Source organism: Cajanus cajan, chromosome 11, assembly GCF_000230855.2.
Source record: "Cajanus cajan strain Asha chromosome 11, NIPB_CcT2T_4, whole genome shotgun sequence".
NCBI classification, from domain to species: domain Eukaryota; kingdom Viridiplantae; phylum Streptophyta; class Magnoliopsida; order Fabales; family Fabaceae; genus Cajanus; species Cajanus cajan.
In genome coordinates this window covers 33,363,794-33,435,882 of record NC_138527.1, presented here as the reverse complement: position 1 = coordinate 33,435,882, position 72,089 = coordinate 33,363,794, and the positions used below count along the sequence as shown (strand labels likewise).

At 33.3% G+C, this 72,089-nt stretch overlaps 6 protein-coding genes across 20 annotated transcripts in view; 2 read left to right on the top strand and 4 right to left on the bottom strand.

Moving 5' to 3' along the window:
- Positions 1–4,390, top strand: part of ATSYP24 (syntaxin) — a 4,749-nt gene extending 359 nt beyond the window's left edge. The window contains exons 1-7 of the mRNA XM_020347492.3: positions 1–90; positions 177–270; positions 546–685; positions 2,451–2,525; positions 3,095–3,252; positions 3,376–3,476; positions 3,951–4,390. The exon at positions 1–90 is cut by the window's left edge and continues 359 nt beyond it. Coding sequence (XP_020203081.1) covers positions 1–90; positions 177–270; positions 546–685; positions 2,451–2,525; positions 3,095–3,252; positions 3,376–3,476; positions 3,951–4,016 — 724 coding nt within the window. The 3' untranslated portion in view covers positions 4,017–4,390. The remainder of the gene's footprint in view (positions 91–176; positions 271–545; positions 686–2,450; positions 2,526–3,094; positions 3,253–3,375; positions 3,477–3,950) is intronic.
- A 10,078-nt stretch (positions 4,391–14,468) lies between these two features.
- Positions 14,469–20,441, top strand: SAMBA (valine-tRNA ligase). 3 transcript variants are annotated; one of them, XM_020347491.3, is made up of 3 exons: positions 14,469–14,852; positions 15,431–15,541; positions 20,154–20,441. In XM_020347491.3, exons 1-3 carry the CDS (start codon positions 14,690–14,692, stop codon positions 20,189–20,191), a joined length of 312 nt encoding a protein of 103 aa, XP_020203080.1. In that variant the 5' UTR covers positions 14,469–14,689; the 3' UTR covers positions 20,192–20,441. The 3 variants fall into 3 exon arrangements, with proteins under 3 accessions (XP_020203080.1, XP_029125138.1, XP_020203078.1); XM_029269305.2 differs by having other exon boundaries at positions 14,470–14,852; positions 20,161–20,440; XM_020347489.3 differs by lacking the exon at positions 20,154–20,441 and adding an exon at positions 17,192–17,689 and having other exon boundaries at positions 14,474–14,852.
- MKK10 (MAP kinase kinase 10) lies at positions 18,746–19,855 on the bottom strand. Its single transcript, XM_020347486.3, has one exon. It carries the CDS (start codon positions 19,790–19,792, stop codon positions 18,746–18,748), a length of 1,047 nt encoding a protein of 348 aa, XP_020203075.1. The 5' UTR covers positions 19,793–19,855.
- A 3,184-nt stretch (positions 20,442–23,625) lies between the features above and the next one.
- HSFA1D (heat shock transcription factor A1D) lies at positions 23,626–28,605 on the bottom strand. 2 transcript variants are annotated; one of them, XM_020347484.3, is made up of 3 exons: positions 28,154–28,605; positions 24,562–25,846; positions 23,626–24,053 (listed from the first exon to the last, which is right to left on the bottom strand). In XM_020347484.3, exons 1-2 carry the CDS (start codon positions 28,388–28,390, stop codon positions 24,602–24,604), a joined length of 1,482 nt encoding a protein of 493 aa, XP_020203073.1. In that variant the 5' UTR covers positions 28,391–28,605; the 3' UTR covers positions 23,626–24,053; positions 24,562–24,601. The 2 variants fall into 2 exon arrangements, with proteins under 2 accessions (XP_020203073.1, XP_029125135.1); XM_029269302.2 differs by lacking the exon at positions 23,626–24,053 and having other exon boundaries at positions 24,453–25,846.
- Positions 28,606–30,932: 2,327 nt separating this feature from the next.
- LOC109788705 (uncharacterized) lies at positions 30,933–36,307 on the bottom strand. Of its 12 annotated transcripts, none has more exons than XM_083066511.1 (5): positions 33,808–36,304; positions 33,039–33,134; positions 31,985–32,587; positions 31,336–31,398; positions 30,933–31,260 (listed from the first exon to the last, which is right to left on the bottom strand). In XM_083066511.1, exon 1 carries the CDS (start codon positions 36,038–36,040, stop codon positions 33,842–33,844), a length of 2,199 nt encoding a protein of 732 aa, XP_082922637.1. In that variant the 5' UTR covers positions 36,041–36,304; the 3' UTR covers positions 30,933–31,260; positions 31,336–31,398; positions 31,985–32,587; positions 33,039–33,134; positions 33,808–33,841. The 12 variants fall into 12 exon arrangements, with proteins under 12 accessions (XP_082922637.1, XP_029125137.1, XP_020203086.1 ...); XM_029269304.2 differs by having other exon boundaries at positions 31,385–31,398; XM_020347497.3 differs by lacking the exon at positions 31,336–31,398 and having other exon boundaries at positions 31,985–32,164; positions 32,297–32,587.
- A 2,740-nt stretch (positions 36,308–39,047) lies between these two features.
- On the bottom strand, positions 39,048–43,773 carry NHL8 (NDR1/HIN1-like 8). Its single transcript, XM_020347501.3, has 7 exons — positions 43,291–43,773; positions 42,771–42,845; positions 42,151–42,667; positions 41,381–41,766; positions 40,731–40,966; positions 40,469–40,616; positions 39,048–39,421 (listed from the first exon to the last, which is right to left on the bottom strand). The coding sequence occupies exons 1-7, from the start codon at positions 43,687–43,689 to the stop codon at positions 39,293–39,295; spliced, it is 1,890 nt and encodes a 629-aa protein (XP_020203090.1). The 5' UTR covers positions 43,690–43,773; the 3' UTR covers positions 39,048–39,292.
- Between the last annotated feature and the right edge of the window lie 28,316 nt (positions 43,774–72,089).

Below are 72,089 nucleotides of genomic sequence, written 5' to 3'. Positions count from 1 at the left end.
ATTCCAGATCAACACCGCCGTCTCCACCTTTCAGAGACTCGTCAACACTCTCGGAACCCCCAAAGACACTCCCGAACTCCGCGATAAGCTGTCAGATCATCACTCTCTCTCTCTCTCTCTATTGTTGTTTGCATTGATCGGATTGCGTGACGCTTCTCGTTTAATGTCACTCGCAGGCACAAGACGAGACTGCACATTGGACAATTGGTGAAGGATACTTCGGCTAAACTTAAGCAAGCCAGTGAGATTGATCACAATGTTGATGTTAATGTAAGGCATTCTACTTTAATTGAGTATTCAAATAGTCTTAGACTTGTTTTGTCGATTTCTGTGTTTCAAAAACCACTGAATTTGTTGCTGAGGTGGTACTTTTTGTAGTGTGCGATCTAGCTTAAAATGGTTTTGGATTCGTTTTCGAAGGAATGCATGTGTTGTGAATGTTTGTTATAGTTTGTGCACTGATTTTTTGGGTGACGGCATCTTGAATTGTTTTTTCGTTGAGGAAAGAAAAAGAGGCATTCAATGTCTTGCTTGTATATGTGCAGGCGAATAAGAAGATAGCAGATGCTAAGCTTGCAAAAGATTTTCAGGCGGTGTTGAAAGAGTTTCAGAAGGCGCAGCGTCTTTCAGCCGAGAGGGAAACAGCTTACGCTCCTTTTGTTCCAAAAGCAGCTCTTCCATCCAGGTGATTAATAAACTGTTACTGGAATGTTAGAATCAGTCATTAGTTGTCAATAAATATTATTGATCCGGTTTTATCATTGTTGTTCTGCTCTGGAATAGCGTACTAGAAATAACCTGTCAAAACTCGGAGCATTTAAAAAGTGTCCTTATTTTGAGCTGGAACCCTGTTTATACCGAATTATATTCTAAGAGCAAATTTCTTATTTTTTAATGTGATCCCGTAAATCACACGGAATGTTACTTATTATTATTAATAATCTGAGGTTTAGTAACAATGGATAATAGGGAATTTAATGTGTATATCGAGAACGAAACTTTACTCCGGATGACAGGGAGCGGGTGACAGTCAATCTCCCATCTCAAAATTTTCATACAGGAGCACCATGGAATTCCCATCGAGAGGCAGGCTTTATCATTGAACACCATTAATTTGCAAGATGATGTTTTCATCAACCAAGCCGGCTTCCACAAAGACAATGCTCTTCTACTTCGCTTCACTGCTGTTTTGGAGAATTCAGTGGGTAATGTGCACATGGCACCCGCTGGCAATAGCTTGCAAGTTTTCATCTTGGAGAATGGGGGTTCATTCTTGATGAATATTAACTATTCGGATTCTATTATCCAAGTAAAAAGAAAAATCAGAGATATGCCGTTGTTTGCAGTTGAAACTCAAAAGATTAGAATTGTACTGTCTGGGCCTTTTGTCAACTGTGTTTATTGACCTGACCTCTAATTGACTGGGCATCGGCTATCAAACCCCTTTTGTCTTTGTTAGAATAGGACTTGGTCAATGGTCGATTGCTTCGCAATAGCAAACGAGACAAGGCGTCAGGATTTATGAGATCATACATAATAATAGTCATAATGACATGATTTGTGGGATAAAAGTTATAATATCATGAGTTGTGGGATTGTTAATAGTAATAAGTAACATTTCGTGGTTTATGGGATTGCCCTAAGAAATAAGGGATTCGCTCCTACAATATAATTTCAATATAAATAGAGATCTCCGACTCAATTGGCAAACAAATTACACTTTTTGAATGCTTTGACTTTGGACAACTGCTAGATTATTTATAGTATGCTATTCCAGATCGGAACAACTATAAATATTCTGATTGATTTGATTAAGTTGTAAATATTCTTATTGATTAATTAGGTTAAGCTGTAAATATTCTGTAAATTAAAGAATCAGCCTCTATTGTGCTCATATTGTGATCGGAATATCCTATTTCCTTTCTTGTTGTAATCTGTGATTTTGGCATATTACACCCTATTTTTATATTCCTTTCTTGTTGTAATATGTGATTTTGGCACATTACACCCTCTTTTTACAAGGGGATGGTCAGTCGCAAATGGGGTTTTAGTTTTTCTAATGACCGGGTCATATGGACCCAAGCCAGATTCTTGCTCGTTTCAAACTCACACGGGATCAATGATCTCACAATTGAACTGGGAGGATCATGAACACATTGCCATCCCACTCACCAGTGATACAGGCAACTATTCAATACAGCCAAGGCAGCTTGGCCCCTAGGATTGTGTGATCCCATGATCTGATGCATGATTTTAAACAGCACTGTGCGTGTGACTTGCATAGAAGTAGCTTTATGGATTGAACTGATTCTGATCAATGAATAATATGTTTCATTTGGTGAACTGTTGCGCTTCTTTAGTTGGTGCTTGTGTGTTGTTGTTTCTAATTTCTATTTTTTTATTACCTGTGCATACAATACCTATGATATGCACTTTTCTTTTGCTTGCAGCTATACAGCCAACGAAACAGACATTAGTTCTGATAATACTCCAGAACAGCGTGCCCTTCTTGTGGAATCCAGAAGGTGATTTCTCTTATCTTATTGATAGTGAATGAGTGATTTGAAGATTTATCTTCATGACAGTATTTCCTTTTTTATCATACTTATCAACTTTGGATTATTATCATTTATAATATTTGATGTGACTATTCAATATTTTGAATGTAATTTTACATCAAATATTAGTCAAACATTTGCAGGTTTATGAAGCTGGAATATAAGTGATAACAAAAACACATTATTTCCCTGTTTTGTGTGGTTTGATAGAACTGGCAACATGATAACTGGCAGGATATACTCATCATTAAGTTGGATGAAAAACTTAACATCAATTTATTTATCCAAAGGTTGCTTCTCAAATTCAACCAATTGCATTTTTAATATGTGGTGGCATTGAAACTGTGTTATCTTTCTTTTTCTGTTTTTCCCTGGTGGGGCAAGGGAGTTGGTGATGTGATCAGTGACAGGATTCTGCCACATTTTTAAACATGATAAAAAACTGAACTTGCAGTTGTTATACTAGAACACTACTTTTCAAGCTCGACCATTTGCATTGTTTTATTTCCTAAGCTATTGCATTATTGTTGCCACAGACAGGAGGTATCATTCTTAGATAATGAGATTGCCTTCAATGAGGCTATCATTGAGGAAAGAGATCAAGGCATTCAAGAAATCCAGCAGCAAATTGGTGAAGTAAATGAGATTTTCAAAGATCTTGCTGTGCTTGTCCATGAGCAAGGAACAATGATTGGTAACATAGTTTTTTCCCCTTGTGTTTTTGTTAAGTATACAAATTATTGTATTAAATCTATTTTTCTATTTTAATGTCTAGACTTGTTTATGTTATTTGATGTCGAGAATTTCTATTTTGTAGACGATATTGGGTCCAATATTGAGCATTCCCATGCAGCAACCGCACAAGCAAAATCTCAACTTGCCAAAGCTTCAAAGACGCAAAGATCAAATTCATCTTTGGTAATATATAAATTCTCTTATTTATTATTGGATTATTCGTTTTAGGTCCTCTTTTTCTCACATAAATTTAAATGTGGAACTTCTTGAATATGATTCTATGGGCTAATTGAATTGAATCCTTCATGACATCAAATTGAACTTACGCAAGGCTACACTTCATTGGAATGACAAAGGCCTTGTCTTGCACATTTTAAATCTATTTTTGGGCGTTGATTGCTTCTTTGATGGTTTTCTGTTTGCATAGTAGATACCATTTTAAGTATCTGTTGAGAGAGGGATTTAATTTTGGGGGCATGGTTGTGGGGTGGTGATTGATGATGGATAATATAACAATTACTTTCAGTTCAATTTTCTAATTATGGATGATTATATCATCCTGTTCTTTGATCCCACTTTTTGAGTTTTTTTTTCCCCCTTTTAAAGCTTCCAGTTTCTTTGTTAATCTCGAATGTTCTTGTTTGTTATTATTTGTAGACATGCTTGCTTTTGGTGATATTTGGGATCGTGCTTCTAATTGTCATCATTGTCCTTGCTGCTTAGTCAAAGACTCAATTCTATTATGAATCAGATGCACTATTTACTGAGCTGCAGATAGGATCTCCCTCGATGATGATTACACTGAATGAAATTTTACCAGATCTCATGAATACCGTGGCCTTGTCTCATCAGGTTTCAGTACAAGATGTGGGAATATTAACATTAGTGTATCGTTATTTTATTGTGGGGTGTATGTTCTTGTTTCTTGGTGTTTGGGGCTTTAAGTATGTGGCACAACCTGCTTGTTGTGCAAGTTATCTTTTTGTTTCCTTAATAAAAGAAATATTAATTCGTTCTTTACCTGTAAAGTCAACTTGGAAGTTTGCATTGCTGACATTTCTTAGCAATACTTCGATTAAGGATTTTTTTTTTCTTCCTCCCTTTGATGTGTGGGGTTTTCCCAAATTTGGATGCATGCTCCATGTAAAATAATGTAACTTAGATTAAAAGAGATTTAAAAGCAATATCATAGTTTTAGAAAATTATAACAGTCCTTGAATCTAAGTTTATAATATTACAAAAACAGTTTTTGAGTCCGAGTTTGAAATATTACAGAACAGGCCCTATAATGCACCTCTTCACCACCTCTCCTGTGAACCCTTCTAGCTGGAGCTGCTGTAATTCCCCCAACTCTCCATCTTCAGAAATCAATCACTTGCAACTGACAATCTCTTCTTGTCACCATTTCTCTCCGTGAGATTCAAAAGTCACGAACTTCACTAATAGTTTCTTATTGTCCGTAATATGTGTATGAATTTTTTTTGTCAGTCATGGTGTATCCAATGCAAGGTGACTAACAAACAAGCATAACACTTCGAGATTCGAAAGGTATATATATAGAGGAGAGTTTAAATGACACTGGTGTAATTTTTACTAAGTGTTACACCGCTCAATAACTTTATATTAAATGCGAATTTTATAAATTCAACCGTTAAATTAAAAGTTCACATCACTTAGATCATATATACAAAATTTTATATTAATCTAAGAAGATTTGATACTTTTTTTTTATAAAACAAAATTGACGTAATATATTCATTTCAAAATATACTAAAATATGAACATTTTGATCACTTTTAAATTGTTCAATTTTAGCAAAATTTGATATACACATATAAAATGATATGAATTTTCAATCTAACGGTTGGATTTACAAAATTCACAAATAATATAAAGTTATTGAGTGGTGTAACACTTAGTAAAAATTATACCGGTGTCGTTTGAACTTTCCTCATATATATATATATATATATATATATATACATATATATATATAATATCACCGGTATAACTTTTACTAAATATTACACCGTTTAATAACTTTATATTAAATATGAATTTTGTAAATCTAATTGTTAGATTAAAAGTTCATATTACTTTATATGTTTATATCAAATTTTGTTAAAATTGAACAACAATTTGAAGGCAATCAAAATGTTTATATTTTAGTATATTTTGAAATGTATATATTACGTCAATTTTATTTTATAAAAATGAAGTATTAAATTATCTTGGATTAATATAAAATTTTGCATATATGATGATCTAAGAGTAAAATTTTTTTAATCTAACGGTTGGATTTATAAAATTCACATTTAATATAAAGTTATTGAGCGGTGTAATACTCAGTAAAAGTTACACCAATGTAATTATAACCTCCCTTTATATATATATATTTATATATATATATATATATATATATATATATTTATATATATATATATATATATATATTTATATATATATATATATATATATATATTTGTATTATAAATGCTTAATCTATGAATGTTTTTACCTTATCACCTGGAAGTTTATGCAACTGTATGCATGTACGTATGATCATTTTATTTAACTGATTTCGCAATATCAAGGAAGTTTTACTTGTACACAAACCAATTTTGAAGAGATTAATAAGCGATTCTGCGGACAAGACCAGGCATATGACAGGTAAAATTTGCAAATATTTTTTACTTACTGTAATGTGTATGGAGGCATGGTTGATGCCTTAACATTTGTAAGAAGTGGAAAGGTTGTTGCCAAGACTACGAAGGATTACAGAACCTGATTTTCATGTAGAAAAACACCAATTATTGTTTGCTTAAGAACAATTGAATCAGAATCTCCCTTGGACCCGGGTTACTACTTACTAGTAACAAAGGCTGGGACTATGAGATTTTGGACTATTTTCCTAATAGGAGTTATAGCATCTTGTCGGCCTGGGATTAGCGTAGTAGTCCCACGTGCATGCATCGGTTAATTCTGTAAACTATAGCAGGACATAAACTAATAAGCTAATGCATGATATGAATGATCCATTTATACAAAAGTCAGAACAATTGGAGAATTAATGGGGAACAAGGATCTGTATCATGCGGTAAAACCCATGATGGATCAAATTTTTGGAGTCATCCCCATAGATGGCGAAGCGACATACTTCTTCTCTTCTTTAATATTAGTAAAAAATAAATAAATTTTATGTATATTAAAGAAATTAGTTATTTATATTAATTTGATTAATTCTATAACTTTCTTTCTTAATTGTCCTTATTATAATTGAAATATTATGTATTAATTAAGAAATATTTTAAAGAGATTATCATTAAATAAAATAAAAATATTTGAAATTTATTTATATTTAAGATTTTTTTTTTATATACTTATAATAGAAAACAAATGGAGCTATACTATGTCGGAAATTATGAAGGCATACTATGTTTTCCTGAATTGGTAGTTGTTACTTGTTACTGTTATATGATGTTTACCAAAATAAAAATAAACCAATAATAGCTTTCTCTTGTCACAATGTATACGGAGTCAACTGGCGTTATGGAACCTCTCCAACTAATCGATTCAGCTACAGGTCCAGAACGGGGGAGGAATGCAAAACTTACTGCCACTCCTTAGATTCTTAACGTTTGGTAGTGGTATTTTCCCATTTTTTTTATATAAAAATTACATACTGTCATAGGAGTTATCTAACAAATCAAAATGTTAACAGTTAAATTTCTACAAATTTAGGTTTGCTTTTCTAGTTTCAATGCCAGGAAAAAAAAAAGTAAAGCTTTTTTGCACAAATAAGCTGATCTTGGTGGGTAGGAGGAAATGGATGAATAAAGATTGGATTGGACAAAAGAGAAATTTAGCAATTTAACACACTCTTTTAAATGTAATTTTTATTATTAACTACTAAAATTGTTAATTTTATATTTTATTTAATTTAATGAATTTTTTTTTTTGGTAAAGAATCAAACTAAAAACAGCAGACAACTCAAGACACAGAGTCTCTCCCTAACGGTAACAAGATAAAGTCAGGAAGACTCCTCCAAAATACATTGGAACCTATGTTCCATACACCCCAATTAGCAAGCGTATGAGCTACTGAATTTATCTCTCGAGGGATATGACTTACGTAAACTACCCAGTCCCTAGCTAGCATGCGCTTAATACGACGAATAACATCATAGTGCTTATGCAGATAATCCCTATCCGTTGACCGATCTTGAAACAGCGTAACAACTTCTAGGCAATCACATTCGCAACTCACCTTCCAAAACCCACCTTCCCAACAAAACGATAAGCCATCCTCCAATGCCAACAACTCGGCACGTAACGCATCACCATGTAAAGCTCCACGCGAGAAGCCACCCCGCCACATACCTGCCTAATCTCGAATTGCTCCACCCATCCCCATAGCAGAAGTTCCACTCAACCAACTCCCGTCCGTGTTTAGTTTGACCCACGGATGCTCCGGAGGCCTCCATAGGGCTTGCTCCGCCCATAAGCGCCTCTTAGCGTTATACACACTGTTCTCCACCGTAGACAGTATCACCTTCCGACGGACCGTCGAAATCGTCCAAAGCTCGCCGTTAAACAGCATGTTATTCCTAAACCGCCAAACCCACCACAAGGTGATGGATAACTTAATAGCAACCGTGTGCAAAATAATCCCCTTCAGCCACTGAAAACAATCCATTATAGAGAAAGACCACCCCACACTGATCCCGCCAGACATCAGCACCTCTCGCGAATACGGGCAATCACAAAGTGCATGTAAAATAGTTTCGTGAGGGCAAGAGCAACGTGAACATGCACCAGACTCGGCCAACCTCATATCAGCCCTAACCTGATTCGTTGGAAGAGCTGAATGAAGGCATTGCCACAGAAAGAACTTAACCTTCTCAGGGATCATTAACTTCCAGATCTTCTTCCAAACTTCATCCCCCTCTATTGACAATACCGTGGTCAGAAAACGATACCCAGATGCCGCTGTATAACAACCCGAGCTATCACCCCTCCATGCAAAGTGATCCAGCCCCAAAGAGGAATTGACGACACTCAACCGTTGGACCGAATGTATCAGCTCCGCCGGGAGAATAATATACAAGGTAGTGAAGTTCCAATCTCCACTAACCTAGCAGTCTGCGACCGTTTTGTTGGTGTCCTCAATGTGAACGAATGGAACTTTCCTGCACCAAAGCCCAGTACCTGACCAGTCCGTGTACCAAAGGGATGAGGCACCCGACCCTAGCTGAGGCTCGAAACCCTCACGAAGAGAAGGAAGGGCCTTAATAAGACTTGACCAGGTTGGAGAAGCCCCCCGCCTGTTTTGAGCACACAGGATAGAGTCTCCATGTAGGTATAGATTGCTGATGATTTAAACCCAAGGCTTCTGTGGAGCCGTAAGCAGATCCCAAACTAACTTTCCAAGGAGTGATACATTCACCCTTCGCGCCTCCCTAACCCCAAGGCCACCGAACTCCTTGGGTTGAGTAACAACATCCCAACTCACTGGGGACCAAAACCGTGTGTTGTCAGATTTTGCCCAGAGCATACGACGACAAGCCTGATCAATTCTATTACACACTGCTTGAGGAAGCCACAAAGTTTGCATGCTATAAACTGGAATAGAGGAGATGGTAGACTTCACCAGACACAACTTACCTGCCTTATTAAGAAGCTTGGACTTCCAAGCCCCAAGTCTACCCTGGATCTTATCCATCACATCATAAAAATCTGCACACCTCGGCTGACCATGAGTCATGGGAAACCCCAAATACTTCTCGATCCGAGCCGTGTGGCCAATCCCAAGCAATCCCTCCAACATATCGATCCTCCTCTGTGAAACCCTTCTAGAGCTCACTGGAAACACCCAATTTCGTCCGGGGGGCATACAAACGAAGAAATGGACGTCTATTATCAAGAAAAGGAGCTCCCAATCATGGAAATAACAGGACATGACATCAGAAGGCTAAAAGCTCAAAAAAGCTAGTTTTAGTAGCCCGGAACGGGCTGTTCCAAAACTGGAACGGGCTGTTCCAAAACTGGAACGGGCCGTTCCAATTTACAAAAAGAGCCTAAAACCCTAAACTGGAACGGGCCGTTCCAAAGTTGGAACGGGCCGTTCCAGGCTCTTTAAAAAAGGCTAAAACATACATTTGGAATGGGCCGTTCCCAAATTGGAACGGGCCGTTCCAAATAACAAAAAAGGCTTAAATTCTTAATTTGAAACGGGCCGTTCCAGAATGACATCTATGTGTTAAACACGCCTCTGGAACGGGCCGTTTCGATTTCAGAACGGCTCGTTCCAATACACTAAATTAACACGTAACGGCCAGATCCAGAACGGGCCGTTCCGATTTCGGAACGGGCCGTTCTGGACCCTGTTTGAAGCCTATAAATAGACAGCTTGGGCACATTTCTAGAGGACTCCAAAAATTTCGTCCAGACTCCTTAGAGCACGAAATTTCTCTCTTTTTCTCTCTCCCCCTCTCTTTTGTATCTCTTGAGATTTTTGTGAGGCATTGTAGTGTGAAGGGTTGCCACAAAGCACCTAAAATCTTCCTGTTTTGAAGATTCAACAGAGCTCATTCAAGAGGTATTTCAGTTAATCTCTTTCTCCTTTTTTATTTATTTCTTCTCTATAATAAATATTTTATAATAAATATAATCATGTAGATATTTTAGAATTAATTGTACAATTTAAATTTCAAATATGTAAATAAATATTAATAAAGGGGATTCAATATTTAATTTATTAATTCTTATCATGTTAACTTCATCATAGGGTACCGATTAAGGGCGTTGTAGGGGTATTTAATACCTTCCCTACACGTAACCGACCGCCAAACCCAATTCTAGTTATCAAGGCCATTATTGGATCTTTAAAAATCTTTTCTTTTTCCAATGTTTTGAGTAAAATATTGGTGGCGACTCCATGAACTCATTTTTTAAAACCATTAATTGAGGATTAGTCTGGTGTCCGGGTATTCCTTAATTGATGAGACTTTTAAAAGGATGTCTAAACCATTAGTCGCAAGATCGGAAATTTTTGGGTTGCGACACTCACAAACTTAGACTTAGTCAAATTGAATCTCAAGCTTGATGAGCGCGAAAACTCCTCCAAGATTGACGCCACCAAACGAGTTTGGTCCTTTGAAGCTTGACAAAACAGTAAAATATCATCAGCAAAGAGAAGGTGTGAAAGCGGTAACCCCCTAGGGGATAGCTGAATCGGTTTCCAATGACCCTCCTGGAGCAACTCAGAGATCCTGAGGGCTAGGCGCTCCATGCAGAAAACAAACAGATACGGAGATAATGGGTCTCCCTGCCGAAGGCCACGAGACAGAACAAAGGATGGTAATGTGCTTCCATTCCAAAGGAGTGAAATTGACGAATTCTTCAACCCCCACATGATGAGTTAAATTGTGATTGTTGGAAATCCAAACTGCACCAGCGTAGACTCCAAAAAATCCCACCTGACCCTGTCATATGCCTTTTCAAGGTCAATTTTTAAAGCCAAGGAGCCCACACCTGAGCCTTCCTTCGTACGAAATGGAAGGCTTCTTGAGCAATAATACTATGGTCACGAGTCCCCCTCCCAGGGATAAAGCTGCCCTAGAAAGGACCAATGACGCCCTGCAGGAAGGGTCTAAGACGAGCCACAATCACTTTAGAAATAACCTTCCAGGCAACATTACATAAGCTTATAGGACGAAATTCTTTGAGGCTAACCGGATGGTCCACTTTCGGAATTAACACCATTTGTGTCTCTAAGAGTGATCTGTCCGAGAACCCCAACCGAAAGGCATCCTTCACTGTACGCCATAATTCATCACCCACAATAGGCCAATACTGCTTGAAAAAGAACGGTTGAAACCCATCCGGTCCTGGTGCCTTGAACGACTTCATGCTCATCACCGCCCGGCGAACCTCCTCCTTCGTGACTGGGACAGTTAAGGCAGATTGGGCCTCAACTCCCAGGCCAGGTGGAACCCCAGCATGCATGTCTAAAGACCCTTGTTCGTTGTTAATCGAGAAAAGCTCCTTAAAGAACCTGACTACCTTAGTTTTCATTACCACAGGATCTATGTGCCAAGACCCATCTAGTAGAAACAACCCCTGAATTTTGTTTCTTCGTCTTCTCGCGAGAGTTTGAGCATGGAAGAAGGACGTATTACGGTCCCCAAACCTCACCCACTTCTCTCTAGATTTCTGAAACCATAAATACTCCTCCTGAAGACAAGTTTCGTCCAACTCCGCTTGTATGGCCTTTTCTAAGCGCGACAGGCTCTCTGATTCCCCTATCTCGAGTTGTAATTGTACCCCTTTAAGACGTCGTTGGAGAGCCTTCTTTCTAGTAATGATATTCCCAAACACTTCCTTATTAAACTTGATGGCATCTACACGAACAACTTGTAACCAATTAGCAAGGGTCGGCGTGCTATGGCACCACGCCTCCCTAACAATTCGCTCAAAATCTTTGTGGGTGGCCCATGCAGCTTGGAATCGAAAGGGTCGATCATGAGACTTGTCCCTTGAGCCTTCATGTCGCAGTAAAAGAGGGCAATGGTCAGAATAGACCCTGCACAGATTCTCAACATATGCTTCCGGAAACATGGCTTGCCACGCAACATTACACACCGCACGGTCTAAACGCTTCGCCAACACAACCCCACGTTGATTTCGATACCACGTAAAGCGGAGACCCTTAGCCCCCATGTCAAGTAGATTACAATCATTCAAAACCTCCAGAAACTGTGAAACCCCTACCATCGAGAAGCGACCACCCCTACACTCCGTTGACAACATAATTTCGTTGAAGTCCCCAAGCACTAGCCATGGCAACGTAATCCGTCCCCCCAACTCCCGAAGATGAGCCCAAACCCGCTGTCTGAGTTCCACCCGAGGATTAGCATAAACGGCAGTACACACCCAGCTCTTGCTTCCTTCAACAACCGTAAACGAGATGGCCTGAGGGTGAGAGGCAAATTCAGATATATTAGTGGAGCAAGACATCGCCATCAAAACCCAAATACCCCCGGAATGCCTCGTAGCCTCCATGCTATAACACAACTTATAGTCCATCTTAATTTAATGAATTTTACTTATAAGTTCGTAGTTCTTTAATAAATTTTAATCACTTCTCTTCTCTCTCTCTCTCTTTAAATGCAATTATTGTTGAAATAGTCAATAAGGTTATTGATTTGAAGAAAACATGGAGATAATTCTTTAACTTGATTTTAAGGATTTCTTTCGCCCAGTAATTCAAGTAGAGCTGTCAAAACGGGCCACATGGGCTAGTCCACCTTGACCCACTTTAAAAATGACCCAACCCAACCCGACCCACTTTTAATTTTCTCAAATAAATTTGGCCCGGCCTGGCCCACCACGAGTTGGTGGGTTATATGGGCCAGCTCACCAACCCACCAAAAATTAAAAAAAATTTATTAACAAAATTAAAAATTTTAAATTAATTATAAATTAACATAATAGTTATAAAATTAACATCATTAATAGTCATACGTCATAACTCATCATACAAAATTAAATACAAATCATGATAAAAGTTTAAAATAAAAATTTTTAATATCCCATCATACAAAATTAACTACAAATCATACTTAAATTTTTATTGTAAAAAAAATTGGTGGGTTGGTGGGCTACCCGGCCCACCATGAGTTCAGCCCGGGGTGGGTCGGGTTGAGATATACCCACCTACTATAAAACTTCAATTTTTTTTACCCGACCGACCCATTTTCAAGGTGGGTCGGGTTGGCCCACAAGCCCTAACCTACTTTGACGGCTCTAAATTCAAGTGCTAGTTGTGTAAACATGTATTCGTTGATAAAAAAAAAATATGCAAAAGAGCATTCAGTCATTCAACTTTACAAGCATCTCCAAATAAACTTCCAAAAAAAAAAAACTTTCAGAAAAAAATAAGAAATTAAAATAATTTTTGATAAATTAAAATTAATTTATACACAAGTTAAAAAATAAGATTTTGGAAAAGATAATAGGAACAAATTGACACAAATTACTTTATGCATATACTAATTTTAACTTAAAAATATATTTTTTTCTCTCTTATAAATGATTTAGGAAAAATTTACCTGATTAAATCTTATGTCAAAAAAGCTCGTGAACCATTGTATTTGTCAATTTTATTTTGTTTTTATTTTCCTTAACATTCAAAATTTACGAGCCTAATAAATCAATTTCACATAAAGATACAATATGCCTACAATAGAATACCCTAAGAACCATTAGGTTGAGTTAGTGATGAAAAAAAAATAAATAAACACTATATCCAAAAAAATCTCTACCTTTTATATGTAATCAAGTAAAGTGTAAGAAATATTTATTATATTTTATATTAAATATTATATTTTTCAATAATATAAATATTAGTAATCGTTAAATTTGTCAAAGTAAATTTTTACTTAACAAATAATATACACATATTTTAAGTTTAAATCTTCTTACCGTCATTATAATTTTTATAAAAAAGAAAAAATATAATCCTAAACTCTACAAAAATACTCTCTACCAACATAAGGAAAGATTAAAAAAAGTTACCTTTCCCTTTTCTAATTTATCATTTTGATTTTTATACATTAAACTTTAATATATAAATAAATTAGCAAATATTATAAATAACTAGTATTTTATATCACTAATCATTAAGATCGACTTAATAATACTTAATAGTAAGAAGTTAGAGTAATATGTATAAGATTCTAATTTTAAATCTCAGTGGTTGTAATTTCTAAAAATAAAAAAAATATCTTATATTATACTATAAATTATTTATTATAAATTTTAATTATAATATAATTTATTTATTCAAAAATTTATTATCATAAATTACTCGTATAAAATAAATATTTATTATATATACCGTACAAGCTATTAGTTTTTTAATTAAACTAAAACGTGTGGGTCTGAGTTTATTTTAATTTAATCTTAAATAAAATAATATTCTTAAAAATTATAAAACTAATAAATTTATATTAATTTATTATAATTTTAAAATTTATTATTCATAAAATTAAACTGCGTGTTTAGTTTCATTTAAGAAGTATTATTTTTAAAGATTATAAAAAAATAATGACTACTGTATTTCTTAAAAATAAGTAAAATTAACGACGAGTGGAGGAGTGCCTTGCTAGTTTTCTGCCTAAGGCATTGTTTGGATGAAATAAAAAATTTCTGATTCAAATTTCAAAATATCCTTCTTGGCTCGATCATCGAATCAAAGCAAAGGGGCAAACACCTGAGAGGGCTCGTGTCGTGTTAGACAAGACAACACACACTAAGCAAAGTTTGATTCCACAGTTTCAAAACGCGAACAACATTTTGGCTCTTATTATTCAGATTCAGAAACTTGGAGGAACATGAATAGTTCATCACCGGCTCATTCTTCGCTATCGACGACGGCGGTTGTTGGTGGTGGTGGCGGCGGCGGAAGCAGCAGCAACGCGGCTGTTTCCGTTGACGATTTTAATTTGCCGTGTGATCCCATCTCATCGCATGAGCGCAAGGACGAGGCCATGCTAGGTGGGTTTCATTCAATTTACTTCCTTTTTGTGATTTCGTTCAAAATCGAAACTTTGTGGTTATTTCACAATGGGCACGAATATGATGATACCCTATTAGCTATTAGGGTCAAGTTCATTGAAGGGTCCTCCTTAATAAGTTTACTTCCCTCTACGTTGTTATTTATGGCCTTTATCTGTTGTATTTAGCATTGCGATTACTGAGATTCCAGAGTTTTCTCTCAATTTATTTTCAAAGCTAATTGATTTTACAGTTCTATATAGATTATTTGTTTCTTTATGTTCTCCTTTGGGGTTGCTCGGATTTGAACTAATATGGATCCTTGCATTCTGGTTAGATTCACATTTTCCAGGGCTTTCTGGTCTGATTTTCTATGTTGATTTCACCGTGTCATGGTTTTGAGAAGTGAAAACATTGAAGGGGCAAAATAAATCTTTGGTTTGAGTGCAGTTTTAAGTTGAATGCAGCGTCTTTCTATGTAGCTTTGGGATCTGAATTATAATGTATTCTTTTCTGTTGTCTGTTCTTCCTGGATTCATGAGGCTTGCATTTTGACATTCTGCTTTCCGATTTCGCAGCTTTAAAATCAGATCTCATGGCTGCACTTGACAAGGAGGTTAAATCGTTGAGTGAAGATAACTGGAAGTTTGAAGGGCCTCGATCGCGGGTCCACCTTGTATCACATCGAGGTGATTCCTATTTCAATTACTTAATGATCTTGTTATGATATTTTGAATATCTTCCGAGTTTCTTCGAATATTTTAGAACATTATTTCGGTACTTTTTAGGTTTCTAAACATGAAACCCTAAATCTTTGTTGATCCTTGCATTAAGTTAATTGATGCTACCTACTTTAGATGATGCTCATATCCTTGATTTCATGGTGTTAAATATCAGTGTTGCTGTCTTTTTTCCCCTTGATATCATATGTATGTAATTTTACTTTTTACATTTAGCATCGTAAGGATAGCCCAGTAGGTTCCCTACCTAGTGAGGTCCTAGCGAGGATAATAGATGTACAATGCCTTAACTCACATGTGGAGTGGTTATTTCCGTGATTTGTACCTATGACTTCTAAGTCACAAGGTAGCAACTTTACTGTTGCACCTAGGCTTGGCCTTGGCAAGATACTAAAAAGATGTATATTCTCTGAATGAATCCTAAATCACATTTATAATCATTAACTCGGGGATTTTCACAACCCTCCTGGTTTTTAGCTTATGCTTCTACGATGTTACCCATTCCTTCACTATATTTTGATTAACATATGAACAAACAGAACTCAACCGAGTGCCTTGGCTCTACCAACTAATATATATATATATATATATATATATATATAGAGGAGGGATCCGTTTACTTCAGGAGTAAGTTTACCTAGATTTACTACACTTAATAACTCATGTTCTATATCAAATTTCAACGATCTAATCGTTGAATTTAAAGTTCTTAATGCACAGATCAAATGTACAAATTTTTAAAAAAATTGAAAATCATTTTATACTTCGTTTTATTAATTCAAATTGACAGATAATATCTGTCAATTTGAATTAATGAAACTAAGTATCAAATGGTTTTCAAATTTTTTAAAAATTTGCAGATTTGATCTGTGCATTAAGAACTTTAAATTCAACGGTTGGATCGTTGAGATTTGATATAGAGCATGAGTTATTGAGTAGAGTAAGTTCAGGTAGACTTACTCCTGGAATAAATGGATCCCTCCTCATATATATATATATATATATATATATTATATGATCGAGTAATGAATTCTTGAACACAGTTATTTTTTTGGTAAATGATATCTGTTTTGGTCAAAGCCGCAATGGACTACAGATGTTTGTCTACCCTTGTTTGGTTATACGTTCCAGATCACATCTGTCAACATATTCACATCAAAATCTGGAAACGATGCAAAAACAACAATGAATGGTTCATTTTTGATGTGCGTGAAAACCAAACACACTATAACTAGTTATGTATTATTAGATATAAGCGTAATAATAACTGGGAGTTATGGGCAGATGTTAGGAGCAGTGAAGTATTATTAGAATATGATAGGAAATAGTTTCTCCTGCATTAGTTGTTTAGTATTAGAATTTGAAGCTCCCTTGATTACACTATTCCCTGCCTTTTTCCTATTTGCTGATTTATTTTGCAGAAATAGAATGATATGCAATTGAGCATAGCTGTTTTTATGGTTCTCACTTCATGGTTTATCTTCTTGAGCATCAGTTTCCTTTTACTATCTTAGATAGCAAAGGACGTATCCCTTTTTTCCATTTGCATTGGAGGCCTGAGACACTAGGGCTTTGTTTATGCTGAACATTCTGCTGCAGGTGGTCATCTCTATAGGCCCACAGAAATTTCAAAGAAGTGGAATTTGACTCCACCAAAATAGTTGGAACATTCACCTCAAAGCACTGCCCCCCCCCCCCCCCCAAATTATGAAGTGATTATGGTTGTGATCTGCGGATGAGAACTGTTATGCCGTATTTCTCTGATATGCCGTAGTTCGGAAGGAGCATGGTGATTGCAAACGAAAGTTCTTTCCATGCAAGATTTTCAGTCTCATTTTCCATTGGTCTTTCTAGTCTGGGTTAAGAAATTGGTCTTCTTTAATATATTTGTGGTATTATTGCTCTAATTTTGAGGGATCAATGGTTAATTGCAGTTGATTGTTCCAAAACCGAAAGCATGATAATGTACAAGATAGAATGTGTTGGATTTGGAAAGAAAATATTAATATTACAAGTGGCTAAAGAAGTCACTGGAGTTATAGGTGGGTTTGGACGACTTGAGCAACTATTTAGCATTATTATTTCCTCTTGATTCAACATGTTTATCAGTTTCCTTCCTGCTTAGTTTATTTTAAACAAGTATCTTTACAATTTATTTTTTCGGGGGAGGGAAGAAGCGGTTTTCAATGTCTTCATCTTTATTTATATTTTTGTTTGCAGTAAGATTAATTCTTAAGATTTCTGAAATTATGCTATTTTTTTTAGGAGGGGGGAAGTGATTTTCAATGTCTGCATCTTTATTTATTTTTTGCAATATATATATATATATACCAATAATTAGATACTAATCTTTTAAGATTTCTAAAATTAATTATTTATTATTTTTTTGGGGGGTTGGGTGGGGGGAGAAGTGGTTTTCGATGTCAATGTTTATTTTTATTTTTTTGTTTGCACTAACGATATATTTCAACTGATCAAAGACTAATTTTTTAGGACTTTTGAAGTTATTATTTGTTTATTTATTTTTGGAGGGGGGAAGTGGTTTTCAATGTCTATATTTATTTATTTTGCATTAAAGATATGTTTCAACTATTAGTCAAATACTAATTCTTTGTGACTAGTCTTTAAGTCAATTTTGTTGGTGGTTCAATGTCCATCTGTTATAAGCACAAATGTTTAGTAGTCTTTTAATTGCTTGAAAAATAAAGTATAAATATATATTGAACTTTTTAGATATTAAATATTGTATTTTTATTTAAAGGTTTCTTTTTTATATCTTCAGTTTTCAATCCTTAAATGATGTAATTCAGAACTTCCAGGGCAATTATTTCTTCAAATTCATCATCTAAAAAGAACATGGACCAGAAATTTTACGGGAACGCATCTGTTGTCTTTCATACAGCAACCTGGCCAATGGATATTAGGAAATCCCCAATAAAATCTGTTGCTGTCAGTAATTCCCAGATTTGCCTGCATGAGCATATAGTAACTTTACAAAATTATTGACATTCTAACCTCTTTCTTTAAGCCAAAAGATCCCTGGCTGCTTCAAAAATCCGACTCTATTTATGATCGCCTTAAAATAAAAGCTGAGACAGCTAAAGCTCCAAAAATGTCGAAAAATCTGACTGAGAAAAGCAAAATCTAGTGAACTTAACCCCGAAGAACATAATCTCCAAGCCCTTTACTGAAACAGCAACTATTCCTACCCACAAAAGGGTGGTGAAGAAGTTCCAACACTGTTGCTCTCTTCCTCCAATTCTTCTCAAGACACCTCCTCACAAAATGTTGGAAATCTGGCGATGCCTTCTCTGGCATCTCCAGCTTCTCCCCAAAGCAAATTGCACACATCAAAGTTGCCCAATCTGGTCTCTGCCCTGGACCAATCAATGGAAAATGACCAAAGAGACATTCCAACATCACGACCCCCATGGACCACACATCTCCTGCAAACTCATCCGCATTTTCACCATCCCATCTTTCTGGATCAACCCTTTCCGGACTCATGTAAGCACACGTGCCGGCGTTTGAGATACTTCCCTCAAACCTTCCTTCCACCACGTGACTCACTCCAAAATCTGCAATCTTCACCTCTCCCTTGTTATTCACTAGCAAGTTTGAGGGTTTAATATCTCTATGCACAATGTGCTTGCCATGTAAATAGTTAAGCCCTTCTAAAACTCGCTTAGCCAACCCCGCAATAACCTCTTCTGGAAGCCTATGGTGTTGTCGCAAGACATCATGCAACGACCCTCCTTCCATGTATTCCATGACAAAGCTAATGTCACTACCTTTGCCACTTTCACTGCAATTCCCATTGTCAAAAACTGCATGACATCTTACTATATATGGAGAATCCATTCGTTTTAGAATCTCAGCCTCGAGTGTGGCGGGGTGGCGAATTCCAATGCCATTCTCATTCAAGCGTAGAACTTTCAATGCATAAAAGCAACGGTTGTTCTTGTGATAAACTTTGTAGACTGTGCCACCATTGCCATGTCCAAGAACTGCTAGCTTCTCAAGGTCCAAAAGGTCCTTGATGATGCCCGGTGAAGAGTCTACATTGGAAGAAGGTGATGGCAACACTGTTGGTACGTGGATTTGGTGTGGAAAATCTTTTGATGATGGAATTGGCGATGGCTTTGGCAAGGAAAGCCTTAGAGCTTGCTTGTGCCTCCTCTCTCTGATAACCAATGTCATTTACCTTGTTAACACTTGTTCACACTCGGCCAAAACAGAAGAACACAAATGGGGTTTAAAGAATGGGAGAATGGGAAGTTTTGCATTGAAGAAAGCCACGTGCTTGACTGAAAACTTTGGCTTATAAGAGTGATGACAAGTGTTTTGTGGTGAATCCGAAATGGATGGACAGGTGAGGTTTTGGTGGTGATATCAGAGCTAATTATCGCTGCATGGTTGTGATAATTGTAGTTAATTTATCTTTTTTAACAATTTACTTGAATTCAGTTAGCTTCCAAATTTAGATAAAATATCAAATTTCATGGTTCTCGTTAAACTTGTGCATCTACAACCCTGCGGTGTTTGTTATGGTTCTCTATAGTGTGTAGGTTGGTTGGAGACATTACTATAAAGGAATGATGGTGCGATAGTGAAGAATGGAGATGCCTATAATCAAGACTAGAGTTAAGCATGCAAATCACTGATAGTGGTACAACCTCAAATGAAATAATGTAGGATCCATGAATCAGATTTTCGGATCACAACCCGAACTTTAAGGCAAAACCATGTTTTCACTCTACATATTGAAATTTAGCACATTTTGTTTATATTTTGAAAACAGAAGTGGATTCAAATTGTGGGTCTAAGTGGAAATGAAAATTTTGATAAAAACTACACTGATGCCATAAATTCTCATCCATGGAGAAGATGAGTGTGCGAGGTAAAATGAAAACGAATATAATATTGTAGCCATTCATGGTATATTGTCTCAATTATTATATTAGGATTCATTTGATGGGGAGGAAAAATAAAATTATATATATATATATATATATATATATATATATATATATATTTGGAGAACCTCTCTACAGAAGAAAGAGTTACAGAGAAGTTCTCCAGAAGTGTGAGAGTGCGTGGACAGGTTTTCACGGTCTAGATGCATAATCATAAAAATTTATTTAAGTTACTCTATTTTTAATTATATTATTTAATTTTTTAATTCATAAAATATAAATTCATAATTTTTTTTATTATAAATTTAATTTATATACATGTTTAGTGTTTTTTAGACATGTAACAGAAATTCACTCCATTATCACATAATTTTATTTATTAATATTAGTGGAAACAAAATCACTTGGTATCTCTACTTCATGTTAGTGAAATAGTGTGTTGTGATTATTATTTGGAAATAATTTTTTTAAGATTAATTTTTTTATAATATTTATTAATTATTATTGTAAAATTTTTAATTTTAATTTTAAAAGTTAAAATTGTTAAAAATATTGTATACACTAAAGTAAAGAATTATTTTTATACATAAATATAGGTAATGGGTGCATAAAATTCTTATATTATTTGATCATTTTGATGAATTAGTACATAGAAAAGCAAATACTATATCTAATGATGGTATTTTTTTAATATTCTGATTCAATTATAAACTATCTTGATAAATTTGTGATTCAATTATAAACTATCTATATATATGATAAATTTGTTGGGTTTTGTACAAATATTTTTATAAATATTAAGAGAAAAGAGATCGTCGTTGATGTCTCTTTATTTTCTTAAAATAAAAAATAATAGAATGATTAGTTAAATAGAAGTTGGAAAAGTAAAATCTATATAAAAAAAAAAGAGAAAATAAAATTTAAATAAATAAAAGATAGAGAGAGAAAAAGAGCGTTTCCGAGTTAGTTACTTGGATAAGTTAGTCCAAAAAAATTAAAACTAATATCCCTTTTATTGGATGTATACATAATTGTATATAGATAACACATATTACTATAAATTGTCGGTACTTATTTTTTTTTAATAAAAAAAGACTTAAACATATTTTTATTCCTCGTAAAATAAGTTATTTTTTATTTTGATTTTTGTAATTTTTTCTATATTTTTTTTATCTATCTAAAATTAAAATTATTATTTTTAATCTCTAGTATTATGTGGTCATTTATAATTATTTATGTGGTTATCATATGATCAAGTGACTGTATTAGTTATCATGTTAGTATGTAATGTTTCTAAAATTTTCTATAAATTCTTAAAATAAATGTTTATTTATTTATCTTAAAATTAACACTAAAGATAAAAAATGGTACTTTAAGGAATAAAAATTAAAGAAAAATATTTTATAAGAATCAAAATTATTATTTTTTTTCATTTAACTAAAAATACAATTTCAAATTTTAAAGAAATAAAAAACAAATAAAAGTTTATAAAAACAAATCAAAACACATTTATCTTAGATCGAACAAAAATATTGGTCTAAAAAAACTAAGATTTGATTCTGACTAGAACGCAAAATCACAATCAACCCCTATATATATTAAACATAAATATTTATCTTATATGACAGTATTTTTAGGAACTTTTCTTCAATAAAGAATTTATAAAATAATTTATAACCTCTTATTTAATTTAATTTTTATTTATTATACTTATGTATTAATTGAATATTAATATTTTAGAATAAATTATCAATAAATTCATTTTACAATATAAATCATTTATATATAGTTATTTTAAATATAATATATATATATATATATATATATGTATATTCAAATATAGTATTTATATATATATTATTATAATTTTAATTATATCATATATAATCAACATTATACATTGTACATGCTTAAATACTAGTTATAATAGTTATAACCGTAAAACACAATAAACAATGTAACCTGCTAGCTTTGCACAGTTCAACAATTTTTTCTTTCCTTTTAGCACATGATAAACAATTGCATAATTTTTTTTTTACAACCAGTTACATAAACTTGTTAAACAATGAAAAGTCAAAGAACTAAATTGAATAAAAAAAAACATTAGAAAATCAAAACAAAAATTAAAAGTATTAATTTTGTTTAAAATTTAAATATGTTTCGAAAAGTCTAGAATGCTTGCTTAGTTGCATCATAAGTAAACTTGCATAAACAATGGAGAGAAACTAGAGCTGGAAGCTAATTCAGATACATAAAATTGTATATATAACATATACAACCTGAACGCGATTTGCGAAGTTGATATATCAACATGAAAATTTTCTCTTTACAAGTTATGTCAGCATAAAATGAAACCATGTTATTCATCCTTACCTTCTATATACATCCTTCTTTTATTTTCTAACATCCGTCATTTTAATGTTTCACTTACTAGATTATTTCTGCTTCGACACCTCTTAATTAATTGTAATTATTCATAAACGAGTAATATTTGAGAAGATAGAATAATGAAGAAAAGATGAATATTTTTTAGCCAAGTCAATATCTGAGAAACTAGAAAAAATTGGAAAAATAATGATAAGGCATACTAAGAGTACCATTGCAAGTGCAATTAACACAAACTACACTTGAATCAGTATGCATCAATGTTGATCTTATTTTTTCTCTACTTTTTCATCAAATATTGCAAAATAAACCTTCAATATGAATTTCTGCAAACAAATCTATGAAATATCATTTCGTTAAGATCTATTCTTAGGAATAACAAATTAGTTAAATATTTGAATATCCAAAAATATTCATGATATTGATTACAAATTAACTATATTTTTCTCAAGATGACTAACGCTTGCCATTAAACTTTCCAGAATAATTTCAGAATTCATATTTTTTGGGAATTTCTAAATTTATATGCACTTGTGTAATGCACGGTTCTATACCTACTGAAAAGAAAAGGAAGAGCCAACAACAATACATGGTTAGTGCATCTCAAAACATTGCTCATTTCCCTCTTTCCCTCACGTTTACGTGATGAACCTCAAGGCATTCTTTAAATATCTCATGAAAGGAATAAAATAAAAATGAATGGAACTAAATCACTATACTACTGTTTGAATATTTTATTACGCAATAGAAATTTTCATTTCATTATTTAAGTAAACCAAATGATAAGGAAATTGGCAAACAAGAAGTTAGTTCTATCCCATACCCCCAAATTAAAGGGCAAGAGTACTGGATAAAAAGAAATGGAATAAATTCCATCAAGTTCAAATATATCTTATCATAAACAATTCAAACAATGGTGACTGATGTCATTCAATTTCTTTGTTCCTTCTATTTTCCATCGGTTGAAACATAACTTCGGTAAGGATAAAACAAAATTGATATAGAAACAAACAGCCTGCACCTTAACATCGTACCACTGCTGTCCATTGTTTCTGCCCTTGTTCAGAAAGCCAATTCAAGCAAGAACCAATGTGAATTTTTCAGAAGCCTTGAACAATTATTACCAATGTCTTCTCTTTTTTCCCTCCTCACCAAGGAAACTAGAAAATTGGAAAATAAGTCAAAGAACTGTAATCTTATTCACATATAACTCAACTTCACAGATTGCCTATAACATCGGAAGAACTGATCAGGTAACCACAAACATTCCCCGAGGATGCCATGACAAGACCACAAGTTCATAACTTGTTTTCAACATGAAGTCCAACAAAAAATCAAAGTAAATGCACATATGAGAAAGTTAGATTTAGCCTTCGTACGCACAACAAACTAAAGCCATATAAGTCCAAATGAAAAGCATTGACTTTCAGTGACCAAGTGGAAGTGTAATTATATACTAGAACAGTGAACCTGTACTTTACAGGGTCCATGAACAACGTTCAAAAATAAGCCAATAATGAAAATAAAATGCAGAATGTAAAGAGAGCGAAAGCACAGGATGAAAAAAATTGACACAATGTTGATACGTGTTCAACCTCTAGACAGTTTTAATATAACTATAGATTATAAACATCACTTCAGACGTGTATTGTTTGGGACAGGGATTACCTTGAACAATATGAAAGATTAATATAAATTTCATAGATAATCAAACTCTTTTCGCATCAGAAGAAAGAAGACCCATCTGCTCTGTAAGGTGATCCATATGCTGAGTTTTGTTCCATCCATTTTCGGTTGGCTGGACCTCATTCCCTTTGGATACTTCAGCCACGTTGGTATCAATATCCTCCGGAACTGGAGTTTGCAAAAGATCATCCCAAATAGAAGGATTGCCTAACAAATCATCAATGTCCGCATCAGGTGAAATACCTTCAAAATCAACAGGAAATGATCCAATAACCCCCAATGAAGAAGGATCCATATATCCCTCATCTGTCTCAGGAGCCATATAATTTTCTTCGGGAATATCAAGAATATTTCCTGTCACCATCTCTGTTATAGGAGGAAGATCAGGCATCATCACATCTGCTTCAGAAACAGGGATAGAAGGTGCATCAGGTGTTCCATCCTTTGTAACTTTTTCAGAAGCTACTGCTTGTGGTGGTACAGATACAATTTCAGGTTTAACGGTTGAGGGGACAAGCCCTTGAGTCCCAGTTGCAGCTGGAGCACGAGAAGACTGCACCGTAGCTGGAGAGACCTCTTGAAGAGTTACTCCAGAAGTCCAGCCCGAAGAGCTGCTACTGTCCATTGCACTGGAAGATGATGAAGTATCACCAATCATGTAGTTATCAGTGTTTTTACTTAAAGATTCCACACGAGAAGTATCCCATTTCATGATTTGCCTAAGCATTGCTGTTGCTGCTTCATTCATCAGAGGTTGATATTTAATAATTTGTCCATCTGGAGCAGCAGCATTCTCTGTTTCAGCAATACCTTCCTGTTTAAGCCGACGTTTTTTGTTGACTTCACTTATGCGCCTATTGCTATCATTTTGCTGTTGTTGTACAAACTGAGCAAAGAAGCCAGGGCTCTGGACAGCTTTTGCAAGGAATGACATCATTTGCTGCTGTCGTTGCTCCATTCCCTGAAGGCGCTGAACCATTGCTTGCAGCTGGCTATCAGTGGTCTGTTGCTGCTGTCTTAACCTCACAAGCTCTTGCATGAGCACATTCTTATCTCTTTTAAGCCTCTCAACCTCTTCCTCAAGCCCAAACTTCCCAACTTCAACACATGCCCCTACAGATGAACTCTGTCCATGTGGTTGCTGAGCCGGTTGATTATGACCATGGGCAGGTTTTCGCCGAGTTATACTCCTAAGCAAGTGCTTTTGACCCCTCAAAAAACCCTCATTTGCAAATTCCCAGCGATCTGGATCAACCTTCCTAAAACCCTGCATAATGACGATGAATTGACAATGTCAAAAAGGAAAAAAAGGGATTGGACAAAGATCAACACACCCTAAAAAAGCACACAACTTGAGTTGTTACATAAAACGCTAAAGTATGCATAATTAAACTAAAAATGGACAGAGATGATAAGGATTGTACAACAATATAGCACAAGGTCACAAGGAAGTCTAGCTATGGAAAAAAAAATCTAACTCCAATCATGGTTATGTGGCTTTGCTCAAGAGCAACTGGAACCAACCTTGCAATGAAAGTTGTAATGTTATGCACTCAAGTCCCAAGCCAGGGTCAATGAGGGGACAATCTAGGATGCAGATGTTTTACCAATCCCACAAAGGATATACACTAGCTTTATAACTAATGAACGTACTGCTTATTTACTCAAGCAGACTAGTCAATAAACAATAGACCATATCCACCAATTGAGACTGGGGACAAATCAGGCACACAAATTATTGTCTATAGTTGACTTATTTAAGGTTCAATTCAATCCTACAAGAAGCAGTGGAATTCACATATCCATAAGTAAAGCCTTTTCAAGTATACTGCCAGATATTAAATTAAATATGACAAAGCTAATTTCGACAAAAATACCTCAATTATTTATGTTAAACTGATCTGAAGAAAGGAATTAAACCAACAAATGAAACCCACATTCTTTTGCACCAGAGTTCAGCAAATCAGAAGTAGTGCCAAAAACAAAATACACTAGAAGATAGCTCCCATAGGATCATGGAGGAGACAAAACAGAACTTATTGCAACTCTCAATAATGTTTTGATACTATAAATTATGCTTAATTCAGAAAGAGACTACATAGGGTTTATCCTCTAATTATAAGAAAAATGTTATTTGAAAGGTGATATGGTGGGAGACACACAGAAATACTCGAAATCAAATGAATTGAAACAAGTCAATAACAAAAGAATTAATAAACAATTTTCATACATTCATGTATATTTACTTTTTTTTTCTTCTATAATAATAAGCCCCAGGAAAGGGAAAAAAAAAAAAAAAAAAAGTGGGAGACATAATTTTAATAGTTTAATAATACTAGTGTGTTCATCCATATGGAAGTATTGGCTCAAGTGTCTGAGTCGTATGAAGGTATCAGCTCAAGTGTATAAACTGACAAAAAAAACATTGTTTTAATTTGACATCTAATGAGGAGTGTCCAACATATGTTGTAGTTGGAAACCACTGTAACATTTCAAACAGGAGAGGTGTCTATGCTTCATAGGAATACAACATCCTCATACTACATGAAACAAAATCCTATGCCATTATGAAAGTTGAGAACTGATTAACTCCACAACTGAACATAGTTGCAATGTCTGCACAATCTTAATAAATACAATAATTATAAAGCAGAGCTTCCTTGTTTACACCCTAATCCTTATGTCATCTTTATCAGTCTTCCAATAAAAACTGGAAAACATGTATAACACTCATTGAGTTACTAACAGCAGTATCAAAAGTTTCTACGGCACAGAGTTTAAACAAGTGTCTATGCAGAAAACAAGAACAAATTCTCTCACAACAAAGGGCCAATTTAATTGTACAAAAAAATAGCAGCAAACCAGTGTATGATATCACAACATCTTCACCGCAAGAATGAAGAATCTTCTCGTAAACCCCCAAATCCTCTTCACAACAACTTGTTAGGTCTATACTTCACACAATATATGACAACTGGTATACAATAGAGTAAATTACACTGACATTCTCGAGGTTTCGCGAGATTGCACACAACCTCTGCTTTTTAAATGTTTAAAATAATCTCCTTATAGGGGGACATGGTGTCATGTTTTTCAAACAATTAAGAGAGGTTTGTGTAATGTCTAAGGGAGTGTTAGTGCAATATTTTTCAAACAGTTAAGGAAGTTAGTGTAGGGATAAGAAAAGCAGGATGTGTCAAGGGGTACTGTGTAATTTACTATATACAATAATAGATGAACAAATTATTAATCAAGCAACTGATTAACCTGAAAAGTGCTTTGTTGGTCAATTTTCCCTCTTCTGCTCCACCTAGTTACTGATACAACGCAGGAGGATAAGATATCAAACTTAAAATTCACAGGCTGCCATTAGTTTCATACACAAACAAAACAACAAATCCTCATGCCACCCTACTACTCCTCCATATAATACAATAGTCAGAAAGATCAAATTTTGAATCCCACTTGCACACACGTTACACAAAAACATGATCGAAATCAAAAGGGTATCACTGACGAAGTGGAGTGAAGAAAAAGAAAAGGGAAAAGGGAAAAGGGAAAGGAGGGAACATACGTAAGTGTTTAACTGTCTAACGAAGCTGGAGAAGTTGTTGTGTTTGAAGTATTTGGGCAAAAGGTCTCTGGCGAATTCGGGTGGGTCCCACACGACGAAGCTGTTGTTGGTGGCGCTCCACGACACGATCGCGTCGGTGGAAGGGTCCTCCACCATGTCGTACGTCTTGCTCAGGAACGGCGGTGGCGCGTTCGCGTTCGGAATCGGCGCCGCCGGGGTGGACCCGCCGCCGTCCATGTCGAGAAATATAATTTAAGAGGGAAAAAAAATGAAATGACAAAAAGAAAGAAAGGGGGTAATTAGGGAATGCGGGGCATTGTTGGGAAAATGGAAACCCTAAGTTGTTGGAGAAGAAAGGGATTTGGGGAAGAGATGAAAGAGAAACAAATTGATTTATGGCTGTGGTCAGTGGTTACCCTTTTTGGCTTACTCCAGTTACCTATTTAGCATCGTCCCAAACACCACCCATACACCTTATTTTATAATTTTAAAATGTTTCGCCTACACAAATAACAACGATGCTTTTTAATATATTAGTATTTTGATATTTATAATATACTTAGGATAAATATTTATTATATTATATTTAAATAAATATTATATTTATATATATAAATTATATTTAAAATTTATATAATAGATATTTTTAAATATATAATTCATATTTTAGATTTAGACTAAATTATATTTTTGATGTTTCTATTTTGGTTAATTTATAATTTTATTTTTTAATTTTAAAATATAAACATTTAATTCTTTTATTTTAAAAAATATAAAATTTTAGTCATATCATTAATTAAATATTATTGATCATTAAATTTTAATATTATTCGATAACATATTACTATTTAAGTGACATAATATTTAATAACATTATATATGAATAAAAATTATCAAAAAATTAACTTATAAAATTTTTTTATATTATTTTAACGAATTATTGGTATTTATCTCGTTAATAATTTTTTTGTATGTTTAATTTTTAATTTTCTTATCTTGTTATTAAATGTTATGTCATTTAAATATGAATAAATTTTGAAATTTAAAAATTAAAAAATATCAATTTGATAAAATGATTTTGTATTTTTAAAATTAAAAAAAGTTAAATGTCTTTATTTTAAAATAGGAAAGTAAAATTAAGAATAAATAAAAATGAAGAGATCAAAAAGTACAATTTAACCTTAAATTTATGATAAATAATTTATATTATAATATTAAATTATTTTTATTTATAAATAAATTATTTTAAAATATTAAAATTTAATTCATAAATAATTATGATAAATTAAAATTAAATTAGATAAAAAGTTAAAATAATTTCTAAAAACTTACTAGTAAAAAAAACACTTAAAAATGCTATTATACAAAATAATCATTCTCATTTAATATATAAAGATTAATTGTAACAAGATGTAAAATTGAGTTTTCAATTTAACAATTTATTGTTTTTAATAATAAATAGTTAAAAAGTTATCACAATGGTAATATTTAATTAATTGACATAATAAAAATCAACTAATGTTACAAAGAAATAAATCTTTTGGAGAATGTTAACTAATTTCCTTGAGACATTGCTTAAAAATCCAAAAGTATTTTTTTAAAATTAAAAAGTAGTATAACAACCCTCTCCTTCGTGTAATTTTAATAAAACTATTCATAATTTTTATAATAAACCATTCTTAACTGATATCCCAAAATAAATTTATTAAGAAAAGAAAAGGAAAAATTAGTGTGACACAAATCCTTTGATATGTAAAAGGAGAAGTGGAAGGAATAATAGAGAGTGTAAGAATTAATTTGATAAAAAAAAATAAATAAGAAATAGAATGAAATAAAGTAAAATTTATAATTGATTGATAAAATAAAATTAGGTTAAAAAAAATAGAAGTGAACTAATATTTTAAATTTGTATTTTACTAAGTTAGATTTTTATGTAAAAATATATATATAAAATTACCATTTTACCATTTCATGCATTAATGTTTGTTTGTACAATTTTTTATTCCAATAATGCATTATGGTGATAACTTGTTGGAATATAGAGAGTGCATTAGTCTATTATAACCATAATTAGATAGTCAACCATAAATCAATATCACAAGTAACATAATTTAATATGAAGTATAATCTCATATCCGATTAACATGTAATATAGTAGAATATCATATATCATAATCAAATATCATATATCATATATCATAATTGAATATAATTGAATATAGGTGACTAATAATATTACAGAACATAATGGAATATAGGTGAAATATCATAAACAATATATTCAAATATAACACATAATGCAATATACATGACTACATTTGAATATCTTACAAAACACATTCAAATATCATACACAATATAAATACTCATACTCAACATATTCGATAAGTGTCATACACACAAGATATTAATGTCTTGAGTCTAAATTCCACTCAAATACCTCATTTTTTATAGACTTGCCTAAGTTCCATTCAAATTCACTTTTTCTCCTTACCAATCATGACTGGCTTTTTATAATTTTACTCAAATTCACTCTTTTCTTCTCTACCAATCATAACTGTCTTTTTATAATTCCACTCAAATCCACCATCCTCTCCCTCCTCCCCTTAAATTCACCTCTCCCAAGCAGAGGGGAAGAAATTGATACTTAATAGTAACGAGAGAAATAGGTGCAGTATAGTGGGAAAGTGAATTGTGGAGGGTATATAAGGACAAAGGTAATTCTGCCTCCTCCTATTTATAGGGAACGTTCATTCACACTTGAGGGACAGCAAGATCATAATCAAAGTAAGTTGTAAATTAATTATTACAATAGCTGTTAATTTCACTATAAACATTTAAAAAATCATTAGATACAATTAACAGACAGTAAATTATTGATAAATCATCTGTTCCAGTACCTTTGGAAAAAATAATATACAGGTACTGGGATAGTCCCCTATTCATACGCCTCTGAACATATTTCATTCAACAAAAATGCTTATGCCGAAGAAAAGGGGAAAAATATTACAAATAGTACTTCTGGAGAACAATGACATCGGATTCAGAAAATATCTGCTTCTCCCTACCACATCTGCCTTGATTTTTTCTCCAACATCCATCTGCACCTGATGTTGCCAAAGAAAAAAGATAAGTAGGTAAAACATTTAGTAGAATTCAGAATCAAAGTAATCATATTCTGCCTTTGATTTTTGTATTGATACAGAATTTTGATTCAGGAATGTTCATTACTTTTCCATCTGCACCTGATGTTGCCAAAGAAAAAAGATAAGTAGGTAAAACATTTAGTGGAATTCAGAATCAAAGTAATCAGATTCTGCCTTTGATTTTTGTATTGATACATAATTTTGATTCAGGAATGTTCATTACTTTTCTTCTTTCGTGTCATTTTTAAAACAAAGCAGAGAAATGCCGATTGTTGAGAATTCCGTTACAGAAAATGCATTTATCATTAATATCCTGCTTCAAGAGTCTATATGTGAATATTTCTGTGCAAAACACTTTCTTTTGTTATCTAAGTTTGACCTATTTAAGAGGACTCGGCCAATTTCATCAAGTATATGCAAACATTACAAATGAACAAATAAAAAATGGAAGGTTTAGCTAAACATCATATATGGTTGGATTTAAGTAGTCAATGTTCACTCCATCGTCCTCTACTTCCATATTCATTCTACTAAAGCAACATAGCATTCCCCTTCAAAGAAATGAAATGATAAAACATAATACTAAAGAAGGAAGAAAAAGAGTAAAAGTTATCTGGCTGGCTGGTCCATAAATATCAATTTTCTTAAGTAAATGAAGAAAGTGAAGTTTGTTTTAAAATCTAACCAGAGAAATAGTTCCCGCAATGCTTGTCATCGGGATGAAGTCAATGCAAGCAGGAGTGGGACCAAATCAGTTCAAATGTCCAATCTCCAATGACATCTTGAAGTAGAGAATGGAAATTTTCAGTTCTGTCTAGTATTCATCATCCTCTTTCCTGCTGTATTATCTCATCTTAAACCTTCACTATTTCATTTTAAAGCAGACAGAAGCCAAATCAATTGGTGACTAACTTTTAGTCCAACGAACAGGTTTTCATGGTGTAGCAACATTACATTTCAGTGACTAAGATATGGTACAGGTTAAAAAAATAGATACCAAGTATTCTGGTCCCAACACTGTGGTGATGCATGCTGAAAGATGAGATCTCCTCAAGTGAGAGATGAAGCTTGCTTTCCTTCCAATAGAAGTATAATATAATTATTACTTCAATACCCATCTTTAAATGCTGAACAGTGAACACATCTTCCTTATGGACATCAAGGCACAGCCTGTTCCTCAAGTACTAGGCTAAGAACCCAGATGCAGATAATGTCTGTAATCATGCATGTGTAAAGTGTTGCATAAAGGTTTACTCAACCATATATATAGCACTGACTGCAAGCTGCACTGCAATCAAAGTATCAATATCTATCAGAAATCATGTTCTAAAGTTGCTCAGTAAAGGTTTAGGCTTCACTGTACAAAGAAGATGCAAATTTTGTTGCTCCTTAAGGTAGTTTGAATTGTTTCTTGTAACAATCATCAAATGTAAAATGCCTCTTAATAGCAAGAACATAATACACACCAAGAAGAAAAACATCACATAATGACTAGCTTTTTTCTCCAATAGTGCAAGAAAGAGTTTAAGAAATCAAAAGCATACAACCCAGCAGTCATTTCAACTTAAACCTTAATGTTTTTTTTATAGACTACCCCTAATTAAAGATTATGCACTTCCTTGAATTTATGAAATTATTATTTCATTTTCATATTTCTTTTTATTCCTCCAACAACTAAATTTTACATATAAAGTATATTAGTAGATATTAACCTCAATATTTTAAAAATAAAGAACTACCTCCATTTTTGTGGCGATTATAGTTTACAACTTCAATTCACCCACTTCAGCATGATGATTCAGCATTTTCCTAAAAAGTAAATTCATCTTCTTGACCTATTATAAACATCATGACAGTGAACATATAAATAAGAATCAAATGGGAAATATGACAGAAAATTAACTTTATAAAAAAATTCACAGCATAGAACTCTTCAAAGTGATGCTATACAGCACTACAGAACAAATGATGCTTGAAAAATCAATTACATGGGCCATCCCATTAAACACACCAAATTTGACTCTCTTTACCACCTAATGTCTCCTTTAGATCACAGCACTGGATATGAAATATTCAATCTTCTTATTCTGTGACAGTGACACACATGGCAAGCAAAAAGGATGATGATTATAATAATAGATTAATAGTACTAATTTCTTTTAATACTTCCAGTACTATAATCATCATTATTATTAGTACTATAGCAAAAAATAATTTACCTCATCATATGCATAAAAGATTCATGTGTAGCATAAAAGAAATGACAGTTTAATTATTAGTCACAAAATAACTAGCTAGTGGGGGCAATTGCGTATAACTAGTAGGTTAATGTCAAATAACTAAATTATTATTCATATATATATAAGTGGATGTCAATGAGTGATCCAGCTTAGAGCAACAAAGATGTTATATACTTTGTCAAGTGGGTTATCAATTCACAAGCAAGCATAATAACATGGCATATTGTAATAGAGATGTCAAATACAAGAATTATGTCAAAACACATACCAGCTGGATATCAAGGAAGCTTTGATACAGCTGCCTAGCCTTCTTGAATTGCACCAGCTTTTAGACCTAGAACCATATGAGTTATATCATCTGGCAAAACTCCCTTTGCCTTCATTTCATCATATAGCTTATATGCCTGATCTATGTACCCATGCTTATGGTACCAAGCAATGAGGACAGTGTAAGTTACAACATCAGGAATAACTGAATCTCTGTTCATTTTATCAAACAGCCAGGTGGCCAAATCTATCCGGTTTGATTTGCAGAATCCATCAATCAAACAAGTATAAGTAATTACATTTGGCAAACAGCCTTCCCTCGACATTTCTTCAAATAATGCCCAGGCTTTCTTCATTTCTCTGTTATTACAAAATCCAGCTATTAAAGTTGTATATGAAATCTGATCTGGACGCAATCCCCTTTCTCTCATTTCCTTAAAAATGCCATATGCTTCATGCATTTTGCGATTACGGCTAAATATGCTAATAAGAATTGTATATGTGGCAGCGTTGAAACTGATCCCATCTTTTACCATTTTTGTGAATAAGATCACAGCCTTTTTAAAATTCGACTGTTTGGCAAAGCCAGATATGAGAGTACTATAATTAACAACTGCAGGAATTACATTCCTTTTAAGCATTCTTGGCAGGAGCTCCAATGCTCTTTCTGGATAACTTTCTTTACAAAGTTTGTAGATGATTGCATTATATGAATGAGGGTTGAGGTTAAATCCATGTTCTTGGAAGTCCTCCAACAGTGTCAAGGCTTCTTTGAAGTGCCCTTCCCTGCAAGATCCATCAAGAATATAATTGCAGGTGATAGTATCTGGCCAAATACCATCTTGAAGCATGGTATTAAAAACTTCCAATGCCTGATGGAACAGACCCAGTTTGCAGAATCCCCTAATTAGACTGCGGCAACTAAAAGCAGTAGGAACCAAATTATTGCTGATCATCTCCTTCAAAAGCTTGATGGCTGAATCCACATCACCTTGTATGCAAAATCCATCAATTAAAGTTTCATAAACAGTCTGATCATACTTGCAACTAGAAGCATCAATACTATGGAATATATCCACTGCATTTTGCATCAGATTCTTTTTGCACAGACCATGGATGAGGGAGGTGTAGCTAACAATGGATGGTTTTATCTGGGAGAGTTCCATTTCCTCCATCAAATCAAGACATTTTACTACATCCCCTTTCATGCAGAATGCATTAATTAAGATGCTGTAGCTATAAACATCTGGCAATATCCCAGAGCTCTTCATTTCATCCAAAACTTGCAAAGCTTCACACACTTCACCTCTTTTACAATACCCATAAATTACAGCATTAAAAGAATGACTATTGAGAGGCTGGTTTTCATAGTGCAAGTTGCGAATTAACATCAGAGCAGCCTCAACACAACCAACTTTACAAAGTCCGTGAATATAAGTACTATACGTAACAACAGTCGGCTTTTCCCCACTGAGATATATCTTTCCTAGCATCACAGCAGCCCGTCTCATACCTGCATCACACCCAACATCATTATAATAAAAATTCATCATGATTGTATAGGTGTAGATATTTGGCAACGGACCAAAGGCCGTCAATTTCTCAAAAAACCATCCAACAAACTCCAGTCTATTCGCTTCAACCAAGCATTTCAACAAGAAATTGCAAACCCTTATATCAGGCTCAAGTCCAACATGCTTAGCATTCACAAACACATCAAGAGCGTTTTCCAGCATAGAGTTGGATGCAAACACTTTTATGAGCACATCAAACACAACAGCGGATCTTTCCACGTGGTGAGGTGAATCCAGCAAAGTTGAAAACAATTCAAAGGTATCATACTTGGCCTCACTACAGAACCCAACAACATCTCTAAGCAAAGCAAACACTTCCAAACGCATCCCCGCCAAAGCAAACACATGAATAATAATCCTAAAGCAATTGACTGAATGAGAAAACCCATGACTCTCAACCCAACTCCCAAACCTTATTTCACTTGCTACAGTCCAACTCAGTGATTTGAACACCCTAGCCACTAAAGGAAACAACTCCCTCCTTGTTGTAGGAACATGGGGTGCAGGCATATTAATAAAAAAATTGGCATAGGATTTTGGACTTTCATCAAACACGTGGTCTTCCAACATCAGCGCAGAAGAAACTGAAGAATGGAACCTGAAAAAGCATTGGCGTTGGGAATGGACTTTGCGGCGGAGCAAACCACACCATAAAAGCATATTAGCGACATGAAGATACACCCATCAACACCCAATTGGAACAACTAAACAAACACAAAGTAATGAAGAGGTTGCATACAGAAGCATTGGGAAAGATAGAAGAACCCACCACGGCTTAGGGATAGAGTTCAACAAATATAAAGGAATGTTTTTTCCTTCTTTAAAAAAAAAAAAAAAAAAAAAAAAAAAAAAAAAAAAAAAAAGATGTTTTCTGAAGTTGAAGTGTATCGGCTGTTTCACTTGGGCAAGAAGGTGGAGCCCCGAGAGGTTACTGAAGCCAGGTCTAAGCTATTTTCATTTTTATTGTTCTGTCAGATTTTTTTTATGTCAAACATTTTTTTAAACCTACAGCATCTTATATAAGGATTTTAACAAGCTTCTAAAATGCTCAAGAAAAATAAAATAGAGGAGAGTTTTTATTTTTTCCCTTTCAGATGAATGAATTTAATTTTAGAATAAAGATTTTAAGAGTATGAGTTCTTTACTTCCATTTCAATTTCATATATTAAAAAAAAAGGCCTTTAGAATATTATCCTACAGATTTTGTCTAAGAGCATTTTATTGAAAGGAAAAAAAAAAAAATTCGAGTCAAAATTTTTTCATGTTATCTTATGAGAAAAAAATATGTAAAAACAGTGTGTAATGTTTTACTTTATAATATCTAATTACAAATTATTATATATAATATTTGTTGATCCTGACATAATCAACCTAAAAATTACACCAACACTAATTTTTAAATGATTAAAATCTTTTACAATAATTATATATTAAATTTTTATTATATATAATAATTAGGTCGAGATATTTTGTGTCTTTATTAAAGATAAAATAAAAATAAAAATAAAAATTAAATAATAAATATATGTTAGTCTAGTATTATGATTAATCTATTAATTTTAAAATCATGAATTTGATAATAAAAAATTATTTTTTTTTTAATTTTTTAAAATAAAAGAGTATAATAATCAATAAAAATATGAAGATCAAATGATTACTAAAATGAATATTTTCTTTATATATTAGGGTAGGTATGTTACTTTTAAAAATAAAATAAGTTATATACCGACAAAATAAAATATTTTTACATCATTTTAAAAAAATATGTAAGATAAATTTATTAACTCTTACAATAATTATTTTAATATAATATTTATCTCAATATAATATTTAGTAGAAGAAAAATGAAGGAAAATATTTTTTTAATAATATAACAAAAATGGCTTATTTACTTATAATATAATAAAAGTATAAAGAGGTTTAATTTAGTTAGTTAAACAAAATACGTGAATTGTTAAAAATTTGTTTGAAATACTGTTCGATTATGATAGATAAAAAAAATATAAATAAAAAAAGGTTAAAACTCTTATTTGGTCTCTTATAATATTTTTTTTTTCAATTTAGTCTCACTTTAATTTTTTGTTTCAATTTGGTCTCAATAATTTAAATTATTGTAATTTGGTACTTCCGTCCAAATTATTTAAACGGAGTTAACTGTTGGCCACGTGGATGCCAGGTAGATGCCACGTAGATGGATGTCAAATTCCTCGAATACACCTGGAACCAGAACGGCCCGTTCTGAAACTAGAACGGCCCGTTCTGGTTGCACTCTTGGTGTGTAAATTTTGTACCTAGAACGGGGAACGGGCCGTTCCAGATGCCAAATTTACACACCAATAGTGCAACCAGAACGGACCGTTCTGAAATTAGAACGGGCCGTTCTGAAATTAGAACGGGCCGTTCTGGTTCCAAAATGGTCAATGCCTACCGTTCACGGTTATGCATCGTGCAAGAAAAAAGACCTAAGGTACAAAGCATTTCAAACACTAGATTTGGTAATATTGTCAATGAGGATTGATAACTTCAATTGCTAAACATTTGGATTATACAGTTTATTATTAAGGACGATACAATGTATCACTAAGGACAATGGTAGCAGGTTTTATTTCATTGTTAGTCAAATTAGAGTGAACCACTTACTACCAAATTAACACTATACAGTCAAGGATGAAACGAAACGATGTTTTTCCTTGAAGTCATTGACGATGTACCCCAACAATAACAACTTGTTCTTGAGGAAGTACAACCTGAATTTTTGTGATTTAGGGTTTCCTTTCAGCGTTACCTAGATGATTTCCTTTTTTAGTAATTTCTTTGAACTTTTTTAGTATATGTTATGTTCTGAATTTTTGTTTTCAATTTCTGAACCATGTTTCTGTCTTTGAATTTATGATATGTTATGAATTTTTATTTTCAATATTTGAATCACAGTGCGGTATCTTGGTCAATGCATGCATGAAATTGACATTCTGGAACGGGCCGTTCTGATTTCAGAATGACCCGTTCTGAAACCAAAACGGTCCGTTCTGATGCACTCATGGTGTGTTAAATTTGCATTTGGAACGGCTCATTCCAATTGCAAAATTAACACATAACTTGTGCATGCAGAACGGGCCGTTTTGGTTTCAAAACGGACAGTTCTAGTTCCAGTTGTATCCATGAAATTTGGCATCCACCTATGCATCTACGTGGCATCTACCTGGCATCCACATGGCCAATAGTTAACTCCATTTAAATCATTTGGACGAAAGTCCCAAATTGCAATAATTTAAATTATTAGGGACCAAATTCAAACAAAAAAATTAAAATAAGACTAAATTAAAATAAAAAATATTATAAGGGATCAAATAAGGGTTTTAACCTTAAAAAAAAAAACCTGATGACATACTTGCAATTTAAGAATCTTTAGAACGAGTGTCACCAAGTTAGAAGTATCAAATCCATGTAAAGGCTACATGCAGAATTTTCTCCGCTAGTACCTTGTCATTGGTTAAGACAGATGCGCATTCCCCGTGTGATAAGTCAGATATCGAACACTTCCAATACAACCAACATAAAGTTGTAATATTTTCTATAAAAAAAAATAAAGATAAAAATGTTGTAATATTTGAGGTAGAGAATATTTTCAAAAACAAGAAAAAAGAAAAAAAATTGATTCAGATTTACTTTTCAGCCGTAAAATTGAACCCTTTTATTCTCTTCCTCTTCTAGAATTCAAATGTAATACACATCCTATTTATATTTATTTTATATTGCTACAAAATACAATTGAAACTCACATTTAGCAAATAATTTCCGCCTTTTGCATTAATCACGGTAGCTTCATCAATCTAGAAGAACCTATTAAAACTTGTTGCATTTCACAATGCCAAAAATAAAAAATAAAAACACTCTTAAGACATTGTGCTTATACTATCCCTCACTGTGCTGTTTGCAGCCCTTGGGTCCATAATGCTTAGTGCCGCGCCTAACAATTTTTTTGCAGAAGTAGCAGTAATGGCTTTGGCATGCCCAGCAAAACAAGTGATTATTATTTCCAATCTGTTGATAAATTCAAAAAGGTAATGGAGAAAGTTGTTAGTCATGAAAGCATAACAATGAAATTGGGATTCGTCAATTGTTAGACCTCCAAAATGAGCAGTTTGCCCGGAAATAGTCCTCCTTAAACCAATTTACTAGTGGTAACAACTAACAATTGTACGAGGTAATAAGTTCAAACCTTCCCAATCATTAAAAACAAACTCTTCCTTGGAGATACAAAAGAACAGACAGTGAAAAGGAAAATGCTTAGATGATTTCTAAAGTAAAGCAGATGGAGTGTAAATGGTGGTAAGAAATAAGAATATATTGAATTATAATGAACGAGGGTGCCTTCCTGTTCTTGTCCTGGACTTAAGTATGTCAAAATATATAATACATTTATAAATACTGGAAGGTCACTTCGGTACTGGATACTCCCAAATTATTTTGAAAGTGTTGCTTGGTTATTTTTATAAGAACCAATCTAAATAACAAGAAATAAGTTTAATTAAAGTCATTTCTCTGTTAATTCAATTAGTAGGTAGAATAAGATTCTTATTAATGATAGAAGTAGTTTTGAAATATAAATTTAGGACAAATTGAACGCCAATTAAATTAACTGACTTCCATAATAATAGTGAATTAAGCAACTGAGTCTTATATAAAGGACAAAATAGAGTCCACCAGAGCTGTTTCACAGCACAGGCTAACCAAATGCATAATCTCAATCAAGCCAAATAGGATCTGTTTAGATAAGTTTCTCCAAAAACACTTCAAAAAGAGAAAAATAGGAAGAAAAATCAGAATAAATTTCTTTGTAAGCTAAAATTAGTTTATGCATGAGTTAAAAATTAAATGTTGGAGAAGACATTAACTTATGCATCAAATAATTTTAGCTTATGAAGAAACTTATTTCCTTTATTCTTCCTATTTTATCTCCTAGAAGTGTTTATGAAAAAGTTTACTCAAACAAGCTCATACTACAATTCAGTAACACAACAATAATCAATCCGTTCAACAGATACTTTCATTTCATTTTATAATAAACAAACAGAAAGCTTTACTCACCTTTGCATTAAATTGACGACAGTTAGGACATGCCAAGCCACATTGAGGAAAGAGCTCAGCCTGTAATTGTCCCACCGCCTGGCGATGATTTATACGCTCTTGCCAGGAATCAACCATTTCTCGTGGGAACAATTCACATGAACCATCCCTTGAATGGGGAAAAAGATAAAGATAAGTTCCAAAAGAATTCTGTAAATTGAATCTTCGGCAGATGCAAATCATGCAAAAAGAAGTTTTACAGTGCTTTTAAAAGGTCAAGTACCTAAAATGTCCATATGGGTCTGATGCATCAAGTGCTTTGTTGCAGCGGTAACAGAAGTATTGTTCACAATTACCGCATTTCATTTTGTTACAACCTTCAGTTCGAGAAATTGCCATGTCACAAGAAGGGCACAACTTGGAATCACGATGAATTTCCTTCATACTGAGCATTTCATTAATCTTCTCAAGTTCCTTACGCTTTTGATCTGCCTTTAACTGAGTCGAATTTTGACGATCCTATAATTAGGACAAAAATCAGAAAACTGGAAGCATTTTTTGGTTAATAGATGACAAAATAGAGGATAAAGACTAGGCTAGTGATTAAGATATTGAAAATTCAAAAGCAGCTTTTTATTGAGTTGTGGAGATCCATTTACTTTAAAAATAAGTATTGTTAAACTTACTATACTCAATAAATTTTTATGGACACTGACTTTCATCAATCTAATGATAGATTAATAGTTCCCATTAAATAGATCAAGTTTAAAAAATTTCATCATCAATCAATTACATTCTCACATATAATATACTTTTAAAATACAATTCTGATTTCAAGGGTACAAACCTACTTATTCACCAAAAAGAAAATTTCATACCTATGAGTCTATGACAACTAAACAATTTGTCCAATTATGGATCCAAATACCATACCTGCAAAATCTGAAGCTTCATATCTAGTGTCATGCATGCTATGCCAACATGGCGTCGTTCCCTGCAAAGGGTACAAAAGCTAAAATAGCATTTTGGACATTGAGCATGCTGGTCTTCATCCTCTATACATGGTGTTTCACATCTTGGACAATAAACAACATCAGACATTGACGCAAGTGTTTTTTCCAACATCATGGATTCCCAGCGCTCATAATCTGTGTCATCCAGCAAGTGTTTTAAAAGGCCAGGTGGAATCATAACAGCACATTTTGCTTCAGGACACTGAAGATTACTAACGGTGCCTTCCTTTACATGTATCTGGGCAAAGGTCTGCAAGCACTTGAGGCAAAAAAAGTGCTTACATGGTAACCGGATAAACTCATTACCTGGTAAATAGTAAAGAAGGTTACTACTTCAAAAGCAGATAAAGTGGCAGACATGAGAACCATGTTCAATATTAATTCTATTTGAACAAACATGGGGGAAAAAAAGCAGAATCAAGTCTTGCATATAGATAATAAACTAATTATTACAATTAGTCACACTGTTAATGAATCACCAACAATGAAGTTTGAAGAAAATGTTTATGAACAGTGATGATAGGACATACATCATAGTCCCAAGTCCCAACAAGAGAAGGTAACTGTTGTGAATTGTGCTGGTATAAGCTGAAATTCAAAATTAGTCGCAACTTTGTATAAGACCAAGTCAGGCTTTCCTATGAAGAGTAATAATGTGTATAAATATGCGAGGCATAAATAGGAAATTACCAGCAAATTCACTAAAGCAAATGTTACATTGATGCAATTCTTTAAGGAAGTTCTCATGGTGTCTCTGATCATTGTAACTTTGTAAAAAAGGAATATCAACATCAATGCATTCAGCTCCTGAAACAACACGCTCATCCCGGACATGATTCATGCCATAAGGCCCGAGTGTGATTCCCTCATCAAATCCCAGATGAGAAAGAGAACAACCATGTAACCATTCTACCCAAGAGTAAATTACTTCCTGCCCCTGTTGTTCGGCCCATATTGAATCCAACTTAGAGCACAGACTTGTAATCTTCAGGGGTTCCAACCACTTAACAGAGAGTGTAAAAATAGGTTTTTGGTGGCTTGGGTACGACTTAGGTAATAAACACGTCAAAACAATCGGTGGAAGATATTGAACTTTGAAAGTGTATAAGAACTCGTCTGAATTGCTGTTTACAGTCTCAAGTTGATTAAGAGAGTTCAGCTTAGCAAGGATTGGAATTTCACCCAAAACATCAATGTGTATATGTATCTGAGGGATGTAAAAAAAAAAAGTGTCAGTATTATGTTTCAGAGAATCAGAATTGTAACAACACTAAGCCAAAACTGTATTATTAGGTTTACAGCACCAAGACCTGAAAACAGCGCAAATCTTTCCATCTCTCAAGGCTGAAAACGTTTTCTCCATAAATTGACTCCACCACAAGCATCTGCAAAATAGAAGTAACGTGCCATAATGCTTCTACTTCGTCAAATCGATACGTAAATACTTAATGAAGCTCTAAAGTGTTTTTTTTGCTAATTTTCAACGAGAATCAGAGTTTTATATCATAAACTATTTAGACGTAGTTGCTCAAATGTTTTTAGTACTGTTTTCTATTTAAAATCAGTGTTTCACCTGGCTGCATAATAAAAGACACAGAATTAATGTTCAACATAAATTATAGAAACGAATTTACAGTAATGATAGAATAACAAATACAATATTAAAAGCACCTAAGTTTTGTACAAACTTCAATGCAAATCTTCAAAAGCGAAAAACTAGGTGAAAGTGAAACTCTAATTTTAATTGATTTATCTAATCCAAATCAATAATGTGACAAATTCAAAGAAACCAAATGATGGAAGATTCCGATTCTACAGCGCTATTTCTACCTCATCTTGCTGCAATTGATCATTGATTCTGATCTGCTCCTCGGACAATTCAGGTTCCTCGATTCTACTGAACAACTTACCAAGCCTAGCCTGAACATCACCATCAGCATCAGCATCAGAGTCATCATCAGCGTCTCCTTCCTCGGCCTTGCCTGAGCTAGCTACGCGATCGGTGACATCAGCGTTTACATCCTGGACGGAGGAAGGAAGCGGTTGGGGATTGTTGACGACGCGGAATTGGAAGTTGGGCTGGCGGTGGTGGTGGTGTTGTGGGCCTGGAGTCCTCCGGGCGGGCCTGCGGGGGTTTGGCGGGCCCAAATTGCGGTGAGTGGAAGAAGAGGAAGGGTTTGGAGTGAGGGACGAGGCTTGGGCCGCACGCTGGTGGTGGTTCCCTCTCATGGGTGCTTGAGCCTTGAGGTTGTTTTGTTATGACTTATGAGCTATGAGCACACCACACACCTTAATTGTGAATGTCAAGGAAAGTCCAGAGAGACGGCTTCCAAATTTTCCCATTATTAATTACCAGGGATTGAGTCTCTATATTATTAATTAGATTTTTATTAATTTTTTTTTAAATATTTATATTAAATATATTTTATATTTATAAATTTTAATAAATTTATATCTATTTTAAATTTTAATTTTTATCTTATTTAAGATCGACTAGACTACCAATTCAATTAGTCTAATTGACCAGTCTGATTCAATTTTTAAAATTTTAATTATAAAACATTAAATCCTAATTATAAATATTATAGAAGAAATCATCAATATTAAAAATAATTAATTCCACCATAAATTTAAAATATATTCTAATATATCTTTTATTTTAAGTAGTTGTTATATTTAATATATATATATATATTATAAAGAGAATATGTATTAATAATTACATTTTACGATTTTCACTTTTAATGAGACATTTTTACCCTTAAATAAGACATATTTAATATTACTCACTCCTAAAAAAACCGCACATCCACTCATCAATATAATTACCTTTTTTCAAAAAAATTTCCAACTATAATTTAATATATATGCACTTTTGATGGAACGCTTTTATGTTTAAATAAGATATATTTAAAATTACTCACTCATAATAATAATATTAAAAAAAACACACATCCACTCATCTATATAATTACCTTTTTTCAATTTTTTTCAACTATAATTTATTAAAAATAAAAATAGAAAAAAATAAATATAAAGAGGTACCAAGTTTCTCTTTTATTAATAATTAGAGGGATTGAGAATTGAGACACTTCGTATCTCTAATAATTACACACAAACAAATATTAGAAGTTATGAATAATTATTCAGACAAGATATAAGGAATTTTTTTACATGCACGAGGTATAATAATCCACTAAAAAGCGAAAAATAAAAAAGTGATTACCAAAATATATCTTCTTAATAATATATATATATATATATATATATATATATATATATATATATATATTGTAGATATGTTGAAAGACAAAAATATCTAATAAAAATAGAAATCAAAATGTATAATATTTATAACATGTATAGATGAATTATAATTTTTTTATTGTAATCATGATATTAATTCGAAATATCTACCTTTAAAAATAATGACCTAATTAATTTTATTAATACCATAAATACATTAAAGTAAATATAATTGCATAGATATATAAATTATAATCTTATTAGCCTTTTGGTGTTATATTTATAGTTTTTATAAATAATAATATTTCATTTTAATTTTTATATATATATATATATATATATATATATATATAAATAAGTATTGTAACAAAATAATAGAGACTTCAAAATAAAATACGTTTAGAAAATAAAATGAAACGTTCTTAAATATTGGAGGTAAAGTTTAGGGAATGCAATGTAGAAAGGTAACTAAAGCATAAATAAATCATTTTTTTTCCTTTTAGTATAGATAGAAAAAATTACAAAATAATCATAATAAAAATTGAATCTAAACTCCACAATCTCTCCTCACCAACAATTCAATAATTCACTAACCCTCATGCCTTTCTCATTCCATTTCTAATATTTAATTAAATCATTCTCTTCTCCAGATCTCCCTAACTTCTTTGTTTGCATCGTAAATGAAACAATTATGAGTTTTTGTTATGTTTTAGGTGCAATTCTGACCGTTTATCTTTCTCTTCTCTCTAATCATGATTTTCCCAATTCGATTTGGAGTTTGCTGAATCACAGAGTATAAGTACCTTGCTTTAATTCGCACCTACTTCTTCCTTCGTTCACATGGCTTTTGTTGTATGTTTGTCACTGTCGCAACCCGAAAATTTCCGATCTCGCGACTAATGATTTAGACATCCTTTTAAAGATCTCATCAATTAAGGAATGTCCGGACACCAGACTAATCCTTAATTAATAGTTTTGAAAAATGGTTCATGGAGTCGCCACCAATGTTTTATTCAAAACATTGGAAAAAGAAAAGTCTTTTTTAAAAAGAATCCAATAATGGCCTTGATAACCAGAATTGGATTCGGGGGTCGATTACGTGTAGGGAAGGTATTAAGCACCCCTACAACGCCCTTAATTGGTACCCTATGATGAAGTTAGCATTATAAATGATAATAATAGAAATATTAAATCCCCTTTTATTAATAATTATTTACATGCTTGAAATTTAAATTATACGATTGACCCTAAAATGTCTACATGATTGTTTTTATTATAGCAATAATTATTATAAATAAGAAATTGAAAAGAGAGAAAGAAATTAACTGAAATACCTCTTGAATGAGCTCTATTGGATCTTCAAAACAGGAAGATTTTAGGTGCTTTGTGGCAACCCTTCACACTACAATGCCTCACAAAAATCTCAAGAAATACAAAAGAGAGGGAGAGAGAGAAAAAGAAAGAAATTTCGTGCTCTAAGGAGTCTGGACGAAATTTTGGAGTCCGGAGAAATGAGCCCCTGCTGTCTATTTATAGACTTCAGAAAGGGTCCAGAATGGCCCGTTCCAAAATCGGAACGGCCCGTTCTGGATATGGCTGTTGTGTGTTAATTTGAACCCTAAAACGACCCATTCTGAAATCAGAACAGCCCGTTCCGGGTAACCAGAACGGCCCGTTTTGATTTCAGAACGGCCCGTTCTGGGGTATAAATTAAGCCCCCTTTGATTGGTCTGGAATGACCCGTTCTGAAATTGGAACGGCCCGTTTTGGGAACCAGAACAGCCCGTTCCGAAATGAGAACGGCCCGTTCTGGGTTACAAATTTTAGCCCCTTTTGATACCTCAAAACGGCCCGTTCCGATTAAGATTTTTGTAAGCCTTTTTAGGTTTGGAACAGCCCGTTCTGATTTTGGAGCGGCCGTTCCAGCCTATCATTTTTAAGCCTTTTGCCTGGTTTGGAACGGCCCGTTCTGATTTTGGAACAGCCCGTTCCGGGCCACTAAAACCAATGTATTTGGGCTTTAGGCATTCTGATGTCTTGTCTTATTGTTTGCATGCTTGGGAGCTCCAATTCTTTGATGATAGACGTCCATATCTTTGTTTGTATGCTCCCGGACGAAATTGGGTGTCTACAGCTGCCCCTCTTTACTTGTCCTTTGGAATAGCTATGTGTTGCTTTTCCAAAGGCAAGTAAAGACGTAGACATTTCGTCCGGGTCTTCTCTTTGTCTCTTTGTGTGATGCTTCTACGTTGCTTCTCTTGGATAGATGTATTCGCTTGTATCATTACCTTTTAGAGTAGCTGAGTCTTGAGTTGCATACTCTATGGGGTAACAAGGGTGACAAACTATACACCTGATCTTCAGTCTTCGAGTAGAAGCTCCATTCTTTCTCTTGTGATAGTGAGGTGAAAATTCAGATCTTCACTCTTGTTTTGACAATAGATACCTTCACGTTGTTTCCTTCAGGTAGACGGTGTTCCCTATATCCTTGCCCATTGGAGAAACTGAGTGTTGGATTGTATGCTCTATTGGGTATCAAGGATGGTGAACCGAAACATCTAGGCTTCAAGATCCATGTGAATGCCCTATGTCGCTTGCTATGTCCGAATCTTCTCCTTTACTTCAGCAGTGTAGATGCCCCCACACCATTTCCTTCGGGTAGATGGTGTTTACCTGTATCCTTGTCCCTAAGAGCAAATGAGTGTTGGTTTATATGCTCCGTCGGGTGATAAGGATTGTAAACCGAAACATCTAGGCTTCTGGTCTTGATGTAGATGCTTCCTACTGCTTCTGCTTGTCTCATGGTAGTGTGTTTCTTTATTTGTGGCTTGTTAAAGAGGGAGTATATTATGAGCTCAGCCTCTTCAGGCTGGACTGATATTTAGGGCTTCAGCCGGCCCACTACTAGTTTTGGGGTCTAGCAACCCTTACCGATCTTGTACTAGTTTTGAGGATCTAGCAACCCTTACTGATCTTGTACTAGTTTTAGGGATCTAGCAACCCTTACTGATCTTGTACTAGTTTTGAGGATCTAGCAACCTTTTTCGATCTTGTACTAGTTTTGGGGATCTAGCAACCCTTACTGATCTTGTACTAGTTTTAGGGATCTAGCAACCCTTACCGATCTTATACTAGTTTTTGGGATCTAGCAACCCTTACTGATCTTGTACTAGTTTTAGGGATCTAGCAACCCTTACTGATCTTGTACTAGTTTTAGGGATCTAGCAACCCTTACTGATTTTGTACTAGTTTTGAGGATCTAGCAACCTTTTCTGATCATGTACTAGTTTTGGGGATTTAGCAACCCTTACTGATCTTGTACTTGATGTCTTCTTGTGGGTGTTGTGGGATGAAAGGCTGCCCCTAAGTGAATGGCAGGAGACGTTTGATGTGCCCCTGTGTTGGTGGGCAGAGAAGTAGATGGCTGACAGGGATTCTAGTGTTGCCCCTGCCACTTGAGTATTGTGATGCCTCTCCAGGCGCCTTTATTGTGGGATGGTTGGTAAGAGTTTGGTGTTGTTCTTGTCAAGGTGAGTATTGTAATGCCTCTCTAGGCGTCTGCTTGTGGTAGCTTTTTTTCTGAATTTCATTTTTTTGTTTAGCTTCGGCTCTTTCATGTTTGAAGCTTGCCTTTTTTGCTATTTTTTCTAAATGCTTCGACTTTTTTAACATTTATGAAACTTGCCTTTTTCTAATATTGTTTTTGCTTTTTTATTGTCATCATTGGTGGAGGGATCTATTCCCATGATGTTATTTGCTGGATCTTTATTGAGGAGTATTATCTTGGAAGCCACTCCTGGCTCTGGTTAGGAAGTCATTCCTGGTCTTGGCATTCTCTTAGATCATCCTTCATTCGGTTGAGGAGTAAGGCGTGATGGCCTCTTCATGCTTATAGGCTTGCTTGCTTGGTCGATTCCATTCAATTCCACTGTTGATATGTCTTTGCTTAGTGGACACATAGAATCACTTGGGGCTGTTGTTTGTCACCGCTTCGACTCATGCTTGGCTTTTGAGCTTTTACAAGTGCTTTGTCCTGATGACTCATTCTGACCCATAGCAAGTAGAATGCATGGATGCATGGATGCAATGAAAATGCAAGGCAAGAATGATTTTATTATTTATTATTATTTTTTGTGTAAAGCCCTTCCATATGCCCTTACCTCATATGCATGCGATGCAATTTATGCTCATGTGTTTGTTCCTAAAGATGCAATTCATTTTTTTTATGTCGGGAAATTAACCTGTACGCATTAAGGTTAATGTTGACGATTTCTTTCTATCCATGTCAATCTTGATTACTGTCGGGATATGTTCTTTTGAGCCCAAGCTTCAGTGGCTCCTTGACTATCCAATCGATGTGTGGTTTAAGCGCCTCTAACCTCTGTTTGAGGACATCTCGGCCTTCCCTCTGTGAGTATTCACTGTGCATTTTCCGTGTATCCTTTCAGTACCATTTTAATGCCATAAGGGTCAAGATAAAAGAAGAAATGTGATGTTTGTATTTTTTCAGAAGGGTTGTTAGAATGAGTGTTTTTTTTCAAAAGGGTTTTTTAGAAGAATGGCTTGCCAAGGTGGGCTCTAATGTTTATGGCTATTATACAAAACATATTTGCTACAAAGAAGCTATCATTGTGTTTAGCTTTTTGGGAAAGTGAAGTGATGACTCGGGGTCGTACTCTAATTGGATGATTTCTCTGAGTTGCATTTCGGTTTTCTACTCAGGTTGCTGTTTTAACGTCCTAAATTTTGCCTAGGTCACTTGAGATGTGTTCCCTAGTGGACATTTTTCTTTTGATCTTTTCTTTTTCCTAGGTTACCCATTTTTACTTGTGGGTTGCCTAGCAGATCTTGCCCTAACTTTTGCGCAGCCCCCTTAGGGGGTTTCCTGCCGGGCCTTCATTTTTTTTTGCAGCACTCATGAGGTATGGGATCTCTTTCTTTTATCAAACCCTAGTCATGTTTGAATTCCTGATTGTTCCTTTGTTATCCTTTCTATGCTATTATTGAGTAACATCTTTGTTGCAAATACATTTTGTTTATAAGGGTTGATGGATGAGGCCTAGAGTGGATATTTAGAGGGAGAAGAGAAACGAAAGAGTGTTATGGCATTTAAAACAATACTTCCAATTTACACGTGCCCCTTTAACAAAGCTCGAAGGCCCGGGCATGCCCCGAGTTTGTGATTCATACACAGAGAGATAGACAAAGGTTGCCCCCTAGAAAGTCATGGATGATTTGATAATTTCAAAAAAAACCATTCCACTTGCTTGGACGTCGGTGTTTCGAACTAGGAGTGAAATCTTTATGAATTCTTGCTTTCTAAAGGGAATACTCAAGCCGCCTTTCGGTTTTCAAATCAAGCAGGCATTTTATGTATCCCTAACTTTTGCATAGGACGTATCCTATCGGGATTTTGATTTTTTTTTCTTTACCCTAATTTTTTGCCTAGGGCGCCCTTTACGGATTTTCGTCCTAGCGGGTTTTGTCCTGCAATGCCTTTATTCTTCAATTGGGTTTTGTTGTAATTCCCTAAAAGCAAGGATTCATTCATTCTTGATCATTCCTTATATCCCAACAGTTTTCATTTTCGCATGGGGAACTCTCGGTGTTTGAATCGTCAATTTGGGCATGTTATGCCCCCCAGTCTTCTTGCACAAATACTGGTTTTTTAAGTGTTTCCAATTTGATGTATCGAGTTTGCACTTGATTACCAGTGATTTTATTATTTGATTAACACATACAGGTTAGGTTTCCCTTTTTATTCTTATTTATTATTTACAAGGAATGCATGCTGTCTATATGAAACATAAAATAGGATGCAAAGATGATTGAGAAATTCAACAAATATCATTCTCATTGATTTGTTTTAGAGAACATTCTTTGTACAAGATCTTTCGGTGTATTTTGATGATGTTGAGGCTATAGAAGCTTATGCTTGAATGATGTCCCTATGAACATGCTTGCTTGTTCGTTGATTTGCAATTAGTCTTCGTTTCTTCTCAGATTCTTCTTGCTATTCCCATCAGAAGTAACCGTCAATAAGATCTTTGGGTTCCCCACTAGTTTGGTGATGCCAAAATTTTCATCTTTGTTGACGAGGTTAATGAGTCAGAGAAGAAAGATGCAGTTTGAAATGATTTGATAACGAATTAGAGGTGTAACGGAACTTATCATCAATTTTTTTTAAACTCCCTAGATTCATGATTTCTTGTTCATCAGGGGAGTTTTCTTTAACTTCCCAAACTATGTTCTTTTGAAGCAAATTCTTTTTTTTTTATATTGCTTCAATTTCCTCTTTTTTTTTTTTTTGCGTGCCTCCTTTTCGAAATTTCAAATAATCTCCTATTTGAATTTGAGGAATGACATCTTTCTAGATTGGAAGAAGTCTAAGAAGATGTAGACTTTGCCTTCTGTTGAAAAGATAACGAGAGTTCAAAGTCTAGTAGGCCTCCTTAATATAAGGGCACACGAATCTTGTACTTAAGAATGTTCTCCTTTCTCAAAAATCTTTACGTACTATGTGTCTTCCATTTTTTAATGAATGCATATGCTAAACTAAAAGATGCATGATATTTATTTTTGCCTAAATTTTATTATTTTTTTTGTTACTAAAGGGGAATGATGCATGATTTTTGCTATACTTTTTTTTTCTTGTTTGAAATAAACTACCCTATATGATGCTTTAGAGTTAGGGTATACAGAAGGGAGTTAAAATTTGTATCATATATTTTTTTAATATCTATTTGTTTGTAATTCTTATCCATTTGAAATAAATAAACACAAACAAATGCAACACACATATGCTCAAACAAATGTACACCCGCGAACAGTCCCGTTTAAATCCTTGGTCTGTGGTCCCTGCAAGAAAAGTGCATTGTATAGGACAGTTCTAATCTCACTGGTCTTAAGGCCCCCAAGGTGCCCCCATTATAGGGACTCAGTATCTCTGTCGCCGTCACCTGGCAAACTCTAAGGTCTGTCGCAGTATTTCGGGCTAGAGTAACCGGTTATCACCTTGAGTGTGATTTCTGACAAGGCTCGCAGGCTCCAAGGCCAAACTTGGGCCGGTCGTACGTCAACCACTCCCTATGTTTATTACCCTCATGCCCCCGGGTGTAGGGGGAACTGTTGTGTGCAAAGGATTGTGTACAATTTTATTCAAACAGGTGCAGAATTTATATAAACAAACAAACATATATTAAAACCAAAAAAATAAAACAAATAAAGTAAAGGGGAAAAAAATATTTAAATTATTATTTTTATTTTATTAACTTCATCAATTAAATGGGCCTGACCCTCTTTAAATGTTCCCAGTGAAGTCGCCATCTGTCGCAACCCGAAAATTTCTGATCTCGCGACTAATGGTTTAGACATCTTTTTAAAGATCTCATCAATTAAGGAATGTCCGGACACCAGACTAATCCTTAATTAATGATTTTGAAAAATGGTTCATGGAGTCGCCACCAATGTTTTACTCAAAACATTGGAAAAAGAAAAGTCTTTTTAAAAAGAATCCAATAATGGCCTTGATAACCAGAATTAGGTTGGGGGTCGGTTACGTGTAGGGAAGGTATTAAGCACCCCTACAACGCCCTTAATTGGTACCCTATGATGAAGTTAGCATTATAAATGATAATAATAGAAATATTAAATCCCCTTTTATTAATAATTATTTACATGCTTAAAATTTAAATTATACGATTGACCCTAAAATGTCTAAATTAACTGAAATACCTCTTGAATGAGCTCTATTGGATCTTCAAAACAAGAAGATTTTAGGTGCTTTGTGGCAACCCTTCACACTACAATGCCTCACAAAAATCTCAAGAAATACAAAAGAGAGGGAGAGAGAGAAAAAGAGAGAAATTTCGTGCTCTAAGGAGTCTGGACGAAATTTTGGAGTCCGGAGAAATGAGCCCCTGCTGTCTATTTATAGACTTCAGAAAGGGTCCAGAATGACCCGTTCCAAAATCGGAACGGCCCATTCTGGATATGGCCGTTGTGTGTTAATTTGAACCCTAGAACGGCCCATTTTGAAATCAGAACGGCCCGTTCCGGGTAACCCGAATGGCCCGTTTTGATTTCAGAACGGTCCATTCTGGGGTATAAATTAAGCCCCCTTTGATTGGTCTGGAATGGCCCGTTCTGAAATTGGAACGGCCCGTTTTGGGAACCAGAACGGCCCGTTCCAAAATCAGAACGGCCCGTTCTGGGTTACAAATTTTAGCTCCTTTTGATATCTCAAAACGGCCCGGTTAAGATTTTGTAAGCCTTTTTAGGTTTGGAACGGTCCGTTCCGATTTTGGAGCGGCCCGTTCCAGCCTATCATTTTTAAGCCTTTTGCCTGGTTTGGAACGGCCCGTTCTGATTTTGGAAAAGCCCGTTCCGGGCCACTAAAACCAATGTATTTGGGCTTTAGGCATTCTGATGTCTTGTCTTATTGTCTGCATGCTTGGGAGCTCCAATTCTTTGATGATAGACGTCCATATATCTTTGTTTGTATGCTCCCGGACGAAATTGGGTGTCTACAGTCACTACCTTCTTTTGCTTGGTTTTCATTCTAGTGTTCGTTTTAATTGATTTTCCTTTGAATTGGTGCAGAAACAGAATATAGAAGGTGTAGATTCTGCCACAAAACATAATATGGTGCTTAAACCATAAAACATAGCATGCTACGAGGTTTGAAATTCCATTTATCTCTGTTATTTGTTTGATTGTTACGTGCAAGTGATTTAAATCGTTACAAGAATGATTATGTGCTGTAAGCATGTTGAGCATTGGTTTTTCTGATTTTAATAGCCATCAGTGCTATGTTTTTCCCCCTATTTTTTTGAAGCACTTTTCTGCTTGCTAAATTGTGGTAAGTGGAAAAAATAGGTTTAAAAAAATTTGTCTTTTCTAGATTTTTTTTTTCAAAAAAGAACAAAGAAATAGTCCATGAAGAAGACGACTCCATTTTCCTCGTGTATGTGCGCGCGCTAGTGGTTAATGGATTCTTAGTTAGGTACCACCTGCGCAACCAATATAAGGTTATGGTTCTCTTTAGAAAAGTTGGGAATGAGCAGGAAAGTGAATCCAAATTAGCCAAACAGCATCACCATATCTTTGTAGTTTTTTATTGGTTCTGGAATTATGGCTGATAATGGTATCTATCTTTGGAAAAATAAATTAATAAAAATTGGTAGCCTATAGACCATGAACATTTCTAAGACTTATATAAAGCACCTTTTTTAACATGCATGCTATTCTGTTATTAAGAAATAAACCTTTTCGATGATGACTTGTATTAAACCACCAGATAACAAAACATTGCTTATGCATTATGACCTTCATACTTAAAAAATGATTATGTATTGAAGCAATTTAATTTGTTGTCATGTTATAGTTAATATTAATGATGTCTTAAGAAGGGGTGTGTGGTCTACTAGCCAAAAAGTAATTGGAAACAAACCACAGTTAGTATTGGTAACGAATCAGGTTGGCTAGCCAGGGGATAAGAACATGCCTTTTTACGATAACAAAAAACACATTGTGGCTCTGACTTTGAGCTGGAACTTCCATTATACATTTATCACTTTCATTTGTATCTTTCAAGTATTCATGTTTAATTAGGTCAGTGCCATCTAGGTTCATAAAAGTTCTTATTCTTATCAACATTTTCTGTGTCACGACTTGTTTTAGTTTATTAGCATATTCACAAAACCGTTAATTGTGAATTGGTATTATTATCACTAACTTTTATGCTGTTTAAGGTGTGAAGCAAGTGTGAAGCAAGCAAATAATCCATCTTATACTATGAATTTATGGTGCCTTCGTCCTAAATTGATTATAGTAATACACTACAATCTTGTGTAATTAGTATTATAGCTATTGTTGTTTTCTAATTTCTTGCTTGCTGTCTTAGTTACTAACAAGTCTAGACTTTTTTCCCCTCTCTACATAAACAGTTCGATGGTGTTCATTGCCAATACTAGTGAGTCTGTTTTCTGCTCATAGATTTTGCTTCACTAAAGTTTCATTGTAGTTTATGTCTTTATGATTCTACAGTTTGTGTATTTTTGTTTTGTTAGATAGCTGTGGGCAGCTGTGGCAGGCGGCCAGCACCGAAAACACTTTCGGTGATTTTTAATTTAAAATTAAAAGCGGGTCCCACATGATAATAAAATAATATTAAAAGTTTAGGAGAAATTACGAAAATGCCATTGGGACTTTCCTATAAATAGGGAAGCTGAAAATCATAATTTTCATCCCAAATCTTCTTCTCTTCTCTCTTCCTCTCTTATACACCTTGAGATCTGTTCTCGGTAGTAGTAGTCTCCTAATTCAAAGGAGTAAGTTATAGAGAGAGAAGTGTTGTAATTTCCTCCCTTTCAGTAAATAATATTTTTACTGTGGTTATTTTCTCCCTTGTCTCTTTTTTACTCATCTCTTATTTTAGCTGTGAGTAACTATTAAGCCTACTCTCGACCTAACAGTGGTATCAGAGCCACTAGGTTGTTTATTATTCCGCTGTGGTGTACATTGGTATAGTATCGGAGAAAATTCTTAGTATGCTCTGTGGCTGCAGTATTGTCTGATCAGTCACATCAGAAAAGAATTATTCTTGTTACTGGATTTTATCATTGTTCCAGTAGGCGGTACTATTCTAGTGGAAGTTACTTAAGTCGGTTTAATAGAAGAAATTATGGCAGCAAAGTTTGAGATAGAGAAGTTCAACGGGAACAATTTTTCCCTGTGGAAATTGAAGATAAGAGCAATTTTGAGAAAAGACAACTGTCTTAAAGCAATTGAAGGCAGGCCATCAGATATTACTGATGAAAAGTGGAGAGAAATGGATGACAATGCTGTTGCCAATTTGCACTTAGCAATGGCTGATTCAGTTTTGTCGAGCATAGCAGAGAAGACAACTGCAAAGGAGATTTGGGACACGCTCGTAAAATTATACGAGGTCAAGTCACTTCACACCAGAATATTCTTAAAGAGGAAACTCTACACTCTTCGAATGAGTGAGTCCACAGCAGTGACGGACCACATCAACAATCTGAATACGCTATTTGCTCAGCTTTCAACAGCTGATTTCAACATAGTGGAAAATGAACGTGCGGAGCTTCTACTTCAGAGTTTACCAGATTCATATGATCAACTCATCATCAACATAACAAACAATAATGTTGTTGGTCGTCTATCCTTTGAGGATGTTGCCGGAGCTATTCTTGAAGAAGAGTCCAGGCGAAAGAATAAGGAAGACAGACTGGAAAGTTCAAAGCAAGCAGAAGCTTTGACGATGATGAGAGGAAGATCAATGGAACGTGGCTCCAGTGGGAGTCAAAATCATGGTAGATCAAAATCTCGAGGAAGGAAGAACCTCAAATGCTATAATTGTGGCATGAGAGGGCACATGAAGAAAGATTGTTGGCACAAGAAGAGTGGAGGAGGGAAGAATTCTGAAGCGTCAACCTCTCAAGGTTGTGTTGCTAGTACCCAAGAAGATGGAGAAATCTTGTACAGTGAAGCAATAAGTTCCAGAGGCGAAAAACAACTCCATGAATGTTGGATATTGGATTCAGGTGCAACCTGGCACATGACTCCAAATAGAGATTGGTTTTGCACTTATGAATCAATCTCAGGAGGATCCGTATTTATGGGAAATGATCATGCTTTGGAAATTGCTGGAGTTGGTACTATCAAATTAAAAATGTATGATGGTACTGTTCGTACAATTCAAGGGGTACGACATGTGAAGGGCTTGAAAAAGAATCTATTGTCCATTGGGCAACTAGATGATCTCAAGTGCAAGATCCACGTTGAAGGTGGAATCTTAAAGGTAGTTAAAGGCAATTTGGTGGTGATGAAAGCTGAGAAGATCACATCAAATCTATACTTGCTTTTGGGAGAAACGTTGCAAGAAGCAGATGCATCAGTTGCAGCAATAAGTTAAGAAGAGGCAACGATGATGTGGCATCGTAGACTAGGACATATGTCAGAGCGAGGCCTGAAAATTCTTGCGGAACGTAATCTCTTGTCAGGGCTTAAAATGGTAACCTTACCATTTTGTGAGCACTGTGTGACAAGCAAGCAACATAGATTACAATTTGCCAAAGTAACTACAAGGAGCAAACACATACTTGACTTGATCCATTCTGATGTCTGGGAATCACCAGAAATTTCCATGGGAGGAGCAAAATATTTTGTATCATTTATTGATGATTATTCCCGGAGATTGTGGGTGTACCCAATCAAAAAGAAGTCAGATGTGTTCCCAGTATTCAAGGAATTTAAAGCACAGGTGGAACTTGATACTGGAAAAAGGATTAAGTGCTTGAGGACAGATAATGGAGGAGAATATATAGATGGTGATTTTCTGGCATTCTGCAAGCAAGAGGGTATCAAGAGGCAATTTACAGTTGCTCATACACCTCAGCAGAATGGGGTAGCAGAGCGGATGAATCGAACTCTTCTAGAAAGGACAAGAGCTATGTTGAGAACTGCAGGATTAGCCAAGTCTTTCTGGGCAGAAGCAGTCAAAACTGCTTGTTATTTGATCAATCGCTCACCATCAACAGCAATTGGTTTAAAGACACCAATGGAGATGTGGAGTGGAAAACCATCTAATTATTCTTCATTACATGTGTTTGGATGTCCTGTGTACGTGATGTACAACTCCCAAGAAAGAACAAAGCTGGACCCAAAATCCAGGAAATGTATATTCTTGGGTTATGCTGACAATGTTAAGGGGTATCGCTTGTGGGATCCCACTGCCCACAAGGTTGTTGTCAGCAGGGATGTAGTCTTTGCAGAAACTGAACTGCAAAAGGAGCAGGAGAATGACAGCACTATCAAAGACACTAGTATAGTGGAGATAGGAGGAAAGTCTAAAAAGGATGACACCTCTGAAGCAGAACAAGAGCATGAGGAACAAGAACCAGATGAAGCCAATGATGAAGAAGTTCAACAAATAAGACGTGAGAGAAGGAGACCATCTTGGCATTCAGACTATGTTATGGCAAGTCATGATGCGTACTGTCTCTTAACTGAAGAAGGAGAACCATCAACCTTTCAAGAGGCGTTGAGGAGTTCTGATGTTTCTCAGTGGATGGCAGCAATGCATGAAGAAATAGAGGCCTTACATAGAAATAAAACATGGGAACTTGTTGATCTTCCAAAAGGTCGAAAAGCCATTGGTTGCAAATGGATCTATAAGATCAAACGTGATGGCAATGATCAAGTGGAGAGATATCGTGCAAGATTGGTGGTTAAGGGATATGCTCAGAAAGCGGGCATTGATTTTAACGAGATATTCTCGCCAGTTGTCCGATTAACCACAATCAGAGTTGTTCTGGCTATGTGTGCTGCATTTAATTTACATCTTGAGCAACTTGATGTAAAGACTGCGTTTCTTCATGGGGAACTCCAAGAAGAAATATATATGCTCCAACCAGAAGGCTTTAAAGAACAAGGAAAAGAAAACTTGGTTTGTAGGTTGACCAAATCTCTGTACGGTTTAAAGCAGGCGCCAAGGTGTTGGTATAAGAGATTTGATTCCTTCATTATTAGCCTTGGTTACAACAGACTGAGTTCAGACCATTGTACGTACTACAATAGGTTTGATGACAATGATTTCATCATCTTGCTGTTGTATGTGGATGACATGTTGGTGGTAGGCCCCAACAAAGATCAGATCCAAGAATTAAAGGCACAATTGGCTAGGGAGTTTGATATGAAGGACTTGGGACCAGCAAACAAGATTTTAGGGATGCAAATTCACCGAGACAGAAAAAACAGGAGGATTTGGCTTTCTCAGAAGAATTATTTATTGAAAGTCTTGCGGCGCTTCAACATGCAAGACTGTAAGCCAATTTCGACCCCACTTCCTGTCAATTACAAATTATCCTCAAGTATGAGTCCTAGCAACGAAGCAGAGAGGATGGAAATGTCTCGAGTGCCGTATGCATCAGCGGTGGGAAGCCTTATGTATGCCATGATTTGTACGAGACCAGACATTGCACAAGCAGTGGGAGCGGTCAGTAGGTTTATGGAAGATCCTGGTAGAGAGCATTGGAGTATTGTAAAGAGGATCCTTAGATATATCAAAGGAACCTCAGATGTTGCATTATGTTTTGAAGGATCGGAGTTTTTTGTCAAAGGCTATGTTGATTCAGATTTTGCAGGAGATCTGGATAAAAGAAAATCTACTACTGGTTATGTGTTTACACTTGCTGGAGGAGCAGTGAGCTGGTTGTCTAAGTTACAGACTGTTGTAGCTCTATCTACTACAGAAGCTGAATACATGGCAGCTACGCAAGCATGCAAGGAAGCAATCTGGATTCAAAGGTTACTGGAAGAACTCGGGCACAAGCAGGAGAAAATTACTGTGTATTGTGACAGTCAGAGTGCCTTGCACATTGCAAGGAATCCAGCCTTTCATTCCAGGACAAAGCACATAGGAATTCAATATCACTTTGTTCGTGAAGTAGTAGAAGAAGGAAAAGTGGATATGCAGAAGATCCATACAAAAGACAACATAGCAGACGTAATGACAAAGCCTGTCAACACTGACAAGTTTACATGGTGTCGATCCTTATTTGGCCTATTGAAGACATAAGCAACATGAAGTATCAATGGTGTGAAGATATGATGAACTTAATCATAATCTTCAAGTGGGAGAAATGTTAGACAGCTGTGGGCAGCTGTGGCAGGCGGCCAGCACCGAAAACACTTTCGGTGATTTTTAATTTAAAATTAAAAGCGGGTCCCACATGATAATAAAATAATATTAAAAGTTTAGGAGAAATTACGAAAATGCCATTGGGACTTTCCTATAAATAGGGAAGCTGAAAATCATAATTTTCATCCCAAATCTTCTTCTCTTCTCTCTTCCTCTCTTATACACCTTGAGATCTGTTCTCGGTAGTAGTAGTCTCCTAATTCAAAGGAGTAAGTTATAGAGAGAGAAGTGTTGTAATTTCCTCCCTTTCAGTAAATAATATTTTTACTGTGGTTATTTTCTCCCTTGTCTCTTTTTTACTCATCTCTTATTTTAGCTGTGAGTAACTATTAAGCCTACTCTCGACCTAACATGTTTCTGCCCTATGGCTAGTCTCCTACACTTGCTTATGTAAAATCCAGTCATCTATGCAGTGTTCGTTCTAGCAATTTGTATCTTTTCCATATATGTAGTAATGTACTTGTAAGTACAATTTCATGCTTATGAAACTAATCAATCTTGAAACTACCTTTGATGGACAAAAGCAATGGCTGCTGCTTCTCTAGTGTGTCTTTTGTTGCTGTCTTTTCAAGTACCATTTTTATTGTCTCCTTGATTTTGGTTCGTCTCCTTTATGTCATATATTGCAGAAGCATGCCCTTGAGCAAAAGGTCTTCAAAACCAGTTAGTACCCTTATTATTTTAGGATAGGTTTGAACTTACTTTTTTCCTCTTTTCCATCCATACAAAACATTTCATGACAATTCCACAAATTTTTAGTTTTATCTGATGTAGGTGGTCATACTGTGGAGATGCTTAATCTATTGGCAGTGTTACAGAAAGATAGGTTTAATCCAAGATTCTACGTTGGCTACTGATAATATGAGTCTTCAAAAAGCTCAGTTGCTGGAGAATTCACTGGCTGCTGAGGTTCTATTTTTTCTGTATCTCTAGAAGTACCTTATATTTAATGAGCTCTATTTCTATGTTTGTTTTTTTTTTTGGGGGGGGGGGGGGGGGGGGTTGGGGGGGTTCTGCAAAATAAAATTGTATAGTTTTTGACTTTGTGCACCTTTTTTGCAACGCATAGATCAATTATTACGATTTATGCTAATAGCTAAAGCAATAGGTGTTCAACATTTTATATCTTGTATTACCATTTGATAATTATAGGGAAATTAGAGAGGAAATTCCATGTAACTCTTTTTGTTTGAGGATAGTGTATAGGCAAGTGATGTATTTTTGGATGTGATAACAATTAGCTTTAACTGATGATCACAAATGTGACTACCACGAATGATTCAACCTGTTGTTGCTTGAATAAGTATATCCAAAGCAATGCTGCCCGGTCCCTTATAGGTTTCTTGCTGGAGTGTATCTAGGAATCTAATAGCTAATTGTGGTAAGAAGTTTGTAGTCTTTAATTAGATGCTACCAACCTTGATAGACATTATTTTTAAATAATAAATTATTGTCAATGTATGTATTTTTTGAATGATACGGTAGTAATTTTTGCTGATTTCTACCATTCTTTTTTCTTTGCTAATCTTATATATCTATCTAACTTGACCTTTTCTGTTTTCTATTTTCTTCTATTGACATACTTGCAATATGTTGATTTTTGTTAGAGCTCGATGGGTTCTGAACTTCACTTATGCTTTGTGTTGCTGGTTTATAGATTCTGATCAGAAATAGATTTTACTGCAGAATGCAACAAGGGTCACCGATACTACTCAGTTCATGAAGATATTTCGGACCAGGGAAGTTGCACAAACTCTGCACCCTTAATTATATATTTTATAATTAAAATTTTAATATATATAATATAAAAACCATTTCAACCAGATTATGATTGTACCACCCTGTAGTTGCTTTGCAACTGCAGGAATCCTGGTTCGTAACTCTAGCAAAAAGCATCATGTTAGTTGGGTTCCATGGTAAATAATTGACCGCGTCGGTCGGTTGCATTCCATGATTCATGGTTTTCCTGATTATATTTATGTTCTCTCTGCATTTGGCAAGTGTTTTTATGGGTTAAATGATTGCTATTCTTTGTAGTAGTATCGCTTAATTACTATGCTTTTCTTGCTAAGTAGCACCTCTATATCTTAAATTTGGTGACGGCCAGGAATATTGATATTACTGTTTATTCTCAGATAGATGATTGATTACTGTATTTTTTTTTTTATCCAACAAGCATCTTTAAAATTTAATATATTTTGGTTGGATTTTGTAAAATTTTTAGGCTGCAGATTACTCGTCTTTCTTCCGTATTAGGTAATTGCTTCAAGAAACTAAGTGGTAGATCAACTTCCTTTCAAGGCAGATGTACCTTTTCTTACGATTGTGCTACGATTGTTACGTTTGTGGACAAATGTGTGACGGTCATGAACTATGGTAGCAGTCTTCTGCAAGTGACAATTTCAAAACATTTATGGAAACAATTGAAAACAAGGGCAGTATGTAATCCTCTCGGTTTCTTATAAGGAATCTTGTAAATGAATATCCAAAGATACTAACTAAGAAGTTCATAAATAAAGTAAGGCAATTGTTAACGAATATTTAAGGGCAATGGTTAATAAATAAAAATAGATTTTTTATTAAAATATCATCAAAATATTCTTATCATGATTTCCAATGTATTATCAACATAAATTTTATGATAAATATTTTTATTTATTAATTCCTTAACTTGGGACATTGTTTAACAATATTTATAAATAAAAAATATTTATTGAAAATCAAATAATAATGCATTAGTAGCATTAATGTTACACTTTGTCTTTTTTTTTAAAAAAAAAATTATGAGTTATGTTACGCTTTCTCTTAAATTTCTTAATTTTACTTTTTTTTTAACTAGTGATCTCAAGTAATTGTTAACATTTTCTTTTTAAAAGAATTAAGAATTTATAAGTAATTCCTTTATTTACTATTTCTTGTCAAAATACTAGAATTCTTCCCCTTTGTCTCCGGTACCGATTGACTAGATATAACTGATTTTGATTGAAAAGATCATATGATCTTGAAATTTTTGTTCTTATCTATATCACATTCATGCATAGTCAGCCATGCAACCATACGTCGCCATCAACTACTCCAATTTCAATGAGTTCCCCTTCTACGAGAAAAGCTAATCCAAAAATGAAAACAAGTCAAATTTGGCTCCATAGAAAACCAGTTTTGTTGTAATGGGGAAACCACCTTTTTTTTTCCTAGTTGAATAAAAAATCTTCACATTTATACTGAATAATTGAAGCATATTCAAGTTCAGTTATTAGTTTTGAATAAAATGCAAGGCTATAGTACACCACATTTGCACACAACACAATGATTCTGTAGATCTCTATTATTGGTCGAAGGCCTACTATTGTTTGACTACCCCCCTTTCTCTTGCTTCTTTTCATTTTGAAAAATTCAGCAATTTTACCTACTATTTAGAGCATGTTTATTTTGTTATTGAGTTCCATTGAATGGAAAAAAACACATTCTAAAATATTAAACGAAGTGTATGTTAAACCGTTTGCATCATGACACATAAATTTCTACTTTTCAACACATAAAAATAAGAAGCAAGTATATGTTACTTTTAGTTGAATGTGAATTTGAATGAATTTCAACATCAATACAAACATACTCTAATAAGTAATTTTTTTTCTATTTTTTTCATTAAACGTGATTTTATAGGTTTCTAATTGGAAACCAAATACACGCTTATGGTGGAAGCTGCCTATTTTAAAGAAAATCTTCATTCAGACAGAATGGAACTATAAGAAGACATTTTTTTGATACACATCTTCTGTTTTGGACACGTTGAATGGAACCTAAATATGTGACCCACTTAACATTATCATAAATACATATTGCTTGAGTCCACTCATGTAGTTGGCATGACCATGACTTGTATTGTATCTATAACTAGGCTTTGACTCTTAGTATAGCTGCTGAGCACTCTTTTATTCGGTTAAAAAATAAGGCAAATACTAATTACTACATTATAGGCAGTAAAATTAATTAAAATGTAGAATCATCATCTTGCTGGCTATCATAATGTGCTACCTATCTGCAAGTGTTTGGAGCTTTCCGGGGATTTAATTTGAAATTTCATAATCATCGATCTTCACCACATGAGAGGGCCACACAATGAAATGACGGCGATACCAAAGCAAGATGTTAGATGTGGCACATTCTGTGCAAGAAATTGCACATGGAAATTAATGCTGAGTATCAAACTGTTTCACTTGGGGATTTTAATTTCTTCTTATCTCCACTAGCTTCAAAAAAAGAGTTGTGGATTCTTTTAACAAGTATCGAAAGTTAGAGTCTCGATTAATAGAGAATAATATATACATATATATTAAAAAATTTGTATTTATAGATATTTGTGGATAAAATTTGCATATAAAATGAATATATAAATTCATGGATAATGAATGTGTATTTTCTATATTGCCATATTATCCATGAATGTGTATTTTCTATACTGGCATATTAAGGGGCGAGTTTAAGTATTATAATATTTATATTTGTAAGTACTCACTAATATTTAATTATATAATTTTATATTAAATTTGTTTAAATTTAAGGAAATGAAGTACTTTAATAATTAAATTAAATTTTTAAATTTAAGAATCTTGATTAATGAAATTGTGTATAATATTTGAATAATTTAAGTTTTGACTTTTAAGCTATTAACTTAAAACAAATTATTAAAATAAATAAAAATTATAATTAAAATATTTTTTAAAATAAATATTTACGAATATTTGTGGATACCCACAAATATTAAGAAAATATATGAATACCTATTTAACAGATACTCGCATGAATATAAAGATGAATATGAGACAGATATTTATCGGATAGGATGGGTAGCGAGGGACTACTACCCATACCCGCACCCCACCTTGTTGACATAAGTATGGAGCAATTCGTACCTTATAACATAAGATTGAGTAACTTGAGTTAATCTCTTAATTCATTTTCTTAAGATGATATCAAAGTATATGAGAGTCTATCCTAGTAAGTGTTGTTGGACTAATTAGATCATCCATTATTAGGTCGTTATCAAATCACTTATAGATGTGTGAATGGTGTGTTAGAGATCCCACATCAACTAAGAATAATATCATAATAATGTATATAAGTAAAAAATAATTTTCATCCTATAAACCAATTTTATAAGATTAAGTTAAGTTTTTAATTTACTTTCTAAGATTATATGTTATGAGACTTTGAGATGTAGTGGAGGATGACAAAATTAATTAAGCAAAACTTGTTGCCATTGATAAAATATTATTGTCACAGTATTATAAGATTATTATTATTTTCTTTGATATAGAAATATGTTGCCATCCGCATTGAAGAATGTAACAATCAAAGTGTAAGCTTGCCAGTTCCACATTGATACTCTTTCACTAGAAGATCATGGAGGCTCCATTCTTGAAAAATCAAAAAGTCTTCCTTTTAAGAAGCACGATAGGCTTATTAACTTAAATGAACATTGAGTTAAATTTAAACTTACATTTTTAATAATTATAAAAAGAAAGTCATAATAAAATATATAAATAAAGACAATTATCATAACTATTAAATCTGATCTAATAATAAGAGTTGAAATAATATTTATAAAATCTTAAATTTAATTTATTATTATTATAAATAAAAAATAGAGACAATTATCATCTTATAACTAAATTTTATAATATTGAGTTACTCCCATCCTAAGATAAGAATTATTTTACTTCTATACTTTATTAAAGAACCTTATTGTTGGTGAATACGAGATTTGTAGCCTTAAGTAATAAGTACCCGTGGGTTTAAATTTAAACAGTTTTATAGAGTTTTTGACTGAAATATTTTTATTTTTCTTAAATACTCAAAAGAACACCCGTACTAATTTATTTATCCAAGTAGATCCTTTTATTATTTATGCTCAGAATTCGGTTATTGAGGAACCGAATTTTGAGCAGCATTTTATATATATATATATATATATATATATATATATATATATATTTTTTTTTTTTTTTTGTTGCATTTTTAGGTTTAGGCATGTGTAAATTCTGCATCTGGAACGACCCGTTCTTAAACCAGAACGGGCCGTTCTTAAACCAGAACGGGCCGTTCTAGAGTTCTGTTTTCTAAAATTCAGGTTATGTGTTAAAATAGATCTCTAGAACGGCTCGTTCTGGTTTAAGAACACGTTGTTCCAGATGCAAAATTTACACATGTCCTAAACCCAAAAATGCAAAAAAAAAAATTTTAAAAAAAAAAAATATATATATATATATATATATAAAACATTGCTCAGAATTTGATTTTTCGGGAACCGAATTCTGAACATAAACAGTAAACAGGTCTGCTTGGGTAAATAAATTGGTACAGGTGTTATTTGGGTATTTTTTTTAAAAAAATAATATTTTAGTCAAAATTCCAGTTTTATACCGTTGAAAGTTTACTTTTTATTATTTTTGGGTTGACAATAAAGGTACGAATTGCCTGTCATCAGTCTGTATATACCACGTATGACTCGTGACACATTTCACGAACTGCTCAATAGTACAAAAGAATATCCTCTAGGAAACAACTGGTTTAGTACGTTCTTGCTTAAATTTCAAAATAAATTTAAAAAAAAAACAACAAAGAGAACTGTGAAGATAGATGAAAATGTGGGTGAAAAAATTATTCACGATGATGAATAATAATATCCCTATCCCCATCAACTACAACTTTGTTGAAGGAATCAATGATCTCAACTAGTATGACTAATTTGAAGGAAGGAATGATCCAAGTTACAAATTAGTAAATAATTAGGCAATAGGCAAATATTGGGCATACAATAGATGAGCTCTTTTGAAAGAGTGACAGCTCGTGCCAATCAGTTTCCACAATAGCATTAATTAGCATCCATTTTTCGGTTGCCTCACAGTTATTAAAGCTCGCCAACAACTATTGCTAGCCCAACTTTCAATTCCTCAACTATTTGTGTATCTTCATAATTACTGCTACTATAATTATCATCACTTTATGTTCCTTCAATATCAAACACTTTAGTTTCTAGTCCATCTCCTAAGAGCACCAAGGACATCCATATTCTTCTTCCTAACATGTGTTGTCATCATATCAATTAACAAACATTAAATTTCATTTCTTGATTTAAGCCCCACTATTGTACTCTCTAGGAGACAATTAGTGGATGTTATTAGAGCTTTTGGTTGTTAATAGTAAGCCTATGTCACTATTTAATAGGTTAATTAATTATGCATAATGCATGTCTTTTTCTTCTCTTTTATTCACCCCATGATTTAGAGGAGGGAGTAAGCTGTTAATAAGTCTAATTATTATTGATATTTTGGGTCAAGTATATACATCGATCTCATGATTTGATCAGAATTTATTTTTTATAAATAAAAAATACCGTATATGGCTTGGAAGTCAATTAGCTCATGTGTAAGCATATGATATATTATGTCACAAGGATTGAATGGAAATATAGAAGGGAAAACAAAAGAAGAAGGACAAGTAAATCAATTAATGCATTAAAAATATAGGTAAACGGTTGGGTGGAGGCAATTAAAGTTGGATTTAGACTTCTCTAACCGGACCCAAATGAAGTTTTCACTTTTCATAATAGCCAACGGAAAAACGGATAAAATGAAAATAGATAATTGATTTTTGAGCCTATTGATACTGGTAGTTTAAAAATAATAAAAATAAAAATAAAAATAGTAGTAGTTTGTATGGGGCAGGGTATCTTAAAGTACATGTAAATAATAATGAAAAAATAAAGTACATTTAAATAATGTTATGAACATCCAAATATTCGGTGAATTGACATTTTTATGGTATGGCATGACAGTTTCTGCTGCATAAGCCCCATATAAACTGTTAAGATATAAGGATATGTCTTTGGCATGTTTGTTTTTCTGCCCACGTGTCAGTGCTTGCCTCCTTTTACTTTTCTTAAAATATATTTTATAAGTGTGAAATATTATAATATTTTTTTATTAATAGAAATTATAATGATGAAAATGTGTATTATCTCAACTTGATCACTAATTAAGTTTATTCTAAGGCTTGTGATTAAGTAATTTTCTTCTTAAATTATTTTTTATTCTCGATTTCTTTTATTTGTTTAGCTTGCTGTCTCGTGAGTAGAATTTGCTCCCCAATTAAGCAGTGTTTCTATTTATATGGAATTAATTTCCGTTTGAGGGGTTGGGTTTATTTAGTTGACTAACTCAGCACACTTTATAGTAAAATAGAATTTTATTTAGCTATGAATTCGTAGTTAAATTCTTTTAAAATTGTCATAAAAAATTTAAACTACGTCATTCAAACTCCTAATATTATGAAAATTTTGTAACTTGTTGAAACTTGATACAGTTTGATTAACTAAGTTATAACGTTAATTAAACTTTTTCGATTATATTAGCTAATATTTGAATTAAATTTAACTTTTATATATATATTTTATATCTTTATATAAATACTTAAATAGAAGATGAAATAGATAATTTATAATTTTATTTAAAAAATTTAAAATAATTAATAATTAACTCTAATCTTATTTGAACTCATCCCTCATTTTAATCTAAATTTCTCATTTCATAATAAACTTGATGGTGTTTTAACTTTTGAACGGATCCATATACATCATCGTACCAAAAATGCTCATAGCAAGTAATACTACGATGGTATAAGACACTAACATATCTTCCAATAATTAAAGGGGAAAAAAGAGGGAGACATATTTATGGTGTTTTTCTTTAAATATAATTTTCATTCCACATAAACATGAATGAGACGCTATGCACATGATATATGAACGTATTAAATCACGAATACACTACCTTTTTCCCCAAGTATATGTTTTATTGTTTCAAATTAAATTATGTTATTATACAAAATAATCATTAGATCTAACTAATTATTGTAAGAAATTTCATTATTATGTGTAGAGAATGTTTGGTATGTAAAATATTTTTACTTGTTTGATAATTTTAAATTGAAAATCTTAATTTTTCATATTTAGTAGTTATTTAAAAATAAAAAAATCTCAAAAATATAATTTATCAGAAATTATTTTTATTTTACTTTCTTACAAAAATATTTTTATGGAGAGATGTGAGAATTCAACTTTTTTGAGTTAGGAAAAAAATTTAATACATATACAAATATCATAATATTATTTTTAAAACAAAATTAGTCTTTTTTTTTTTTCTCTTTCCTCCTATTTTTGTTTCTCCCTTTCTTTCTGTCTCTCTCTCTCACACACACACACTCTCTCTTTTTCTCACTCTCACTCCCTTTCTCTTTCTCCTTCTCTCTTGGTCTTACTCTCCCTCTCTTTTTGTCTTTTCTCATTCTCTTCCTCCCATATCTTTATTTTTCTCTTTACCTCTTTCTTGTATTTTATTATTTCTTGAACTTCTCAATTTTAATAATATTATTAACGTTTTTTTTGTTTCTACGGTTTAATGGTACTTATTAATACTTATTTATTTATTTATTTATTATTTGAATGAAATAAAATATTATATTTTTATCCTTCTTAATTATTATTTCTTTTGTTGAATTATGTATTTAAATAATTTTAATTATAAGTTTTCAATTTTTTTAAAATAGTTTAATATCATTTTCTTAATAAGATTTGAGTAAATAAATTTATCAAATGAGTTTATTTTAATATAAAAAGATATTTTTATAAAAACATTTATATACCAAAAAAATACTATTATAACCAAACATGAAAATCTTTTATTTTCAAGAATCCTATATAAATATTCATAGGATTTTTTATGAGTAACTAAACATATTTTAGTTATTGTTAGGAATCATGATTCCCAATATTTGTAATTCTCAATAATCATGATTTTTAGGTATGAAATAATTTATCCCATACCAAACGTCCCCTTAGTGAAATATCTTCTTCTAATCACATTTTTTTTCTTCTTTCATTTAGAACATTTAAATTTAAGACTTTGCATTAGGGGTGATCATCCCAACCCAATTTAATGTCTTGCATTATTTAAAAAATAGAGTTATAAGATAGTTTAAGTGGTGCAAGGAGGGACATATGACTAGAGTGATAAGGGAGAGTAGGTTTGAATTTTCTAGCTAACAGAATTTACTAATTTACTAACATTTATAGATAAAAATAAACATTATTTTAAAAATTATTTTTTAAACAATTGTGTATTAATAAAATTGTTTCTAATAGTAAATATATAGTATAATGTGATATTATATTTATAATAATATATTTATTTTAAAAGGTTAAAATACTTTTTTAATCTTTATAATTTCATTTAATTTATCTTATAGTCCATATAATTTAAAATATATATTTTTAGTTTTTATACTTATCTTTTTTTTAATCTTTTTTTAGTTCATATAGTTAATTTCTTAATAATGTTGTTTTTGTGTGAGTAGTGTGGGCTTTAAATTCATATGGCGATGATGTATTTGATCATGGACAATGACGTGTCACTTAATTCATTTGTTTCTTAATGGTTTAGTATATAGTCATCAACAACTTGACCATTCATCTAAACCATATTTAGTCATAGTAGATATTGATAATCTACATAACCGGTAGATTCTATTTTTTTTTCTCTAAAATTATTAAATGACACATCATCATTGTCCACAAAAATAAATGCATTATCGTCAGATGAATTTAATAAGTTCATACCACTTAGATGGAAACATTAAAAAAAAAAAAAATCAACAATAAAGACTAAAAAGGGCTAAAAATGTAAGTATAAAAATTAAAAATATCTATTTTAAATTATAAAAAGTAAAAGGTAAAATAAGTAAAATTATAGGAAATAAAAATGAATTATTTAATATATATATATATATATATATTTATTGATTGTAATTAAAAACTACCTTGGTTTCATTTTTATATCTCTTTCATTTTACACTTGGGCAATGACATTTAATAAACTTAGCCAATTACATTTAGCGAGGTACTTCCTCTTACTTATGTTTTTATTATTTACAATTCTCAAACTCAAGACTTTACTTAGGGATAGGCAAAGACTTAGATTATCTCATTAACCTAGTATAGCCTTACGAAGATTGGATGACTTTGAATTTTAAATTGGACTTAATATATTTTTTAGGACGAGTTTGAGTTATCATTTGGATTGTCCAACCTAGTTTAATGTCTCATATTATTTTAAAACTATATTTTTAACAATTGTGTATCAATAATAAAATTATTTTATTTAACAGACAATATTTTGAATAACATGATATTATATTTATAATAATAATATTTTTAAATCTATATTGCAAAATTTACCTTAATTTAATTTTTATAATTCTTTCACTTTACAATTTAATTATTCAATAATGTTAACATTAATATATTATACTAAAATACGGGTTGGTCCAATTTTATCCCTAATATTTTGGATCATAATTGAGTCGAGTTAAGATTAAAAAAAAAAATTCAATCAAAATTTTAAACTAAGTCAATAAATGAAAATAATATTAGACTAAATATTTAATAAAAAAAACTGAGTTTTTTTTTATAGAATATTGAGTATTTTAGTAGTTAATATAATTTTGTAATTCAATATAATGAATTTTTTTTATTAAAGACATAGTCAAATTAATATTTAAGAAAAATCTTAAGTCTCAACTATTAAAGATAAAATAATTAAAAAATATATCAGTGGTGACAACTCTCATCTTACAAATTAATTTTGTAGGGTTAAATTAGGCTTATAATTCACGTTCTAAGAGTTTAAGAGGTAATGAGTTCAAGAGTCAATTATGACATAATTTGTTGTGAATCTAAAATTCAATAAAAAAGATTTCTTATGAATTTTAAAATTTGCAAAAAAAATAAATAATTTCTTTTAAATTCTAAAATTCACAAAAACATATTATTCACAACCGTATTACTTAAAAATAATGTAAAAAAATTCATAAAAATCATGTTATCTGTAAATTTTTATGCTAAATCTGCATAAAAAAAATTTAATATAATAAGAAAAATTTTAATAATGTAAAACTTTATTTACCTTTCAGTCAAGCCACATTAGTTTAAATTGAAGCTTTTAAGATACTGGTGAGAAAGAAAAAAAGAAATATTGTCTTAATTTTTCGGTTCTTCTAAATGACATCAAGAGGGTACAAAAACTTTCTCCCAGAAGGTGCATTCAGGTTTCAAAGAATGTGGAGTTCCTGTACGGTTTTAAAATTATTAATTTCAATTATAGAATGACAATATATTAACAGGGTTGTCGCCACCGGCCCGAAACGGGCTTTCGGCATTCGCGAAGGATGGTTGGACTCGTTTATTTTGTTTAACAATAGTGGATTGCTAGAATGACTTATTCTCAAACTGAGACCTCGTCAAACGAGCAATTTTATTAAAAGGCTCACTAATCCATATTAATCCCAAGCGGGACCCTCCATGGATTAGTGGTTTTCATAAAGGAGGGTTCGTGGAGTCGCCACCAATGTTTTACTCAAAACATTGGAAAAAGGGATAAGGCAATTGATTTAAAAATCAACTTTGGCCACTACAACCAGAGTTGGGTAAGGGAGTCGGTTACGCGTGGGGAAGGTGTTAGCACCCCACAGCGCCCCTTTCGGGTTCCCTATGACAGATTATTTTTAACAGAACAGTATAAAATTACTAAATTACCCCTATTTA

Excerpts from the sequence above, each read along its gene's own strand:
- SAMBA (XM_020347489.3), top strand. The coding sequence starts at position 14,690 with ATGAATAGTTCATCACCGGCTCATTCTTCGCTATCGACGACGGCGGTT. Across the intron at positions 14,853-15,430 it reads CAAGGACGAGGCCATGCTAG|CTTTAAAATCAGATCTCATG; the intron begins GTGGGTTTCATT and ends CCGATTTCGCAG. Across the intron at positions 15,542-17,191 it reads CCACCTTGTATCACATCGAG|GTGGTCATCTCTATAGGCCC; the intron begins GTGATTCCTATT and ends ATTCTGCTGCAG.
- MKK10 (XM_020347486.3), bottom strand. The coding sequence starts at position 19,792 with ATGACATTGGTTATCAGAGAGAGGAGGCACAAGCAAGCTCTAAGGCTT.
- HSFA1D (XM_020347484.3), bottom strand. The coding sequence starts at position 28,390 with ATGGACGGCGGCGGGTCCACCCCGGCGGCGCCGATTCCGAACGCGAAC. Across the intron at positions 25,847-28,153 it reads TTAGACAGTTAAACACTTAC|GGTTTTAGGAAGGTTGATCC; the intron begins GTATGTTCCCTC and ends GTCATTATGCAG.
- LOC109788705 (XM_083066513.1), bottom strand. The coding sequence starts at position 36,040 with ATGCTTTTATGGTGTGGTTTGCTCCGCCGCAAAGTCCATTCCCAACGC.
- NHL8 (XM_020347501.3), bottom strand. The coding sequence starts at position 43,689 with ATGAGAGGGAACCACCACCAGCGTGCGGCCCAAGCCTCGTCCCTCACT. Across the intron at positions 42,668-42,770 it reads AAGATTTGCGCTGTTTTCAG|ATACATATACACATTGATGT; the intron begins GTCTTGGTGCTG and ends TACATCCCTCAG. Across the intron at positions 40,617-40,730 it reads GACCCATATGGACATTTTAG|GGATGGTTCATGTGAATTGT; the intron begins GTACTTGACCTT and ends TCCCCATTCAAG.